Here is a 72089-nt window from a genome sequence, read left to right as displayed (position 1 = left end):
TGCTGCACATGATTCCTGAATCACAGGAAATAACTAAGATGAGGAGGGGATAAATCATTGGCATTATGTGATATTCTGCTTTGTATTAGACTGGACTGCACTTTTACAAAGTAAACACAGATTTTTCCAATTATAGAAATCACCTAATATATGCTCAGGAAAGGGATAAAAAATCAGAGAGAATACATTTAAGAGCAGTGAATATTAAAATACATACCATATTTATTTTTAAACTTTCTAATCCAGCCCATTAAAAAAAAAAAAAAAACTAGACAAGTTAGCAAATCTTTCTGTTTTTCAACTTTTAGATTCTAAATCCAAAGAAAGCAGGATTTTTTTCCTACTCATCTGACATCTGATAAGGCTGGGCCTCTGAATCCCTCTCTTCATCTTTCTACTCACGAAAGGAAGTCTTACAAATTAATGCACCAAGTTATGCTGGAATCCATGAATTATAAAGAAAAAAATATTTTCCTGTAAATACTCTTTTCTGACAAATGTGAAAAACTTTAAAAATCTCTAAAGGACTGAAAGAATATTCCTCATTATTCTCATGTGGAGCCTGGAAAATTGTTTTTGTGTTTGTAGGGCATCAAAGTGGAATAAAGTTAACAAAAGCAGCAACAAAAAAACAATAAAACAAACAGATGAAACAACAAACCCAGCAAACAAGCAAGAAATAAAAAATTATTTAAAGTTGGTGAGACGATAAAGGAATAAAAATATGAAAATAAAGGAAAAGCAGAAGTATGTCCTTCATATTAACTCCATGAACCTTAGAGTAAAAAAGAAAAACTACATTTTCCATCACTTTCTAGAAATCCAGTGCGTTTATTATCTGCAAATACAGTATAGTAGGCATTGAATAGACATTTTCAGAATGTATGGAAATTTTCATCACTAAGATAACATTTCATGGGTCTGTGTCTTGCATTCTATGGTTATCCACCACTAAATTTCCTAAAATATGATTGGTTTACTAGCATATTTACTTTGAAAAACTTTCAAAACAAAATTTAGGTTTTTGTTTTGTCTTGTTTTGTTTTGTTTGTTTTTTAGAGACAGAGTCTTGCACTGTCACTCAGGCTGGAGTACAGTGGTGTGATCTTGGAACTGCAACGTCTGCCTCCCGGGTTCAAGCAATTATCCTGCCTCTGACTCCCAAGTTCCTGGAATTACAGGTATGCACCACCACACTCAGCTAATTTTTGTATTTTTAGTAGAGATGATTTTTCTCCATGTTGGCCAGGCTGGTCTCAAACCCTTGACCTCGTGATTCACCAGCTTCAGCCTTCCAAAGTGCTGGGCTTACAGGTGTGAGCCACCACGCCCTGCCCAAAATTTAGTTTCAATTAAAGCAAGGCATATAGCCACCATATCGGAATTCTACAAGAATGAAAAGAGAACTTTTTTCTTAATCTATGTAAATGTTATTAATAAATATATAACTACAGAATAATTTAAACTTATCATAATTATTTGGATTAATATATTTTTGAATTTATTTACAATTTTTTATGTTAGGCTGCTTTTCCTATATAGAGTCCCCATACATGAGTATAATAATAAGATATAGGCAGTTATCGTGAACCAGTAGCTACTATTTCTCTATTTATCCTCAGATGTTAAATAACATAAAATTATCATTATACCTAGTTACTGGTTTTTATTAAATTGAATTGATACTTTTGTTTTGAAAAACCGTGTCTATAATAGACCCCATATTCAGTGATGTGGATGTAATTATCCTAAGGTATTTTTGAAGGGCTACACCATTACTTTATCAAAAGATTATTTTAGATGTTTTTCAAATTAATGTTATGAATGGATTGTTTCAACTATAGAAAATATCTTTTTTATATTTCACCCTTAGTGTAGGAAGTGTAGAAAATGAAATATGCAACTTGTTTATAGCCATCGATTTATAAATCTAGTCCACTTATTAGAGTCCTGATATTGCTGGAGGGCCTTTATAAAAGTTCCTGTGTATTAGGTCTGCATTAAATTGTAGCAGTTAATGTGTAATTACTTTAGGTTTTCTAATTCATTGGTTTAAGGTAGAAACTTCACAACAGTTGTGTAAACTTTTGGCAAACACAAGGGCAAGGGCCTATGGTAGTAATAAACTTATTCATTTTGGAGATTTTGCTGACCGTGTCCTTGTTCACTTTGAATTTCCATTTCTGCTAGGATTCATAGATAGATTAAATATTTGAATGTGAAAGACTCATTTATCATTAAAACTACTTAACACATCTGTTGACAAAAAGGGTTAAACTCTGTAAAACATTTGAAGAGATTTATTCTAGGCCAACTATGAGTAACCATGGCCTGTGACCTAGCCCTCAGGAGGTCCTGAGAATGTGTGCCCAAGGTGGTTGGGGTACATCTTGGTTTTGTATATTTAAGGACGTCACGAGACATCAATTACGTACATTTAGGAAATACATTGGTTTGGTTTAGAAATGCGGGACAACTCAAAGCGGGGGCTTTCAGGCTATAGGTAAATTTAAACATTTTCTGGTTGACAATTGGTTGAGTTTGTCTAAAGACCTTGACTCGATAGAAAGTAATGTTCAGGCTAAAGCTAATGAATTGTGGAAACCAAGCTTTATTATGCAGAGGAAGCTGTTAGCTGACTTTAGAGAGAGCATGTTGTAAATTGTTTTTTTTTTACTGGACTTAAAAGGGTGCCTGGCTCTTAGTCGATTATCTCCTGGATCTGGGAAGGAAGGCAAGAAAACAAAGGGGAGAAGAGATTCTCTATAGAATGTGGATTTTTCCCATAAGACACTTTGCAGGGCTATGGCAAGGAAATATATTTTGAGGTAAAAGATTCTGATTTTCTTCCTTGTTATGGCAGAGTTAGATTGGAAAGTAAGTCACAATAGGGTTAAACAAAACCCATCTGATGAGAATTTGTAGGGTATGACTCCTCAGACCTCCTAGATAGGAATTTGGGCAAGACTAAAAATCAGAGCTTAGTCCCCACATTCATAAATTGTATTATTTCCTTCCCAATGTACCCACACCATAATTTTATAGAATTTAAAATTAAAAATAGAAAAGAACCCATAGGAAATTTGTTGGAAAATCCTAAGGTTCATTAACAAATTGAAACCCCTATCTTTAATCTCAGAAATGAGTGGTGAAATAAAGCAGGAAATACACATGCCTCACCTGAAGTGATCGATTTTGGAGATAAATTACCTAATTTGGCCAAGTCTTTTAATTTCATGGAAGAGATAAGTTACCTTGAAAAGTGCCTTGCCCTATTTCCGAAAGAAAGCACACTTTATTCTTCTAGCCATAACATGACGCTCACATCTGACAACAATTAAGAGAAATGGCAGAACTTAGCCTCCTGAACTGCAGCAACCACAAGAGAGCAAAGAATTGGAGAAATAACTATGAAATGATTGAGTACAAATGAACCATTGTATGAAATAATTCAGATAAGTATTTCAAGTCCAGTATAAGAAATAATGTTTTCAGGGAACGTTATTTTGACTAGTAATTATGTAACTTGTAACTATGGTGCCAACTGACTGACTTTTCAGATTTTGTGAGTAATTTTAACTTAGAAATATACTGTTGGGAAACCACACAGTTTTTCGTTAGTCAATTAGAAATAATCAGGAGGTTCTTCTAATAGAATTGCAACTTATCATGTCTTTTCTCAGTATTTTTGATTCAAGTAACATCTGTTATAGGCTAGGCAAGCATTATCAGTGTAAATTTTTCTCAGCCTATTTTTTAACTCTAGAGAACTAATACTGCCAAAGATTTCTCAGAATATATATCTTCAATTTCCTTACATGACTCCTGGGTCACTGAGAAATTGCTAACATTTAGTGAACTTTACACAATTAGCTCTGTCCTTTGGGTTTTCAAACACATTTCCCTTATCTTTACACTGTGTATGGGAAAGGAAAATTTACAGTGGAGATGTAGTCTTACAGCCTTCTTCATTAAAGTCTCCCATGACACTTTACAATCATTAAAAGTTATAATTAGCACTGAAGTACATTCAACTCCTGAAAGGATCATTTTTTAAACTAATAACTTTTTTCAACATCTGTATTTTAAAATCTCAAAACAGTTTAAGTGCTCCCAACTTCAACATCTAATGACTTCCTAAGCATAGAGGAAAGAAACCAAAGTGTTTTTAAATGCTCTGAAACATATTTCCGGATACTCTCTAGACTTTGCTCATTGAAAACAGTCAACTGTTTATCTAATTGAAATAGGGTTTCTTTAATTGTTTTTAAAAAGTGTTACATAAAAAGATGAGTAAGGAGACTGTGGTAAGAGTTATGAATTTTACTCCATATCTTAATCATGTTACTAATTAAAGTTAGGCCTTTATACTAATCTCCTCTTTTATGTATTTTAGGAGTTTAGCTTTAAATGGTAGAACTGTTGCTTGCGAAAATGAAGCATATACACAATATCGTCTCCCCAGACATCATCCAGCTGTGGGTATATATGTGACACAACTCAAGCCAATGTCATTCTCCAGAACTCTGAAAGATCTAACATTTTACAATACTTGCAAGTCAACAAATATGCCTGCAACAGTTTCATGAAATCTAGCAGAATAGACATCAAACTGTTCTTTTCTGCATCGAAGAACAGTTATTAGTCACAGCAACAGCAGTAGCCAGAGTATCATCATTTTCTTGTGCTGGTTCCTTGTCAAGCAAAGCTGGCAGGTTTGGCCAATAAAGACAGGACCTTTTTAAATTAACATTGCTTATTATGTAAGTAGATAGCGAAAAGCAAGAAAAACAAAGGTGCTTGCTCTCCATGTAATTTATCTTATAGAATGGCACAGAAACAAAACGGGGCAGATGACATGACAATATAACATGAGTGTTGGGCCTCTGTCACTGAAAAGATTAGGCCATGCTGTAGCTAAGCAATCTTAGAGCTTTCAGCTGTACCCTGAAGAGATGAAGCCAACAGACTCATATATGTTCAGAAACCAGGAGACTGTGAAAAAGTGCCTCATGACAATCTCCCAGGATAATAGGAAGGCAGGTAGAAAACTTCTGTTGTAACTTCTATGCACAAGTTTTCCATGATCTCATGTTCCAGAAGAATCACAGGACATTCTGTTCAAGACCTACATCAGCCACAGTTAAGACTTGCCTATGTAGCGCATGCAGTGATGGTACAAGGTTACAAGGGTGCCATAGTGGAGTCAATTATCCCAGATCTCCAAACCTGAATTTCCACAGTCAATACAGTGAAACCCAGATGAATCCTGAACAAATATTAGGTTGCATTTCAGAAAAGGACCTCGAGTTAAGGAAACCTTTCTATGGTGTGCTCCAGCAAAGATGTCCACCCTTCATATGGTTTAGATGCTTGTCCCCTCCAAATCTCATGTTGAAACGTGATTCCCGATGTTGGATATGGGAGGCATTGGATCATGGGGCCAGATCCTTCATGCATGGTTTAGTATTACTCCCTTGGTGATGAGTGCGTTCTCAGTTAGTTTACGGGAGATCTGGTTGTTTAAAAGTCTGGGGCCGCGTCCCCTTCATTCTCTTGTTCCCATTCTGACTATAGGACATGCTGTTTCCCTGTCACCTTCTGCCATGATTATAAGCTTCCTGAGGCCTCACCGTGCATGCATGTGCACATGAATGAGCTTGAGAGAGAGACAGGGACTGAGACAGAAAAGAGAAAGGAGATAGTATTTGCTTAAGTAAAGATAAGCCAAATACTCTGTTGCTTGCATTTGAAAACATACCTAATCAAAACAGCTTGAAATCAGAAGGAAATGTATATGCTGATTCCTTGATACTTCATACTTTCACAAATCTAACTTATTGAATGGAGCTGGGTTTCCTTTTGATGTTGTTAGTCCTAAATTAATATTACTGCTCCCCACTTAGTTGTGTGACTTTAGGAAATATATTCAAATTCTCACTAGGCTGTTTCTACTGCCATAGCATTTGGGATAACATTATCTCATTGGCATAGTGTTAAGATTAAACTAAAACAAATATAACTATATCTCCTGAGTACCATATACATGGTTAATAAATTTAAGTTGGGCTTATAGCGAAATGCACCTGCGAATCTCCTGTGAAGATAATGGTGTTAAAAACTTCCTTTAGGTCCAGGCATGTCATGCCTGTAATTCTAACACTTTGGGAGGCCAAGGCAGGTGGATCACTTAAGGTCAGGAGTTTGAGACCAGCCTGGCCAACATGGTGAAACCCCATCTCTACTAAAAATACAAAAATTAGCTGTGTGTGGTGGCGCATGCCTATAATCCTAGCTCCTCTAGAGACTAAGGCACATAATTGCTTGAAGCTGGGAAGTGGGGGTTGCCGTGAGCCGAGATTGCACCACTGCACTCCAGCCTGGGTGACAAATGAGACTCTGTCTCAAAAGAAAACAAACAAACAAACAAAAAAACAAAGAAAACTTCCTTTATTCAGTATCTGCTTCAAAAAAGTTACTAATTTCTAAGTGCACCATTAAAATTAGAGGTTTAACAATTTTTTTCTATATTTTATGTTCCTGAATCATATTTTGTAATAATGTATATTATGAATTTTTTAAAAATTGCTGAATTGTTATGGAGCCAAATAGAACAGCATTAATTTAGTTGCCTTTTATTTTAGCAGCACATAAATTTACTTAGTTAATTTGTTTACAGAGTCTCAGTGAAAATTTGATATTTTAACTTATTCACAAACTAGGTAGTATTTGTTATTTTTTGTTTTATTTGTCATCTTTATTGTGTTTCTCATTCCACAGCATTATTTTAGGTAAACATATGTTTACCTGCAGGGGGAAAAAAACAGGAACTGCTTTTAAGACCAAGAGAACATTTGGCCATTAGATGGAGTAACATATTTTTGAAATTTTGTCCACTTTTAGATTCAATTTGGTAATATTGTTGTGGATTTTCAAATCTATGTTCATTGAAGATACTCCTATGAAGATTTTCTTTTGTGTAATGTGTGTTAGGCTTTGTTCAGGGCAATACTGGCCTCATAGAATGAATTGGGAAGTATGCATTCTGTTTGTAATTTTTCAAAAAGATTGTAGAGAATTGATGTAATTTCTCCCTTAAATGATTGGTAGATATATCTTAAGAAATATTAAAAGCTGTAGAAATATATTAAATCATTTGTGATAAGCATATAGAAAAAGTAGAGAAAAGATTAAGTCATTGTAGCCCTGAGTGGTTATGTTAACGATCTATAAATAAGTTAAGCGTGATTATGATAATATAATATTAATTATAATAAGATAGAAGATGCTATTATTCTAGTACACCAATCAGGAAGAACAAAATAAGAATTTTTCCACAAAGTACTGATGTGGAAATAAGAATTCTAAGTGTGGGGGAGAGAGCAAATGTTACCAGCAACTGGCCTGAGTTATAGGCAAATGGTAACATTGTGGCTTAAAGGAATTTGCACTTAGTGATTTTATATGTTTCTTCAACTGCAGCCCTAGTTATCACAATAGTCCTATCAAGTCGTAGAAACTTAAGTCCCCATGTTTCACAGATGATAGTAAAGGTGCCTGACGAGGAAGAGAGCTAAAGAGTTTGAATTTCTTTCCCTTCAGCCCCCTGCTGCTTTCATGACACCATGACATTTCCCTGGAGAGAGAACGCCCTAGAAAGGTATCAGGTGATAGCATCTAGGAACCTTCTGCTGATTTGTGATAAGCTCATTCCAGTGACTTAGCCTTAATACTAAGCTTATCCTAGTATTAATCATTAAAAGGTTGGATGAGGTCAGGCACGGTGACTCACGCCTATAATCCCAGCACTTTGGGAGGCCGAGGTAGGCCGATAACGTGAGGTTGGGAGTTTGAGACCAGCCTGACCAACGTGGAGAAACCCCATCTCTACTAAAAATACAAAATTAACTGGGCATGGTGGCACATGCTTGTAATCCCAGCTACTCAGGGGGCTGAGGCAGGAGAATCGCTTGAACTTGGGACACAGATGGTGCAGTGAGCCAACATTATGCCATTGCACTCCAGCCTGGGCAACAAGAGTGAAACTCCATCTAAAACAAAAAAAAAAGTTGGATGAATGGATAAATGGATGGACAGAATACTATCACAAAAAGGAGGTTTTCAAGACTGTCAAAAAAAGTTGGATCTGTCTATCATTTTCTGTCATTGCTGTGGCCATTAAACTTGATCCTAAATATCTTAAGTTTGAGTCAGAGAGAAAGGGCAATCCAATTAAAGTCAGTTCTCTAAGATGCTGTGATCCTACAGACTATGGCTTTGGATCTCCCTGTATAAATGAGGTTGCAGCTCGGGTTGGATGGAGGTATTCCCACTTCATAAGCATGAGAACCCTGCCAGTACTTACATGAGGGTGCCTGAACATTAATTTCTCAGGTTTGGGGAAGGTGTATTACCTTCACTTATGCAGTGCTTTAATGAAGGACCATTCAGAGTTATGTAGATGGTGGTAATGGCCTTGGAAGGTGATTCACTGAAAAATGAAGTATGGATATATTGCATCTGAAATACATGAAAAACAATAACTATTTTCTATAACTGATTTGAGCTTCTGCAAGAGCCCCAACCATACTCTTAACATGTATCAGAAAAAAATTGGGAAAGCAATTGAAAAAGGCAAAAATGATTATGTCTGTTTGTATACCTGCAGGTTATCTCTGCCTTTTACTGCCTTTGACCATTTTTAAGACTGCAAAAGTTGTAGAGTGCAGATGGTAATGGAAATGTTTTGTGTTCATGAAAATACAAATAGTGAATTAGCCATGAGTAGTGACACCTGCCTGTAGTTCCAGTTAGTTAGAAAGTTGAGGCAGGAGAATCACGTGAGCCCAGGAGCTTGAGACTACAGTGATTTATAACTACACCACTGCACTCCAGCTTTGGTGGCACAGGGAGATTTCAACTCAGTAAAATACATTAAAAAATACAAATTGTGTCTGGTGAAGATATAGTTGAATATTGTTCTGTGGATATAGACCAATGTTTTGTAAATTCATTTCATTCCTGACAGCATGTAAATGTGTATTTTAGAAAATTCTTTGAATTAGTTGTAATACCTTACTAGTGATGTCACTAATTGATAAATTGATACAATCTTAAAAAATGAGAAAAATATTTTGAGCAGTTAAAATAATTTAGGCCTCATGCTTTCTTTCATGAAGCATTATCAGTTATTGATTTATCTTTTTTAATAAATATAGGCTGATTTAGGGTATCCTTGTGTAATTCTGACAGTTCATATCTTTTAATATATTTATCCATTTCACCTAAGTTATCAGATTTATGGGCATATATTTGGCCATAGTATTGCTTTATCCTTTAATACCTATGAGGCCATAATAATTACCCTTCCTTTTTTTCTGATATTGGTGATTTGTATCTTCCATTTTTTTCTCACTTAGCCTGGCTAGAAGTTTATCAATTTTACCGATCTTTTCATAGATGAGATTGTGACTTCCATTTTTATGAAATTCTCAACTTTTTAATTTTTTAAAATATTTTTTCTATTATTTCTATTGTTTTTCTCTATTGTTTTTCATTTCATTGCTTTCTGCTCTGTTTCTCTTTTTCTCCTGTTTTCTCTGATCTATATTCTTATTTTTCTAGTTCCCTAATGGGGAAGCGTTGGTTTTTTTGATTTAGATCTTTCCTTTTTTCTTGTATATACATTTGATATGGTTTGGCTGTGTCCCCCACCAAATCTCATCTTGAATTGTAACTCCCACAATCCCCATGTGTCATGGGAGGAACCCAAAGGGAAGTGATTAAATCATGTAGGCAAGTCTTTCCCATGCTGTTTTCATGATAATAAATAAGCCTCATGAGATCTGATGGTTTTAAAAAGAGGGGTTTCCCTACACAAGTTCTCTCTTTTTGCCTTCCGCCATCCACTTAGGATATGATTAAGTGAGGCCATGATCGTGAGGCCACCATGATTGTGAGGCCTCCCCAGCCATAAGGAACTGTAAGTCCCATTAAACTTCTTTCTTTCGTAAATTTCCCAGTTTCAGGTATGAGTTTATCAGCAGCATGAAAACTAACTAATACAACCTTCAATGTCATGAATATCTTTCTAGGAACTGTTTCACTATGTCTCACAAATTTTGGTCAGTTGCACCTTCATTTTCATTTAATTCCAGATATTTAAGAACAATTTCTTTTGAGACATTTTCTTTGGCCCAAGTATTATTTAGAAATGTGACTTCATTTTCTCCTCCAGCTATGACCATATTAGTGTCTTTCGTTTTCAGCAAAATTATTGAGTCATCTCTATTTGCTTCTTCTAAGTGTCCAATTTGTATTTTCTCCCAAATTAGTCAAACTGATAAATTATCTCTGTCACATTAAAGCCTTAATATAATGAGTTCCATGAAGGAATACAAAGAAAGCAGACACAGGCTTTAAAATAGCTATTTTTTATATAGTTTTTTGTTTTGTTTTGTTTTGTTTTTTCCGAGGCAGGTTCTCACACTGTAGTCTAGACTGGAGTGGGGTAGCACAAACATGAATTGCTGCAACCTGGACCTCCCAGCCTCAAGTGATCTTCCTACCTCAGCACCCCAAAGAACTGGGACCACAGGCGTGAGCCACCATGCCTGGCTATTTTTCTTTTTTCTTTTTTGTAGAGACAGGGTCTCATCATGTTGCGCAGGCTGGTCTCAAGCTGCTGGACTGAAGTGATCTGCCCACCTTGGCCTCCCAAAGTGCTGGGATTATAGTCATGAGCCACTGCATCCAGTCTATTTTCAAAAATTAAAAAAATACTGATTTTTGGCATAAAACTCTTAAGTATTTTTAAAACAAGTAAATGAAATTATACAGTTGCAAGTTTATTAAAATTACAAAACTAGTGGGTTGCAGTAATAGCAAATTAAATACCACTATATAAAAAACTTAGTCTATTTGAAAAATGGCTCTGAAGAAAAAAATCCCCAATTACACATACAAAGAAAAATGGATACACATACACACACAAAGAAAAATATGGAAAAGAGCATCAAAGACCCATTGATAAAGTGGTAAGGTCTAACTGACATGTAGTTTGAGTTCCAGGTGGAGAAAAAAGAGAGAATAAAGCAGAAACCATATTCAAAGAGGATAATGGCTAAAAGTTTCCAAAAAGAGAAAAAATCTTTCAGACACAGAAACTAGAAACTCTAACAACCTCAAACAGGATGAATACAAATAAACTGCACCCAAGAATGTTACGTGACATTGCTGAAAACAAAACAAAAAGACAAAAATCTGAAAGAAAGGGATCCAGTGGGTGGGTGTTCTGGAGACACCTGCAAAGGAACATCAATAAATTGAGAATTGGCTTCTCAATGGAAATGATGGAAACCAGAGTATTATAAAATTATATTCAGAAGGTTTAAATAAAATAACTTTCAAGATAACATCAAGCCTGAAAAAAGTCATTTTCAGGCAAACAAAAATGGAGAAAATTCACATACCTGCTGTAAAAGTAAGGTTAAAGAATATTCTTCATTCTTACGGAAACATAACCTGGAAGGCAGTTTGAATATAAAGAGCCAATGAACAATGAAGAGTTTTTATATAGTGGTAAGTTTAACAAAATATTGACTATATAAGGCAATAATGAAAGTCTCTATGAAGTTTCAAAAATATAGATAATTACAATGCATAATAATCACATGTAAGTAAGAAAAAAGAGTACATGGTGTTTTAAAGTCTCCTAAGTTTCCTGGTTATTGGGGAAGTAGTAAAAAGCACTATTTTAAATTCAAATTTAATCGAAATTGGAGTAACCATTAAAAAAAGACTGAAAGGTTACATAAACGAAAGCAAAGAAGATAATGGGAAGCAATAGTTAAAATAAAAAGAAGCTGGGTAAAGAAAGGTAAAAGTCACAAGGCAAGTTAAATACATAAAAATTAAATAGTAAGATAGCATATTTAAACTAATACCAAAATATATTGAGTAAAGCAACTAAAGAAATCAGAGCATATTATTTCAGGAGACCTTCCTACTAAAGAAAAATATTCATTTAATCAAAAGGTGAATGAGGAAACATCAATAAGAAGACACTAAAAATTATCATATATAGTATACATATAATATTATATATGTAAACATATACTGTATATATTTATATGTAATTTTAAGACTAAGCCAAAAGTGAGAAAGTAAATATGAATTATTTAGACCCTGACAAAGTAGTTATAACATCAAAAAGAGGCAGAGAGAGAGAGAAGAAAAAGTAAATTAAGCTCCTTGGCATCACTAGAAAACAAAGAAACATTCAAAAGCAAGAAATAGAAAAATCACAAACAAACAGTGAAAGCCTATGTAAGGAAAAGTAGATTTAAGTATCAAACAACGTAAGTATAAAAGTAACCATTATGACAGAAATAGTAAACATTTCAAATACCAAAATACATGTACCATTTTTTTCTATTATTTTGTGAAAGGATTCAAGTTATATAGTAAAAAAATATGGTAAATATAACATATAGTATTTCTTACATAAAATAGTATAAGAGCTAAAAATAAGCAACATTTTTATCAATAAATGTAAATTGGGTTAACTCATCTTTCAAAAGAAGAAAACATTTCAAAATGACTCACAAAGCAACATACAATTCTACATTCAACATAAAAATACACTAAAACAAAATATTATAAATGGATACAAATTTTTAAATGGTCTAAATATATCAGACAAGTATTGAAAATGTCACAACTAATAAGGCGAGTTAACATTAAAGATAAAGTGGTATATTTTATAATGCTAATAACCACAATTCACAATGAACATATTAACAGTTTTTGATAGATGTGCACTAAAAAATCCAGCAGACACCTTCAAAGAACAGAGATTACAGTGTACTGTAGAAAGAAGAAAGATAAAAACTGCCCAGAAACTTTCTCTTCAGGACTCAAAGACTTTTCCCTTAGCTGCTGTAAGTGTTACCAGTTGACAATTTCCAGCTGTTTCCTTCTCTTATATTGTCTTGGCTAAAAAGAGTTGACTCTCCCAAGGACAAGCCCCCTTTTTGGTGACTACATCCACAGACCAATCAATGTGAAAGGATAACTGCCTGCACTTCTCCGTGTAGCATGAAACCATGCTGTAGAGCCATCCCAGGTTTAATGTTCCCCTTAGGTGTGCTGGCTGAAGCCTTTGTGAAGACTACATCACCGCCCAATTACTTCCTGTGGATGATTCTGACTCTTTCCATTTCTTCAATAGGTATTGATCCTGAGAGCACTTCTTGATAAACTGCCAGCACACTATTTTTGTTTCAGATCTAATGGATACAATATTGAATAAAGATGAAGAGCAACTAAGTAGTAATCAATAAGGAAGCTTTTTTGATATATCCACTTTTGGACTCTGATACAAGAAAATACACCTACTTTTGACATGCTCATGAAAGAGTCTTTTATTTAAAATTCAGAAGTATTTAAAAACTGCAATAATACATTCTGCAATATAAAAATAAACATAAATATAAATAAAAACTGAAATGCAGAAAGGGCAATAGCCAAAATAAGGCCTGGAACAAAATATTTTTCACTGATATCACAGACAAAGCTTTAAAATCCTCACCATATAGGACACTCTGAAAAGTAGAGAGAGAGAAAAAACAGAATAAACTGACAACAAAAAAGGACAAAGTGCAGTGAATGGGGAAAAATGGAAAATAGTCCCCATGGAAATGAATTATATGTAACTCAGCAACTATAAAATCAACACCTAAAACTACATAGTGATATCAAAGTATCTCTTATCAAATTGACAAACTCCAAAAGACTGACAATACACTCTGTTGGCTGGGTTGTAGAAAAACAGGGATTTACATATGTTGTGAAGGCTTGCAAAATATTACCTCTATGGAGTGGAATTTGATTCACTTCTATGAACACAAAACAACATAATGCACAAGTGTATGGTTGTGCATTCATACTATGATTCATAACAGCAATGATTGGAGACAGAGTCTCACTCTGTCGTCCAGGCTGAAGTGCAGTGACGCGATCTTAGCTCACTACAACCTCCCTCCTCCTGGGTTCAAGCAATTCTCCTGCCTCAGCCTCCTGAGTATCTGGGACTACAGGCGCACGCCACTATGGCTGGCTAATGTTTTGTATCTTAGTAGAGAACAGGGTTTCACTATGTTGCCCAGGCTGGTCTTCAACTTCTCAGTTCATGCAATCCACCCACCTTGGCCTCCCAAAGAGCTAGGATTACAGGCGTGAGCCACCATGCCCAGCCTTCCTCTTTCTTCCTCCTCCTTTCTCTCTTTCTCTTTCTCTTTCTTTCTCTCTCTTTCTTTTTCTTTCTTTCTTTTTCTTCATTTCCTTCCTTTGTCTCTCTCTCTCTCTTTCTTCTTTCTTTATTTTTTGAGACAGCATCTTACCCTGTCATGCAGGGCAGTGGTGTGGTGGTGTGATCTCTCCTCATTGAAACCTCCATCTCTGAGGCTCAAGTGATTCTCCTGCCTCAGTCTCAGTAGTAACTGGGACTACAGGCATACACCACCATGACTGGCTATTTTTTTTTTCTTTTTTCTGTAGAGACAAAGTTTTGCCATGTTGCCTAGGCTGGTCTCAAACCACCGGGTGCAAGTGATCCATCCGCTTTGGCCTCCTACAGTGCTGGAATTACAGGCATAAGCCACAGCGTTTGGCCTGTAGATTTATTTCTAAGGTATATTGTGAAGTTAAAAAAGAAAGTTACAGACGTATTTTTAGTTTACTACAATTGTGTAAAATAGAAGGGGCAATAAGAAAAATATGTATTCTCTCAGAAAATAGTTAAGGCAGAAAATATTGAAAATGATTTACCACATGAAAGACAGGCAGAAGAGTGGAAAGGAAATATAAGTGGAAGTAATATTTCTCCAAATATACCAATTTTATAAGGTTTTCATTTTTTAACTGTGTCAGTATTTTACATACAAAAAATAAAATGTAATTCTCAAGAAAAAAAGCAAACCTAAAATTTAATAAAATAATTTGGAAATGAACCTAATAATATATTAGATAGTAAACACAACTGTGAAGAGACAAGAAGTGTTTTATAATAAATCTTAACTGAGGACTCTGAGTATACACCCCTTGTGGAACATATTCTAAGGACAAAAAGAATTATCAAAGAGTCTTAAGCTACAATATTAGTATTACAGTTCAAAAAATCATTTAGGAATATGATATTTTAAGAGTTAACGAAAGAGGAAAGAAACACGAAAAGTGACTCAACAGTCAAAGACAGGTTTATTTTGGAGAATAAACCTGAGAGGGGTTTATAAAAAATGAAAAATAACTGAAAATACCATTGCTGGTGAATGTGTGGAGCAGCAGTTACTCTCATTCATTGCTGGTGTGAATGAAAATAGCACAACCCTTTTGAAAGACTTTGACACATCTTTACAAAGTTAAATATACTTCTACCATGTTCTTGGTATTTACAGAACCAATCTGAAAAGTTATGTCCGCACAAAAACCTGCATGCAAATGTTTACAGCAGCTTTATTCATCACCAGAAATGGATGCCACCTAGATGCTCTTCATCTGGTCAGTGGAGAAATAAACCGGTATATCCATGAAATAAAATATTATTCAGAGATAAAACATGAGCTATCAAGCCATGAAAATAGTTTCTGAATATTAAATGCATATTGATATGTTAAAGAAATCAGTCTGAAATGCTCCACACTGTATGATTTCAAAATGAAATTCTGTAAAAGGCAAAAAAGAGAGAGAAGAACCTTGAGGACATTATGCTAATTGAAATATGCCAGGCAAGCCAGTCACAGACAAATACTGCATGATTTCATTTAATAGTCAAACTAATAGAAATAAGGACTAGCGTGGTGGTTGCCAGAAGCTGGATAGAGGCGGAAATGGAAAATGGCTAATCAATGTATGTAAATTTCAGTAACATAACATAATTAAGTTCTAGAGATCTGATGTACAACATTGTGTCTATAGATAACAGTGCAATGTATTGTATAGTTAAAAATCTATTAAGAGGGTAGATGTCATGTTGTCTTCTTCTGATAATATTATTAATACAAAGAAACTTGGTGGTTGCCAGGATTTTGGGGGTGGGAAGGTAGGGTTGAGTGGGTGACACACAAGGGATCTTTTTTTAAGGCTATGAATCTATTTTGGACACGTGACATTATTTGTCAAAATCCTTTGTAAAATACAGTACAAAGTGTGAACTCTAACAGTTAAAATTTTAAAAAGAAAAAATTTTAAAAACATAAATACTTATAGACATATTTATATACATGGGTTGTTATACACACATATATTTCCTTCTCTGCAGTGAAGAGGGCCTAAAGGCAAAGACAGACCAGTAATATTGAGGACACCACTTTCTCAGATCTTACTTTCTAATTCTAACCTCTTCCAACAGAAGCAATTAGGGCTCTTTGGCTAAACGGCTGATTGTAGGACTAAGACAGGAATTGTACCAGATAAGCCTGGTATATCTTGTAGTGTCACAAAACAAGGGAGTTTAAAAAACAAAACAAAACCATAATCAGGAAGTTAAAGCACCCCAGAGCCAACCGAAAGAGCTCTCATAGAATAAATATGAAAAATAAATAAAGTATTATATTTTAACCAAAAGTAGAATGTAAATATCCTTGAGTTCAAACTAATATAAATTATTGTGTAGAAAGCAAATAGAGTAGAAAAGACAAACCTCCCATGCAGAAGAAATCCAAATAACTTACATAGATAATCTGCCCTCAAGGAGGTGGCATTTAATTCCACACTCCTTAAGTGTGCTCTGCATTGTGACTTCTCTCCACAAAGTACAGTATAGAAAGAAGGGAAAATAATAACCTGGCAGTGAAGAAATCTGACAAACCATTACCTCAGCCATGGATCCAACTTAACAACAGTGATATCATGATTGTATATAATCTTGATATGATGTTCTCAAAATGATATTTTACCCATCTAATTTCTTCCCAAAAAGCCGTAACTCCAGTCTAATCATAAGAAAGAACGTCAGACTTTCTAATTCAAATTGAGACCATTTTAATTGAAGAGCTTTCTATAAAACATTTGAATTCTGGAAACAAGGAATGTCTGGGAAACTTATAGCCAAGAGGAACTTAAAAAGACATGGTAACTAAATGCAATATGGTATCCTGGATGAGATCTTGGGGAAAAAAAGCACATCAAGTTAAATATAAGAAAATATGATTAAGATGTAATATTAAGATATAAATTTTAGCGAATAAAGTTTCAATGGTGGTTAATTAATTACAACAAATATTTCATAGTGATGAAAGATATTAATTATACTGAGTGTAGAGTTTATGGAGACTACTAGTACTCAGTAATATTTCTGTAAATTTGAAACTGGTATAAAAATAAAGTTTATTAAAAATATCATATATCTGTCCACCGAAAAGGTCTAAAAGCAGTGATACCCTGGAATTAATTAGCACACCTAGCACCCAGGTTTTGGTTTCAGAATGCCATTAGCCACTAAATAGAATTAAGACTCCTTGAAGAAATACTTGAATATAATCCTATGGCATGCAAAATGCATGGAAGGCTTGTATCTATCTGTATCTGTATCTGTATCTGTATCTGTACCTGTATCTGTATCTATATCTAAACTTACCTTGGTCTAGATATTTTTTTGCAAGAAACACTCAAAGACCAATAAAATCATGTAAATTCACACATACACAGAATTAAATTCAGCTTGAAACAGCACCTATTGGTTATGTTTGGTGTGATTTCAGCATCAAATGACTAATTGCAATGACTATAATTTAAAGTAACCATTAAGTTAATATAAGGATGTGAATTCATAATATGTAAGGAAATGGGGGAATGAGAGAGAGAAGAATGGAGGGAAGGCGTGTAGGAAGGAGGAAAGGATGAAGAGGATATTCTATGCCCATTTTGCTCACTTTAATTCCTAAACTCTTTAATACACTTAAGAAACTGACTTAAAGTCAAAAGTGACCCATTTAAATCTCATCAGCATAAATGCAACCTTTTTATATTTGCATATTTGTGCACACACACAAATGAGATTTTAGAAACTACATAAAACATAATGTAATAAATTCTGCAGGCAAATAGGCATATATTAGAAATGCTTATTCAGTAATAGGCATTTGGTAATATTATTAAGAGCATTCTTTAGTCATTTGAACATCTATTTAATTGTATTTAGTGAGGATGATATGGGCTAATACATGTAAAGTACTTAAAAATCTGCCTAGTATTTAATATACTCATATATAATTATTATTATTTAATAGTATAAACAAAATGACAATAGTTTGAAAATCCATACATCTACATAGAGTGATTTTTATCCTGCCTATTCTGTAGCTCAATGGTTTTTAAACTATTTTTTCCATAAAATTAACTGTACACAATACAAACTATATTATATGTTATAGGATATTTAAAGGACATACATATGTAATTTTTAATCTAAGTAATTTTCACCTTAATTTTGAACTCGACTTTCAGGAAAGATGTGATTTTCAGCCTACAGTATTTTTTTTAATTTTTGAGTTCTGGGGTACATGTGCAGGATGTGTGGGCTTGTTACATAGCTAAATGTGTGCCATGGTGGTTTCCTGCACCCAGCAATCCATCCCCTAGATATTAAGCCCAGCATACTTTAGCTACTTTTCCTAATGCTCTCCCTCCCTCAGCCCCATCCACTGGAAGGCCCCTGTGTGTGTTGTTCCCCTCCCTGTGTCAGTGTGTTCTCATTGTTCAGCTTCTGCCTGTAAGTGAGAACATGTGGTGTTTGGTTTTCTGTTCCTTAGTTTGCTGAGGATAATGGCTTCCAGCTCCATCCATGTGCCTACAAAGGACATGACCTCATTCCTTTTTATCAGCCTAGTGTATTTTTAAAGAACGTTTCATTATTTTCATTTCGGTACATGATATTGCACAGGAATTACTGCTCATTCTTCAGGCATGTTCCAGCAAGATGGTGTTTGAAAAATGTAATTCTCTTTTTCGTGGTATATAACATCACTGGATACATATAATTATATATTCAATGAAACATTTGCAGGCTCATTTTTATAAAAACATTTGTTCAATTTTTTTAACTCTGGAGTAAAGCCAATGTGGAAAGAATTATTTAGGTAAATCACATATCAATAAGCACACTCAACTGAATATTAAATCTCTAAAATATAAACTATGAATGTTTGTGTTTTAATAAACCTTCTAGTTGAGCAGAAAAATTTTTTAATAAAATGAAAAAATGATACACAATATGATGAAACATAAAATAATATATATATAGTTGCAGGCAAATCAATATCTGTTTTGTGCTACACATTTTTATTAGTTTCATACAGTTTTTATTACTGAAATCTTTTGGAAATTCAGCCCACAACCTAATGGGTTTAGGTCATAAAGCATGCATGCATTTTTTTTTAATACATTTGGATATAATGTTAATTATAAATATTTCTCTTGTACATGATAATCAAACATATTTTGATTATATCAGAATAGTGGACATGCAAAGAGAAGATCTTAGAAATACTGAAATCTAAGCTATTGAACAAAGCCTAAACCGCTCAGAGAATCTTCAGTATCAATGAAGAATATTTATAGAATAGATCTGCATTTATATAGACAATCTATTCAGCTAAACTATTCCAATGTGTAACAGTAACATATTCGCTAAATTCCCCACCCCTCACTTTTTTTGGCTACACAGGCAGAAGGCAGGCCTAGTGCAGCAGCAAAAAACAAATGAAATGCAATTGTGGAAAAGAAATATGAATCCATGTGGTTAATGGACCACTATAGTGATCACCATGAACAAAAAGTAGATGTCAGATAGTTGACTTTCTACACTTACACATTTTTATGCATTTGCCTTGGAATTCCCAATAGTATGGACAAAGATAAGACAAATTCCTTTCAGATATTTCTCCTAACTTCTCAATAAATAATTATTTCAGAGCTCTGGCACTCTAGGTCAGTGATTCTCCATACTGGCTACCAATAGAATCACTTTGAAGAAATTTAAGTAAGAACCATGTTCCAATAACACCCCAGATGAATTCAAAAAAATCACTTGAGGTTGATCTCAAGTATAGGTATTTTTTAAAGCTCTCCAAGTGATGATATTCTGTAGACATCCTTGAGAATCACTCCAGTGTTCGGATTGATCATGTTGTCTTTGTGTGACACTGTATTGATTCCAACATCGAACTCACTTATTCAGTGTTCAAAACTTATATTTAATGTATATTACTGAATTTAATATATCTTACCAAACATTGTTTTCAGGAAGAGTCATTCACAGAAATATACAATATTTATTAGCAAATTTGTTTTACTCTTCCTGTGGTCTCTGATTCTCTGTTTCTTTCACTGAAGTTGCTTTCCTCTCTAATTTTCAAGATTTTGTACCAGAAAGCCATCAGACCAATCAGTGAGATGCACAGGAGAGAGAATTTGTCTCCAACCCAGGCACTGACATAGTAGTTTGTTTTGCTTTATATCAAACATACCCTAAAAAGGGCCAAGAGTCAAACAGTATGATTTCTCTTCTTAAGTGGATTTTTCTAATGCCAGTAATTGAGAAAATATAACTTATCCCATTTATTGTTCTATAAATGCTAGAGAAAGAGTAAAGAATAAACTGATTTAGGATCAATAAATACTCAAATTAATTAAAAAGAATAATTAAAACAGCATACACTGCTTACTTCTGCAGGGGAAGTTACTACCCCAAGACTTAGCAGCTAAAAATAATAACCATTTTATGCTGTCATGATTTTGTGGGTGAAGGATTTGGCTAAGTTTGTCTAGGTTATTATTTTGCTTCATTTGGTGTTCATGGAGAATACTGCATGGTATTCAACTGATGTATGGGCTTCTCTCTACCCAATTAACTACCCTGGCCAAAGTGTTTTGCCTTATTATCTTTCACAACTTAACTATTTTTTTGCCCAATTTAGTATGTAAGTGCTTGACTCAAACTGCTTTTTTTGGATCTTCATTTCCTATTAGGTCTCTTGTGTAATTTAAAACTTATATTAAATATTGGTCATCTTAATCATAGAAGTGCATGCTCTTTTTCATAGACTGGTTTATTTTCTTTTGGGTGTATACCCAGTAATGAGATTGCTAGGTCGAATGGTAACTCTGTTTTAACTTCTTTGGGAAATCTTCAAACTGTTTTCCACAGTGGCTGAACTAATTTACATTCCTACCAATAGTGTATCAACATTTCCTTTTCTCTGAAGCTTTGCCAGCAGAGCTTTCTTTTCTTGGTTTTTCACTTTTTGATAATAGCCATTCAGACTGGTGTGAAATTGTATCTCATTGTGGTTTTGATTTGCATCTTTCTGATGATTAGTGATGGAGCAATTTTTCATGTTTGTTAGCTGTTTATATGTCTTCTTGTGAAAAGTTCCTGTTCATGTCATTTGCCCACTTTTCAATGAGGCTGTTTGTTTTTTTGCTTATTGAATTTTTTAAGTTCCTTATAGATTGTGGATATTAGTCCTTTCTTAGATGAATAGTTTATGATTATTTTCTCTCATTCCGTGGGTCGTATGTTGACTGTCATTTTGTTTTGTTTCTGGTTTTGTTTTCTTGCTGTGCAGAAGCTCTCTAGTATAATTAGGTTTACTTGTCAATTTTTGTTTTTGTTGCAAGTGATTTTGAGGATTTAGTTATAAATTCTTTGCTAAGGCTGATGCCAAGAATGGTTTAGCTCTAGAATTTTCTAGTTTGAGATCTTATATTTAAGTTTTTAATCCATCTTGAGTTATTTTTTACATATGGTGAAATGTAGAGGTCCAATTTAATTCTTCTGTATATTGTTAGCCAGTTATCCCAGCACCATTTATTGAATACGAAATCCCTTCCCCACAGTTTACTTTTGTCAAGTTTGTAAAAAATCAGTTGGTTGTAGGTATATGGCTTTATGTCTAGGTACTCTATTCAGTTACATTACTCTATGTGTTTTTGTTTGTTTGTTTGTACCAGTACCATGCTGTTTTGATTACTTTAACCTTTGAGTATAGTTTGAAGTTGGGTAATGTTATGACTCTGGATTTATTCTTTTTGCTTACGATTGCTTTGGCTATTCAGGCTCAGTTTTGTTCCATATGAACAATATTCCTATAAAATTACCAACATCATTTTTCACAGAATTAGAAAAAACTGTTTGAAAATTTGATGGGAATAGTGTTGAATCTGTAGATTGCTTTGGGTGGGAACTTTCTATCTTCTTGATGCAGGCCTTTAGCACTATAGACTTTCCTCTTCTAATCTATGAACATGGAAAGTTTTTTCATTCATGTCATCTGTGATTCCTTTCAGTAGTATTTTTTTCTCTTTGTAGAAATCTTTAACCTCCTTGTTTAGCTGTATTGTTAGGTTTGTTTAGCTGTGTGTGTGTGTTTAGCTGTGTGTTTAGCTTGTGTATGTGTGTTGTTTAGCTGTGTGTGTGTGTGTGTGTGTGTGTGTGTGTGTGTGTGTATGGCTGTTCTAAAAGGGATTGAGTTCTTGATTTGGCTCTCAGCTAGAATATTATTGATGTATATAAATGCTAATAACTTTTGTACATTAATTTTGTATCAAGAAACTTTACTGAAGTCATTTATTAGTTCTAGGAGCCTTTTGGCAGAGTCATCACAATTTTCTAGGTATAGAATCATATTATCAGAAAAGACAGATAATTTGACTTCATTTTCTGTGTGGATGCATTTTATGTCTTTCTCTTGCCTGATTGCTCAGGCTTAGACATCCAGTACTATGTTGAATAGGAATGGTTAGAGTGGATATCCTTGTCTTATTCCTGTTCACAAAAGGAATTCTTCCCACTTTTGCCCACACAGTATGATGTTGGCTATCCATTTCTCATCCATGGCTTTTATTATTTTGTGGTATATTCCTTCAGTACATTTTTGAGGGTTTTTGTCATGAAGGATTGTTGTGTTTTTTCAAAAGCTTTTTCTGCATATATTGAGATGATCCTATAGTTTTTATTTTTAATTCTGTTTATGTACTGAATCATGTATTGATCTGTGTATATTGAAACAATCCTGCTTCCCAGGAATAAAGCCTATTGTATTGAATTAACTTTTTGATACACTGCTGAATTTGGTTTGCTAGTATTTAGTTGAGGATTTTTGTATATATATTTATCAGAGATATTGCCCTGTGACTTTCTTTTTTCATTGTGTCTTTGCCAAATTTTAGTATCAGGATGATGCTGATTCATAGAATGAGTTAGCGGGAAGTCCCTTCTTCTGGATTTTTAGAAGAGTTTCAGTTTAATAAGTACCAGTTCTTTGTACATCTAGCAGAATTTGGCTGTGAACCCATTGGTCCAGGGCTTTTTTTTTTTTTTTTTTGGTTGGTAGGATTTTTATTACTGATTCAATTTCAGAACCCCTTATTGGTCTCTTCAGGGTTTCAATTTCCTTCTCATTCAATCTTGGGAGGTTGTGTGTTTCCAGGAATGTATTCATTTCCTCTAAATTTTCCAGTTTGTGCGCACAGATATGTTCATACTAGTCTCTGAGGATCTTTTGTATTTCTGTAGGATAAGTTGTAATGCCATCTTTGTCATTCCAGATTGTGTTTATTTGGATGTTTTCTTCTTCCTTTGGTAGTCTGATTAGGGGTCTACACATCTTATTTATTCTTTCAAAGCACCAAGTTTTGGGTTTGCTGATCCTTTGTATGGATTAGGGGGGTATCAATTTCATTCAGTTCTGCTCTGATTTTAGTTATTTCTTTCTTTTCTCTTACTTTTTGAATTATTTTGTTTTTGCTTTTCTAGTTCCTCAAGGTATGATCTTAGATTGTTAATTTGAGAACTTTCTAATTTCTCAATGCAGGTATTTAGCACTATAGACTTTCCTCTTAACACTACTTTTGCTGCCTCCCAGAGACTCTGATATATTGCATCTCTGTTTTCATTTATTTCAACATTTTTTATTTCTGCTTTGATTTTGTTGTTTACCCAAAAATTATTCAAGAACAAGTTGTTAATTTCCATGTAATTGTGATTTTGAGATATCTTCTTGATATTGACTCCTATTTTTATTTGCCTGTGGCCTTAATGCATGGTTAGTATGATTTCTCTTTTTGGGGGGAATTTTTTGATGCTTTATGGCCAAGTATGTAGTCAGTCTTAGATAGGTTCTGTGTACACATGAGTAACCTCTATTTTCTGTGGTTGATGGGTAGACTATTCTATAGTATCTATTAGGTACAATAGATTGTGTTGAATTTAACACCAGAATGTATTTGCCAGTTTTCTGCCTTGATGATCTCTCTAATTCTGTCAGAGGGGTGTTGAAGTTTTTCAATATTATTGTGTGACTGTCTAAGTCTTTTCCTAGGTCTACAAGTGCTTGTTTTATGGATATGCAGGCTTCTATGTTGGATGTGTTGCCACTTTGTGCCTTTTAATTGAGTCATGTAGACCATTTATATTCACAGTTAATATTGGTTTGTGAGATTTTTATCCTATCATGAAGTCGTTACGTAGTAGCTCTGGGATTTCAACTGTGCAGTTGCTTTATAGGGTTTATGGACTATGTACTTAAGTGTGTTTTTGTGGCAGCAAGTTTCATCCTTTTGTTTCCGTATTTAGAACTCCATTAAGAACCTCTTGTGATGGTGGTCTATTAATTAGGTAATTAATTCGTTTAGCATTTGCTTGTCCGAAAAATATTTTATTTCTTCACTTACGAAGTTTATTTTGGTAGGATATGAAAATCTTGGCTGAATTTTCTTTTCTTTAAAAATGTTAAAAATAGATGTCCAGTCCCTTTTGGCTTGTAAAGTTTCTGCTGAGAGGTTTCTGTTAGCCTGATGGGATACCCTTTGTGAACAACTTTTTCTCTAGCTATCTTTAAGCATTTTTTTTTTTTTTTTTTTTGGCATTGACCTTGGATAGTCTGGTGACTATATTCCTTGGTGATGTTCATTTTGTGTAGTATCTTGCAAATATTGTCTGTATTTTTTATATCTTGATGTTTACCTCTCTAGTAAGATTAAGGAAATTTTCTTGAATTATCCCCTTAAATATGTTTTCCAGGTTGTTTACATTTGACCTCTCTTAGAAATGCCAGTAATTCAAAGATTAGGCCACTTTACCTAATCCCACTTTCTTAGGCTTTATTCATTTCTTAATTTTTTTATTTTTGTCTGACTGGATTAATTCAAAAGAGCAGTCTTCAATCTCTGACATTTTTTCTTCTACTTTATAAAAAGCTTTCAATTGTATTTTGAAATTTCTTACATGATTTTTTTAATTCCAGAAGCTCTGATTAATTCTGTTTAAGGTATTTATCTCTTTCTTCATTTCCTGGATTACTTTAGAAGTTTCCTTGTGTTGATTTTCAAGCTTGTCTTGAGACTCTAGCTTTCTTTAAAGTCCTTGCTTTTAATTCTTTATGTCATTTCTGAGTTTCCATTTTTGCTAGGGCCCATTGTTAGAAAGCTGCTAGGATCCTTTGGTTGTGTCACAACGTTCAGATTTTTTTATGATGCCAGAATTCTTATTGCTGATTTGTTCTTATCTGCACAACCTGCCACTTTTAATCTTTTAACTATTTTCACATGGCAAGATATTTTTCCTTTTGTCTATACTTTTTCTTTCCCTTTCTTCCCCTCTCCAAATGGTGTGACTGTAGAGTAAGTTGGGTAGGGTCTTCTAGTTTTGCCTCTACAGCTGTATGTACTTCTGTTAGCAGGCTTTATACTGGGCTGTGCCATTTGACCTACAGACCACTACATGTTACTTATGGTTAAGAGCCAGCTGTGGCACAGGCAAATGTGGATGTATCTGATCTTTGTGTACTCTGGAGTGCTCTCTGTTTCAAGTGATGGGCTGGCTGGACAGTAGATGGCCCAGTCTCCTGAGTTTTCTGTTCCATGGCAGTAGGGGTCACAGCTGGGCAGAACTGGAGCCCCTGGCTTCCCCATGAGGGATGTATGTTGAGTGCAGGCACCAAGCCTGATGCAGGTGGCTGTGAGGAGCTCCTGGTGAAATGTGCCGATGTCTTTTCCTGTTGGGACTGATGGAGCTGTGGCAGCTCCTCATCTTGGGCAGTAATGTGCACTGTTACTCTATAACACCCATATTTTTGGGCTCATGACTTCTGGTTCAGACAAATACTGTTGTCTATCTCTGAACCATAATGTGGCTGATAGCCTCAGGAAATGCCTGTTTTGTGACTCTCCATGGGAGTGGTTTCAGGGTATAACTTCCTCACATTATAGACAGCTTTATGGTTCATCTGTTCTCTGATGCAGTAGCACTGCAATTTCACATAAAGGTGGGGGCTCCACCTTTGGCCCCATGCTGGTGGGTGTTTGTTGTGGTGGTATACGCAACTCAGAATAGCCCAACCTCAGGCCCTGGGGAAGTGGTCAGGTGCTAGCAGAGTTGGAATACAATAGGTAGTTTCTCAGTTCCCTTGTCCCTGTATGGCCAACTGAACATCATGTATTAGTCCTAATGGGGCTAATCTGGGGTTGGGCTAGCCCAAGGATCAAGTTCTGGTTGTAATTGGGGAGGGGCTGGCTAGTTCTCAGGTCACGGGCTGAACTCTCAGGCAGGGGCAGACAGAATACTTGGGCAGTGGGAGCCCAAGGAAAGGTCATAGTCCACTAGCGATAGGGTTTTCAGTAGGGCTCTGGGCCATAGCTGAAATGCTAAGTCAGGCGAGGGCAGTCATGCTGTGTGCCCAGGCTGGTGGACCCTGTCTGGAGTGGAGCAGTGGGGGTAAATGTTGCATGGTAAAAATTCTGGTTGCCTCTCAGTGCAGCAGCAGCAGTATGCTGGAAATGCAGGAAAGTACTCAACTCCTTTGATCCCTCTGTAGCCTGAGGGAAGCAGCAATTGCAGAGTTTCCTCCCAGAGTAATCCAGAGCTATGACTCTCGACCCTGACGGCAGGGACCCAACCTGGTGAGCCCTGCCTGGTGAGAAGGGCAGATACGATCTGAAGTTAGTTTACTCCTCAGCACTGCGGCTGTGGCATCTGTACTAGGAATAGGTGAAAGAGTCTTTCCTCCCTTGTTGACAGGTCTATGGCAGCTGGCACTGAGTTGCTCAGGGATCCAAGACCAGTGGGACCCTATATGGTCTTGAGCAGTGCCTCTGCATAGACTCCAGGTTGCTCTCTGTGTTGGTCTGGAGGCTCATGGTAGCTGAGAGAGTCTCTCCTGTGCCCAGGATTACTAAAGTCCATGGCAGAAGTGTGGATCTTCTAGGGGCTCTCATTCACTCACCCTTTCCTTACATTAGGGAGATTTCTCCAGCTCCACTGGTTGCAGGTGGGTGGCTGTCCAGCTTTACTCTTCTTTGTTCTCCATAGGTCCTGTTGCTTTCTTGGTGAATTATAATGGGATCTCTTAGGTCATCTACCTGAATTGCTGGTGTTGACTCACCACTTTGTTTCCTTTCTGTGAAAGCAGCACACACTAGCTGCTTCTAGTCAGCCATCTTGAACTTATTTATATTATTCTAACATGCAAAATATACTCATGCCTCCCAAGACCTCTCGAAATTCTCATCTCATAATAAAAGTCTGTGTCAGAGTCTGGATGTCTTTAAGCCAAGTCAATTGTAAGTCCAAATTAGGCTCCTCAAGTATGGGTTCTTAGGTATGATTCATCTTGATTCTAGGACCTATAAACTAAGAGCAAGTTAATTGCCTTTCATACATCCAACATTCAATGGTGAGACAGGTATAGAAGTACCACTTTAGATCTCTTTATTGTGAAAGGGGAAATAGAAGAGGCTTATATCAATCACTGGTCCAGAGCTATTCTGAAATCTAGCTAGATGTGTATTGCCAGTTTCTTTAATAGGACCTTTTTCTGTTCCCTGGGCATGTTTGTTCAGAGTCTTTAGCACTGCCTTCAGGGCTCTTGGTTTTAATATTTGAGTCATAATATCTCTTTCATGAAAAACAGCTCATATTTGCAGTAGTTCTCTCACCCTACTTTTTTCCAATAAAATTTTTGGAGAACAACAGTCTATTATTTTTAAACATTTTTTTTCTTTGAGTCCAACACGGCATAATTTCTTTGTAATTTTCTTAGTTTTGGTTTAAAATTCACTCCATTAAACAAAAGACACACCCACAAATATCTTCTAGACAAGATCTTATCTACCTTGCTGAGGGGCAGCACCCTTAAGATACTTAGAAACATGTTTGTGTTTAACAGAGGAACTGAGGAGCACACTTAAGATATTTTTAAAGGTTTGTGGTTGTTTTCTTTCTGAAATGTTTTATGAGAATGAGGAACTTTCTTAATTCTTTCTGAGGGCTTAGCAAAGGATTTCAAAGTGATATCAATGGCTATATCTTTTCCTGTTAATGTGATTTACTGAAAGAGCCCTGGTTTTGTCCTTTGCTCCCACCCACTTTTCAAAAGTCAGTGTTGATGTCATAAAATGTACATATAATACATTTTAATGAATATGGTCACATGACCAGTACTCCAAAACAAGATATACAATATTTCTGAATATTTCCCCATCCTAGAAACATTTCTTCTTCTTCTTTGCAGATAATCTCTATTACTGACTGAGTTGTTTCCTTGAAATTAGAATGCTAAAACAACGCAACTGTATTTAGAAGTAGGGGCTTTAGAGAGCTAATGAATCACCCCGCTGATCTCATTTACAGTTTGGATCAGCAGGGTGATCTCATTTAAATAAAAAGAGGAAGAGATTCTAGAGATCTTTCTCTACTCAATGAAAAGGTAGCCATCTACACACCAGGAAGAGGGATTTCACCAGAAACCAAACCTGATGACACCTTTATCTTAGACTTCTAGTCTCCACAATAAGAAAACAAATTTATGTTGCTTAAGACACTCATTATGTGCTATTCTATTATGGCAGCCCAAGCAGACTAATACAGTCTCCCTCTCTCACTCTCAGTTTCTACCTTCAATTTTTGTCATGCGAACCTTAATGATGACTCATGTAGAAGCATTTTTGAGTTATTGTAGACTCTCCTTGACTCTGAGTTTCACAGGGATCCTAAGCTAACCTGTGAGACCACATTTCTCTTTAAGAATTCATTAAAATGTTGCTATTTTTTTCTTACCTGTTTTTACAGTAGCTATTACATCTTCCCAAACTCTGCTAATGGTAAAACTATCAGGAAAAGTAATATATTATCTCTCCTCAGAGAAGTTTGTTATCATTTGGAATTCAGTTCACTTGGTGACCTTTCTGTTCTCAGCTCTCTGAGTTCAGAAAAAGTTATAAATGTCTATTATTCAGCTTTATCCTATTACAGAAATGGAGTTATGTTGTAGCTTCTACATCCAACTGAAAGCAATACCCCTTTGCTCCTTTAAAAACTCCTTACCAGCTTGAAAAACTGCTCTGGGACCTCTATATTTTCTCTAAATTCACACATGAGAATATTGAGAAGTTGCTTGATATATTTCTCCCTTATATTTTATCACAGGCATTCAGAAGAAGAAAGGTAACACCTTCCATATTCTTCATAGAAATTTCTACCCTCATCAGTTCATGTGGTACTTGTTTTATTTTTAACATTACTGGAGCAAACAATTTTATCAAACTTTCTTTCTCTTCAGAAATTCACATTTTTTCTTATTTTTCCCTTAAACTTTTACTCACAGCTTTCTTGAGGCCAGACTACTGCCTGCTGCTCAGTCCCAAAACCAAAGCAACTCGTTTTTTTTTTTGTTAAAGCAGAACCAGATTTCAGTACTAAACTCTGTTTTAGTTGTCTATTGCTGCATGGCAAAATATTTCCAAACTTAGTAGCTTCAAACAATAATTATTTTTAATATCTCTCAAAATCTGTGGGTCAGGATTTCTAGCAAGTTTTTTGACTGTTGAATGTCCTGCTCCATGGAGCGTCAATGAAGGTCACTCAGCAGTGGAGTTGGTCTGGAGCATTCCAGTGAACTTGTCTCCCAGGTATGACACCTTGAGGTTTATGAATAGAAGAATTGGCTCATCTGGAAACAAGCATCAGATCATTTAGCCATGGCCCCTATATACAGCAGCTTCAGAGTAGCTGGAACTCTAAAATGGAGAGCTCAGGACTCCCAGAGCCAGTGTTTGAACAAACATGGTGAAAGTTGCATGACATTTTAAGATATAACATAAAAATTGCATAGTGTCTATTAGTAAAAGCAATCTGAAGCTCATCCACATTTAAGGGAATGGGACTTTAATATAATGTTTTTATGCAAGAATTATAAAAAAAAAGTGGCCATGTTTAAAGCTCACACACACGCACACACATAAAGGGAAAAATTGTATTGCCCTCTGCCCAGAGTTATTAATAATGTATCCACACCTAGCTAATTTGTTTGTTTATGTAGATACATGAATTTAGGAAAACCTATATTGTAAGGCACTATTGCTTTGTGGAATAGCACTTCACACAGGCACCAATTATATCTGTCTCATCCTCCCCCATCTCAGCGTATGGAACTGCCTTAGAGATTCTCATATTTGCCAGGTTATAAGCATCAGCATGGGGTATTTCCTGAGGGTATGTTATTTACTGAAATTGAATTTTCAGAAAAACATCCAGGAAAAATGCCATTTTCTTTTCTTAAAAAGTATTTTTTTTTTCTTTTGGTGACACATGGGTATAATTTAAAAAGTAAAATAATACTAAAATATTATAAAATACGGTAGCTACACAGTACCTCATCCCTCTTTTGAGTATTGTATTCAAGAGATAAACACTGTGCAATATGATTTTTTTAAATGCTATCTTGACCTACTTTTGAGGCACTGGCTAGAAGCTCATAAATTTGCCTTTTCGTGCAGTCAATTAAGTATACATTCCCAACCACCTTTCTTATCTGGCTGTCACACCCTGAGCCACTATACTTCTGCCCTAAAAGCCCCAGGGTTAGTTACTAGACAATCAGGGGCAAACTCTATGCCCCCAAACCCACTACAGTTATTTAAATTAGCTAATCTGACACTTGCTTGCCCTGCTTTGCCCTCTCCTTCCCACAGAAATCACAATGAAGGTGCCAGCCCACAGGTGCCTCCCACTTCCCAGCCCCCATGTCCCACCCAGGGCTTCTCCAGTGACCCTGCATCCTGTGCTGTGTTCTCCCAAGAGGAGCTGTGAGTGTAACAATACTGCTAAATTCTTTCTGGGTTACCTCCCTTGATCTCAGTCTGACTTCACCATATGTCAGCCAAGGTAATATAGTTAAAACATACTCCCTCTAAACACTTTTTTATCCTGCTTCTAATATTTATTTTCGTATTTCTCAAAAATATGTTTATGCTGCTTTCATCTGATTATTCTTCTTTATAATTATATATTTTTCTTTTATTGTGGAAGTTGAAAATTTAGACTTAGACACACTTTCTGCTTTGCCTGTCTCCAGCTTCCCAGTATAGCTATATACACTTGTTCATTAATTCACTATTTAGCATTTATCACACATTTATAAATAATTTTAGTTGCTCAGACAAGGACTAGAATATTATTGCAGACACTTTTTAAAAAATTTTTTTCTTTCTCTTCAATTTATTTACTTACCTCGTTTTCAAGGTACTTATAACCTATTATTCCCAAGCGTTCCAACAACAAATCTAAAAAACCAACAAACGAAATTTTTGAATACTCTTTTGCTCATGGGTATTTATGAGTTCTTTAAGTTTGAAAAATTTACTTTCCTCTCTCTTATGTAGATTTCATATTTTCTCTTTCTTAGCCACTTCTCCTTTTCCAGTGGTTCGTATTCTCCTATAACTTTTTCAGAAGAAAAATGCATGGGACATTAAATTTTAGACTTTCAATCACTGAAAAGCTTTTCATTTTCCTCTAATACTTGTCTGACGTTTTTCTGGGTCTAGAAGTCTACAATGACAAGAAGTTTTTGTCAAAAATGTTAAAGTGTATATTTTTTATCTTCAGCTAAATATAAATCTTTCAAATTATATTTTGGCATGACATTATTATATTAATATTTTCAAAATGTATAATAAAACATACGTACACTCACACATCCACATATAGAGATAAAGAGAAAGTGAGTGTCAAAAAAGAAAAGAACATTACTAAAAAAAGCAATAATAAGCAGTACAAATAATAGCAAATATATATTTGCTAAGAACACATGCAAAGGTATATGCACACACACTCAAAAATCTCTGATTTTGTCAGAGTAAATCTCACCCAAGAATTGTGTCTTACTGAAATATTCTGTGAACCTGTCAGTAGCTATTCCATTTCATTCCACAACATAACAAAAAGAGAAAAAGGAGAGAAGAAATATTACTTAACAATCAATAAAACATAAAATCTCTGTCTCCAGCATAAGCAGTAAGAACTCTACAATAATCATTATTTCTGTATGACACAAGAGGGAGTTTAAAGGAGATTGGTCAGTAATACTTATTTATCTTGTGGATCACACTGACATTGTAAATTCTTAAAATTAACTTTTGATGTGCTAATGATTAATTGATAAAGAGTCTGCAATAAGCTTTATGTCTTAATATGTACAATTTCATTTCAGTGGATGATTCAATTAAATATTTGAATATTGGAGAATTTTTCAACAGGTGACTTGGAACTGACAATATTATACCACCTATTTTCTGTATTCCTTTAACAATTTGCTTGTGATTCCTTAAGAATGCAGCATCTTTCATTGTAATGATTTGTATAACTGCAGGTCTGCTACCACATACTGGGAACAATTTGCAGACAGAGATCTTTGTATAACTGGTTTGACTTTACTTCCAGAAATGCATAGTCCCTGGCATAAAAATATGCTTAGTACATGCTAGATGAATTAAGTAAATGAATGAACATACTCTATTTTTGGGTGGATTTTACTTCCTGTCCAAATTTTTTTTTCCTAGTATCTAAAATATGAATTCAACTGAGATCCTTGTTCAATAGTCAGATTTCTGTTGTAAGTGACAAAACCTCAGTTCAAATAAATAAAGCAAGACCCATCTCAAAAAGAAGAAAAAGATAAAACCAAGAATATAGACACTTTTTGTCACCTTATCTCTCTGGATGTGGGTTTCATTTTTTGGATAGGCTGTTGTCAAGATTCTAACCCACTACTACATTGTTACAAGCAGTTCTGAATTACATACTTTCAATCAAAACAAGAAGAAAACTTTTTTGTCATTACCAGTAAGAAAAGAAATAAAATAGTGAGAAATTTCTCTGATTGGTCTAGTTTTGTGAGTGAGCTTAGCCTGGGATCAATACTTCTTTTCAGAGTAATCTTTGGCCCATCCCAGGTCACATGTTTAGAGTTTGTTCAAAGAGGCTAATGATGAACAAAAACACACAGATATGGCCAGGAAGGAATGGCTAGGTACAGAGTCATTTTAAATTTCTCTATTCTGTCTGATAACCTTTACATTCAAAGGATTCAAGATCACAGATAAGCTAAGAAGAAAACATGAGAGAAAAACATATGTGTGTTTTTTCTTCACTTTTTTTTTTTTTTTTTTTTACAACAACTCAGATTTAAGCAAATAAAGTAAGTAACACGGTTGGCAGTAGGACTGAAGCTGTAAATAGTGAAAATAGACATGGTCATTAGTCAAATAAAAAAATACATGCCCAATAGAGAAATTACTAGAAATTGACTATTTCAGCAACACAAGATGCTGAAAATGTATCTCTTTATGTTTTCTTTTCCACATACAAAATGAGACTCCTTGGTGATTTCAAACCTGTGGAAACAAAAAGTAAGCAGATAAAATTTAAGAGTTGTGGAAAGGTCTTCCTTGGGATTTGGAAATTAAAGGTGATGAATACTAAGATATTGCTAGTATAGGAACAGTTCACCAGTTCATGTATTCTTCCCATTCCCCAGGTTCCTGCCTGATCATGGAAATAATTCTACTCAGCCTACAAATAGTGACAAGGATGAGGAGGAACAGAACTGGCATTTAGTATCAGCTTCTAAGTTAAATTTCATGAATACTTGAATATAGTTTATACTCTCAACTACCTGGAGATGGTAATATCCCATTCAAAAAGTGAGAAAACCTTTTCAAAGAAACTGTATCTTATTAAAAGGTCACACCGTAATTTGCAAAGACAAAACTTAAATGCTGGCATATACACTTTTGAGAAAAGATATTTTAAAAACCACCTAGGCATATATAGAAGAGGACACTGTACCTTATTAACAATCTTGAACATAGGAAGAGAACTTTTGAATGGATATGTTCCTGAAACATACATTGTCAAATGCATCTCTTTATTTATAATAGTATGATAAATTTAAAGCCAACACTGGAAGTAAATGCATGATTTTTTTTGGAAGTTTCACATAAGCATGATTACTGAAAAACCACTACAGTGATAATGAGAAAATATTTTGCAGTGATAACTTCTTTGTCATCTTTACTGTATACAAAATAAGAAAACACATTTGTAAACAAGTTTGTAAACCATTCAATGACCAATTAACATAATTGTTTCTTAGTCACATTTAAAATATTGAAGTAAATGCTGATGTTGTTAGCTTGTTTTTATCTTTCAATAAGATAACCCTCCATGTTTTATCTAGGCACATGATTACCCATTTTCAGACTTTAATTCCTAGCTTGTCTTGCAGAAAAATATGGTCATTGTCATAGACAACCTGTGGGATGTGCCAGAGGATATGTGTGTTCCTTTTAGGGACACTTATCCTGAATTTCTTTCTTAATCTTTCCTGAGTGATGGAAGATAGAGAAGGCAGTGACTCACCTTCAGCCCTTGGATGAGGACAATACCCTAGAAAATGGCATTGTAGGAAGAATAATATAATGATGTTATGATGACCTGGGTCCCTGAAAATCTTTGTTGAAGAGAACTTCCCTGACAGCTCAGACTGCTCAAAAACAACCACCTGCTGTGTGAAAGAAAAATAAATAATCTGCATAAATGACAATTCCAGCAACTTTACCTGGCACCTGACTAAAAAAATATTAATCATATTTTATTTTCTATTTCTTTCTATTCCCCACTTGGCCCTCTTTCCACCATTTTTCTGGCAACATATAAGTCATTCTCTGCTGACATCTAAGGAAAAAGATGTGCAAACTCACATCAAGGAAAAGTAAATTTCTTCAGACTTTTACAAAGGCACCCTAGTAAGTTTATGGGACTAAGAAGAGCTAACATTTGTATACTTATTATGTGCCAAACAAGATTCTGGTTATATTTGGACACATAGAATTCTGTGAGGTAGATGCTATAATCATTTCTAATTATCAAACATTAAAGCAAGTTGCAGAGTAGTAAAATAACAACTGCAAAGGTAGTAAGTGGGTATGTAGTTGTTCAAGCCAGTCTGACTTTAGTCTATGCTTTAGCTCATTCCCAAAAAAGAAATCTGAGTTTTAGGCAATAGACATGGGAGAATTCAGGTAAGAAACTAAAAATTCCTTCCCAGGAGACTGGAAAAGAATTATCTTTATTGTAGAGAGTAATGAAATCTCAGACTTTAGTGGATCTGTAGAAACATTTCTGCTAAGTCTGTCATTCCACAGGCTTGTATATGTTAGTAAGGTGTGAGAACATCAGAATTATTCCAAATTGTAGTATTGGTGAGAGAGTTTTAAAACATGGCAGAGTATCTAAGAATTAGTAGAACAGAGAAGGAGCACCCCAAATCCTGGACATGAAGAGAATGTTGGAATGAAATTGAGGGATGACTAACAGTGATCTACATAAACAAACGGAAGACTAGAAAAAGCCCCCAGTCCTCAATAGTTGTTAACCTATATTATAGGATCCCCCCAAAATACTTATGAGTATTCTTTTCAACCAAATTACTAACCATACCTGAGTTCCTAGAACTTAGACACAATCTTATAAAAATGGAAAATATAAATAAAATGACAGACATAATGTTTCTAACAATCTTACAAGATCAGAATTAAAGGGCAACAATTTGACTTTATAAAATGTGATTACTACTCACTACAGAAAACTTCCAACCATTTATATTTGTGATGGGCTTTAAAATTTATAAACATCTTTCATACAAATTATGTAAATAAATATAAACAATAGGCTAATTTAACTGTGGAGGAAACTGAAACTCAAATTTGCCCAGAGTCTGATGGCTTGTATTACAAGAACTACGCAACATTAGTCCATTTCATATTACAAAACTAATCACACCTTCCCAACAATCTCTCAAAGACTTAAGTGATTTTAGCATTAACTCAAAAGTCCAAGTCCGAAGTCCCATCTGAGACAAGACAAGTCCCTGCCAACTACAAACCTATAAAATCAAAAACAAGTTATTTACTTCCAAGATATAATGGAGATACAGGCACTGGGTAAATATTTCTGCTCAACATGGGAGTAACTGAACAAAACAAGGGGGCTACAAGCCTCATGCAAGCCTGAAAGCCAGGCAGGAAGTCATTAAATCTTAAAGCTCCAAAATCTCTTTTGATGCCCTAGGCTCAAATCCAGGGCATGCTGATGCAAGGGGTGGGCTCCCACAGCCTTGGGAAGCAGTGCCCCTGTGGTTCTGCTGTGTGCAGGCCCTGCAACTGCTTTTTCAGGCTGGAATTAAGTGCCTGCAGCTTTTCCAGGCACATGACGCAAGACGTCAGTGGATCTGCCTTTCTGGCATCTGGAGGATGGTGGCCCTATTCTCACAGTTCCACTAGGCACTGTCTCAATGGGGACTCTGTGTGGTGCCTCCAATCCCACATTTCCTTTCCACATTGCCCTAGTAGAAGTTCTCCATGAGGACTCCATCCCTGCAGCAGACTTATGCTTAGACACCCAGGTATTTCCATACATTCTTTGAAATCTAGGCAGAGACTCCCCACCCTCAACTCTTGTATTCTATGCACCCATAGGTCCAACATCACATGGAAGCCACCAAGGCTTGGGGCTTGCACCCTCTGAAACAAGAGCATGAGCTGTACATTGGTACCTTTTAGATAGGACTGGAGCTGGGGTGGCTGGGATGCAGGGCATGCAACCCCAGAGCTGCAGAGAGTAGCAGGGCTCTGGGCCAAGCTCATGAAAATATTTTTCCCCTCCTATGCCTTTCAGTCTGTGATGGGAAGGGCTGCCTTGAAGATCTCTAACATGCCCTGGAGACATTTTTTCCCCATTATCTTTACTATTAACATTCAGCTCTTGGTTATTTATGCAAATTTCTGCAGGCTTCAATTTCTGCCCAGAATTTTTTTTTTTTTTCTATCACGTGGTCAGACTGAAAATTTTCTAAACCTTTATGCTCTGCTTTTCTTTTAAACATAAGTTCAAATTTCAAACCAATGCTTCCTAAATGCACATAACTGAGTGCTTTGAGAATAAGCCAGGTCTCACCTTCAGTGTTTTGCTGCTTAGAAATTTCTTCTGGCAGATACCCTAAATCATCTCCCTCAAGTTTAAAGTGCCATAGATCTCTAGGACAGGGGGAAAATGTCACCAGTCTCTTTGCAAAAGCATAGCAAGAGTGACCTTTGCTCCAGTCTCCAATAACTTTCTCATCTCCATCTAGACTACTTCAGTCTAGACTTCATTATCCATATCACTATCAGCATTTTGATCAAAACCATTCAACAACTCTCCAGGAAGTTCTAAACTTTCCTAAATCTTTCTGTCTTCTTTTGCACCCTCTAAGTTGTTCAAACTTCTGCCTGCTACTCAGTTCCAAAGTCACTTCCACATTTTCAGCTACCTGAAGTACTCCACTATCCCAGCGTGATTTTTCTGTATTAGTTCATTTACACACTGCTACAAAGATAATCCCTGAGACTTGGTAATTTACAAAGGAAAGAAATTTAATTGACTCACAGTTCCATATTCCTGGTGTGGCCTCAGGAAACTTACAAGAGTGGCGGAAGCCAAAGGGGAAGCAGTCTCCTTCTTCACAAGATGTCAGGAGAGAGAGAGAAAGCAAAGGGGAAATGATATTTTTAAATCATCAGATCGCATGAGAACTCACTATCGTGAATACATAATGGGGGAACCCACTCCCACTCACCTCCCACCAGATCCCTCCTTTGACAAATGGAGATTACAATTGGAGATGAGATTTGGCTGGGGACACAGAGCCAAATCATATCATATGACAAGAATCTAAATGTTCTAATTTTAAAGTTACTATACAAGTTAAACAAATGTTAAACACTAGGACACACACCTAGGGAACGATTTGAAGTCTTTCATTTCTTAGATATTTTTAATGAATAAGTTTCATCTATCATTAATAACTTAATATGGTACTACATAAAATCAGGAAAATAGAATTTTTTGATCCCCTTTAAATATCATGCAAATTATCAAGCTAAAACAAGAATAGTGAAGTAAAAAGGTTGTACAAAAATTCTGTGTCTGCTTCAAATAGAGCTTTTAAATTCCATTAATCTTGGCTGTTGTGTTTTGCTTTCTGTTTTTCTTATAATATGCCACATTTGCATATTGTACCTTTTAATGTGTTATTTTTATTTTAGTTTTTACTCTCTGCAAAATTATTTCCAAAATTATAGAGCAAAGAAAAAAATTGGTGGATAGGAGTTAGGACTAACTTGCAGGTCCCACTCAAATGAACAGAGCAACGTGTGGAGAATCACATTGTGAAATTTTGCTCCAAGAACTACCACAGGAACATAAAAAGAAAGCCGGGATAATCCACAGACCCTATGAAGGAGCTGGATTGCAGCTGCAGGCTCTGTGGAACAGCTGACGACGAAGTGTGACTCTGCTTGCTTTCTCATCAGGTGGCTTGTAGCCTGGAGCTAGATCTCAGCTCTGCTCACCAGCTGCCTGGAAATATAGTTGGTACTGTTGTGGGGGCACAGTGAGAATGAGACTGATCTTTCGGGCTGTGAGCTGTATGAGAGCTAGGTGAGGCCTGTGGCTGCCAGCTTTCCCCAACTGTTCTTGCAACCTGTGTGACACAGCAGAGGCAGCCATAATACCCCTGGGAACATAACTCTATTGGCCTTGAAGACACACCTCCAATACCATAGCAGCTGCAACAAGCCCTGCCCAAGGAGAGTCTGAGCTCACACATGCCTATCCCTGCACCCACCTGATGATCTTTCTCTCTATCTGCCCTGGTAGCTGAAGACAAAGGACATAATCTCTTGTGAGCTCTATGACCCCACCCGCTGCTTGACGCAGGGGCAAGCTTATATCCTTCCTATACTACTGCAGCTGATGCAATCTTGAAAGCACCACCTCCTGGCTGGAGTCCAGCCAACACAAAACCAGTACACTTAACACAAACACAACCAAGGACCCTCACAGAGTTCACTTCATTCCCCTCTATCTTTACTGGAGCGGGTGCTGATATCTATGGCTGAGAGACCTGAAGACAGATCACATCACAGGACTCTTTGCAGACACTCTGCAGTACCATCCCAGAGCCCAGTAGCTACATTGGGTGGCTAGATCCAGAAGAGAAATAACAATTACTGCAGTCGGCTCTGAAGAAACCCTATCCCTAGGGAAAAGGGAAGAGCAACAAATCAAGGGAGCACCTTGTGGGACAAAAGAATCTGAACAGCAGGCCTTGAGTCCCAGATCTTTCCTCTGACATAATCTACCCAAATGGGAAGGAACCAGAAAAACAATTCCGGCAATATGACAGAACATGTTTTTTTTAACATCTCCAAAAGATCACATTAGTTCACCAGCAATGGATTCAAAAAAAGATAAAAATCCCTGAATTGGCAGAAAAAGAATTCAAAAGGTGGATTATTAAGTTACTCAAGGAGGCACCAGAGAAAGGTGACTTCCAACTTAAAGAAAAAAAAAAAAAAAGGACATGAATAGAAAAATCTCCAGTGAAATCGATAGCATAAATAAAAAGAAATAACAGCTTCTGGAAATGAAGGACACACTGAGGAAAATGCAAACTGCACTGGAAAATCTAAGCAGTAGAATCAAATAAGCAGAAGAAAGAATTTCAGAGCTCCATGACAAGACTTTCGAATTAACACAATCCAACAAAGGCAAAAAAAGAATAAAAACAATCAAACAAACAACCCTCCAAGAAGTTTTGGACTATGTTAAGTGCTCAAACATAAGAATAATGGGTATTCCTGAAAGAAGAAGAGAAGTGTAAAAGTTTGGAAAATATATTTGAGAGAATAATTGAGGAAAACAAGACTAGCCTTGTTAGAGATCTAGGCATCCATATACAAGAAGCTCAAAGAACATCTGGGAAATTTATTGCAAAAAGATCATCACCTAGGCACATAGTCATGAGGTTATTTAAAGTCAAGTTGAAGAAAAGAGTCTTAGGAGCTGTGAGGAAAAAGTATCAGGTAACCTATACAGGAAAACCTATCAGATTAACAGCAGATTTCTCCACACACCCTACAAGCTAGAAGGGACTGGGGTCTCATCTTTAGCCTCTTTAAACAAATCAATTATTAGCTAAGAATTTTGAATCCAATGAAACAAAGCTTCATAAATGAATGTAAGATACAGACTTTTTCAGGCAAATGAATGCTGAGGTAATTTGCCACTACCAAGCTAGCACTATAAGAACTACTAAAATGAGTTCCAAAAACTGAAACAAATAATTGAAATACACCAAGATAGAATATCTTTAAAGTATAAATCTCACAGGACCTATAAAACAATAATGCAATGTAAAAAGAGCCAAGGTATTTAGATAACAAATAGCATGATAAATAGAATAGTACTTCATATCTAAATACTAGTATTAAATGTAAATGGCATAAATGCTCACTTAAAAGGTACCAAATTGCAGAATGGATAAGAATTCAACAACCAAGTGAATACAGTCTTCAAGAGACTCACCTGACATATAAGGAATCACATAAACTTAAGATAAAGGTGTGAAAAATATATTTCATGCAAATGGACAGGAGTAGCTATTCTTATCTCAGACAAAACAAACTTTAAATCAACAGCAGTGAAAAAAGACAAGAGAGACATTATATAATGATAAAATAACTAGTCCAATAGGAAAATATCACAATTCTAAATCTATATGCACCTAAGACTGGAGCTCCCAAATTTATAAATCAATCACTACTAGACCTAAGCAAAACAAGTCTCAATAAAGGTAAGAAAAACAAAATTATAGCAAATTCTCTCTCAGACCATGGTGGAATAAATTTGAAAATCAACTCCAAAAGAAAACCTCAACAACATGCAAATACATGGAAATTAAATAACCTGTTCCTGATTGATCAGTGAGTCAACAATGATATCAATACAAAAATTTAAAAATTCTTTGAATTGAACAATAGTAGTGACATATCAAAACCTCTGAGATAGAGCAAAAGTGTTAAGAAGAATGTCTGTAGCATTAAATGCCTACATCAAAAAGTCTGAAAGAGCACAAATAGACAATCTAAGCTCATACCTCAAGGAACTAGAGAAACAAGAACAAACCAAACCAAAATCCAGCAAAAGAAAAGAAATTACCAAGACCAGATCAGAACTAAATGAAATTGAAACAACAAAAATAAAGCAATACAAAAGATAAATGAAACAAAATCTGGTTCTTTGAAAATACAAATACAATTGATAGAACATTAGTGAGATTAATCAAGAAAAGAAGAGAGAAGATCTAAATACGCTCAATTAGAAATTAAACTGAAGATATTACAAACACCACCACGGAAATACAAAAGATCACTCGTGGCTACTATGAACACCTTTATGTGCATAAACTAGAAAATCTGCAGGAGATGGATGCATTCTTGGAAATATAAACCATGCAGATCAAACCAGGACAAAATAGAAACTCTGAGCAGAACAGTAACAAGTAGCAAGATTGAAATGATAATTAAAAAGTTACAAAAAAAGGCCAGGACTGCATGGATTCACAGTTGAATTATAGCAGACATTCAAAGAAGAATTAGTGCCAACACTATTGACACTATTCCACAAGATAGAGAAAGAAAGAATCCTACCGAAATTATTCTATGAAGCAAGTATCACCTCTATACCAAAATAAGGGAAGGACATAAAACAACAATAAAAAAAACTACAGACCAATATTCCAGATGAACAGAGATGCAAAAATCCTACAGACCAATATTCCAGATGAACATAGATGCAAAAATCCTCAGCAAAATACTAGCTAATGAAATCCAACAGCATATTAAAAATATAATCTACCATAATTGAGAGGGTGTCATACCAGGGATGCAAGGATGGTTTAATATCTGCAAGTTAATAAATGTGATACACTACATAAACAAAATTAAAAGCAAAACTCACATGATCATCTCAATAGACACAGAAAAAGAACTTGACAAAATCCAGCATCCCTTTATCATCAAAACCCTCAGCAAAATCAGCTTAGAAGGGATATACTTCAATGTAATAAAAGCCATCCATGACCAACCTTATACTGAATGAGGAAAAGTTGAATGCATCCCCCCCCAATAACTGGAACAAGATGACCACTGTTACCACTGCTATTCAGTATAGAACTGGATGTCCAAGCCAGAGCAGACAAGAGAAAGAAATAAAGAGCATCCAAATAAGTAAAGAGGAAGACAAACTGTTGCTATTTGAGAATGACATGATCATACCTAGAAAACCCTAAAGATTCATTTAAACAGTTCCTAGAAGTGATAAATGAATTCAGCAGTTTCAGGATACAAAATTAATGTACATAAATTAGTAGCTCTGTTATACACCAAGAGTGACCAAGCTGAGAATCAAATCAACAACTTAACCCCTTTTTGCAATAACTGCAAAAATAAAAAATAAAATAGTTTGGAATATACCCAACCAAGGAGGTGAAATTCTGCTACAAAGAAATCTATAAAACACTGCTGACAGAAATCACAGATGACAAATACAAATAAAAACACATCCCATGCTCATTGATGAGTAGAATCAATATTGTGAAAATGACCATATACTGCCAAAAGTAGTCTACAAATTCAACGCAGTTTCCATCAAAAGACCACCATCATTCTTCATAGAACTAGAAAAATGATCCTAAAAACCATATGAAATCAAAAAAGAGCCTTCACAGCCAAAGCAAGACTAAGCAAAAAGAACAAATCTGGAGGCATCACATTATCTGACATCAAACTATACTGTAGAGCCATAGTCACCAAAACACCATGGTACTGGCATAAAAATAGGCATATAGATCAATGGAACAGAATAAAGAACCCAGAATAAAGCCAAATACTTACAGCCAACTGATGTTGGACAAAGAAAACAAAATCATAAAATGAAGAAAGGATATCCTATTCAACAAAAGGTGCTGGGGAAATCGGCAAGCCACATGTAGAAGAATGAAACTGGATCCTCTTCCCTCACATTATACAAAAATCAACTCAAGAGGTATCAAATACTTAAATCTGAGTCCTGAAACCATGAAGTTCTAGAAGATAACATTGGAAAAACCCTTCTAGAGATTGGCTTAAGACTCATTACAAACAACTCAAAAGGAAATGCAACAAAAAGGAAGATAAATAAATGTGACTTAATTAAGTTAAAAAACTTATGCACAACAAAATAAACAATCATCAAACAGACTACCCATAGAATGAGAGACAATCTTCACAATCTATACATCCAACTAAGAACTAATACCCAGAATCTACAAGGAAATCACGCAAATCAGCAAGAAAAAAAAAAATCCCATTAAAAACTGGGCTAAGGACATAAATAGACAGTTCTCAAAAGGCGATATACAAATGGCAAACAAACATATGAAAAAAAATGCTCAACATCACTAGTTATCAAGGAAATGCAAATCATAACCACCATGCAATGTCACATTACTCCTGCGAGAATGGCCATAATTTAAAAAATCAACAAAATAATGGATGATGGCATGGATGTGGCGAAAATATAACACTTTTACACTGTTGGGAATGTAAACTAGTAAAATCACTATGGAAAACAGTGTGGAGATTCCTTAAAGAACTAAAAGTAGATCTACCATTTCATCCAGCAACCCCATTCCTGGGTATCAACCCAAAGGAAAAGAAGTCATTATATAAAAAAGATTATTACACACACATGTTTATAGTAGCACTATTTCCAGTTGCAAAAATGCAAAACCAGCCCAAATGCCCATTGGTTAATGGGTGGATAAAGAAAATGTGGCATATATAATATATAACACAGAATACTACCCAGCCATGAAAAGGAACAAAATAATGGCATTCATAGTGATCTAGATGGATTTGGAGACCATTATTCTAAGTGAAGTAACTCAGAGAAATGGAAAATTGAACATTGTGTTTTCTCACTCATAAGTGGGAGCTAAGCTATGAGGATGCAAAGGCATAAGAATGAAACAATGGGGTTTGAGGTGTCAGGGAAAATGTTGGGAAGGGGTTGAGGGATAAAAGACCATACATTGGATACAGTGTACACTGCTTGGGTGATGGGTGCACCAAAATCACATAAATCACCACTGAGAACTTATTCTTGTATAAATAAATAAAAAAACAAAATTATGAAACAAGAGTATAACTCTTTAGTGAACAATGTAAAAGTTCCAGCTTTTACAGGGAATTATTTAAATTTGTGTGGCTATCACCATTTTTTATAATTTGACATTCTAACAAATATTTGGGAAAAAAAGTAATATTTTTCAGTATTACATTAATTACTCCTAATTGTATCTCATGAGTAAAAACTGAATGATATTTTGCCTGTCTTCAGTATTTAAGAAAATAAAACAAATCAGTAATACTTCTGCAACTGTGTGATTGTTAATTTTTAAGATGTGTTTTATGTAAAATGTCAACCACTGTTATGTAAGTGAGCAAACATAAGCATCTTTAGAATAAATAAAGAGAAATAAACTAATATTGATTGAAATCTTGTATTTTTTACAGAAATTTTCAAAACAGAAATAAAGAACATATTATAATGAATCACTATGAACTCATTATCCAGTTTCAGCAAAACAACTTTCTGCCTTATTTCATTGCATTCCTCCTTTTTAACATGAAACATTTTAAAGTATATAATAGATAAAATTTAATTAAATCACAAATATTTTCATATATATGTTAACATATAAGGATCTTTTTCCATCATATCAAAATAACACAAACAACAAAATTAAAGGTAATTTCATGTTATAAATTAATACAAAATTTCCATTTTTTGTGATAGTTTTATGTATAAATTTTTGTTGTTGTTATGGTTTAGAATTTAGATCCAAATACAATTTACTCCTTATGTTTGGCTTATATATTTTTAGTCTTTTTGCATGTTTCCTGCAGTATTAATTTATTAAAAAAATATATGCCACTTGTCAGGAGAAATTTTCCAAATTCAGAATTCAGTTAATTATATTTTTACAGTGTCACTAAGTATGCTTCTCACCTCCCATGTTTCTTGTAGGTCAAGTTAAATGTATGATTCATGTTCAATGTTGCAAATAATGTGCTACAAGAAGCATTATCTAATTCATATTGTATTGTATCAAGAAACATATCATGTTTGTTTACCTGTTATTTAACAATTTTAATACTGATTAGAGATTCAAGTGCACTAGCCAGATCCACATATTACAACATTTAACATCAACGTCCCACAATGGTTAGTAGCCATTGATGACTTATTAGCATTTGTTGACTGTAGTTCCAAGGTTGAACTTTCCCTCAGTATGTGTTTTGTTACCTTTAAGTATTATTTATATAAAAATGCAAGATAAATATTGATTTTATTTATAAATTAAACCAATATTATATAATATATAAAATAATATATTGTGGTATTACATATACTGTTATAAATCATATATATTATAGTATTATGTATTACATATATAAGAGCAAGAAAATTAGATGAGGAATTCGGGAAATGTCATGGAGATAATGTTTATGAATTTGTCATATTTTTCTGATAGTTGAAGCCATGTGACTGAATAAAGACAAAGAAGAGAGGAGAGTTAATAAAGGATCACAAAAATATTTTGATTATATTTTGAGTGGACAGTGCAGCAGAAGTTGAGATGTTTAAGGAAATAGAAATGACTTTGGCTTGAAAGGCAATAGGAAAACCAGCAAATACTCACTATTTAGAAAGGTAAAGAAATATTTGCATAAGGAGGAGATTAATAGTATTTCAAAATATATAATAGGACTAAACTGGACATGGGATAAACATTGTTAATATTTGAAAAATGATGTCAGTACAACAGAGAAGACTACAGTCAAATTTTAAAAGATTGGAAATGTTTGCTGAGAAGTTAGAAGTATTAAATATAGATTATTGATTATCAAAATTTCAAAATAAAAGTAATAAGAGAAACTGGGATAATACTTTCAAAGGGGGTTAGAAAATAAGAGCTTAATCTAATTTGTATTATAAAGAAAAAAATTAAGAATACCTAGAGATGGAATACATCTGGTTCTGGAGGAATGAAGAAAGGAGTTAGTACAAATAGAGGATGGCATGAAAATCAGAGGAATATAGATTAAGGAAAATAATGAACAACTAGAATATGTCATACTACATGTTAAATGTAGAAGAACATGAATTAGCCACATCTAGGTATTCATTGAGCATACAAGGTGTCCACAGTCTAGGTGATGAACAGAGTCAAATACAATTGTTTTATTTTATTTTACTTCTTCTCCTCAAACTCCTCCTTCTTTTCTTTTTTCACTATAACTAAGATTTGGAGGGATTTAATTAACCAACTATTAATCTCAGAATCATACTAGGTCAGTGAGATCAAACCGTAATATTAAAATTATTAATATTAAAATTAATAGATGTGTGCAGTTATTCATGTCAAACACATGAATGTCTATGGCTGTATGTTTTACCCACAGAACACTGACACTAAAAGTGTGTTTTTTCCCACACCAACACCCAATTTTCTAACTTGTTGGACAGTAATTACAGGTTCAAGGATTTATATCAATTCTGACACTAGCTACCTGGGGTGAGTATCGTACCCCACAGATTATGAACTCACTCTGGCAAGATTGCCCCCATTTTAGAGACCAATCACTAGTCTCAGGCTTTGCTTACTTCTGACTGACCAAATATACATTGGGACCTCCCATGACCCTTTCTTTGGGTTTGAAAATTTGCTAAAAGAGTTCACAGAACTCAGGGAAAATCATTTGCTATTATCATTTTATTATAAACGATACTGCTCAGGAACTGCCAAATGGAAGACATGCGTAGGGCAAGGTACTGGGGAAGAGCAAGGGAGTTTACATGCCCTCTCTGGGAGCACCACCTTCCCAACACCTAACTGTATTCACCAGTTCTGAACTCCTATGTTTAGGATTTTTAGGAAGGTTCCATTACATAAAGATGACTGTTTAAATAATTGGCCATTGGTGATTAACTAGATCGTTAGCCCCTCTCCCATTCTGAGATGTTAGGGACAGGGCTGAAAGTTCCACCCCTCTAATTAGGCCTTTTTCTCTATGGTGATCGGCTCCCATCTTGAAGATCTCTAGGAGTTTCCAGCCACCAGAAATCTCATTAACATCCAAAACGACACTCATCCGGAAGGAAAGTTTAGGGTCTTAGAAGTTGTTGTGTGAGGAAACAGACCAAGACCAAATATTACAACAAAAGGTGTGTCTTTCAACACTTTCGCTCAGAAAATTACAAGAGTTTTAGAAGCTCTGTGCCAGGAACATCTTCATTTAGGAATGAAGACCAAATATAAATTTCTTATTACATCAGAATATCACAGTGTTTTACCCAGTATCACACTGAATCACATCAAGCTAAGTTAAACTTGCTAATTTATTATTACTTGCATTCCTTTTTTGTAATGTATTATAGACAATTTTGATAGTTTGTTAACTGTATCAGATTGTCAGATCATATCTAGGTAGAGAACAAAAATACCCATGAAACATTAATTTTTTTTATTTCTGATTGATTGGCAGTCATGACTCTACCAAAACTGAGTAATTCCCCTGGAAAAAGCATCTATTCCCATACATATACATCTTTACCTACACAGACATATACGCAGGAGAAGACAAAGTGTGTTCATGTGTGTGCATGTTTGTGTATCTGTGAAAAGATATGTAGCTAACAGTTGCTTTTCCTTATAGAATTACACAAATAACTAATTGACAAGTTTCCTCTGAAAAATGGTTCAAAGATGGATGTGTTGCTTGATTTTAGTTAGACACTGTGCTAAAACCAAATTTAGTAACGACTTAAAATACTAGCAGAAAATTATTTCAACAAAACCTGAAGCAAACTATTCTTAATGGTACAGACTTTCTGATTATTACATACTTGAAGGATCCCTGGGAGCACAAAGTGTAAATATATTATTATAGACTCTCTACCAATTATTTATGCCCTTTTAGTAGAATTCCATTAAAACATTCCTCAATAAATCAGTTTTGTTATGGGCTGTGTTTTATGAAATAACTTTATGATTCTAAATAATTTAGTTCTTACTGAGTGTGTGCTGGAGGATGTTATCTACACCTATCTATACCGTTGATTAGAAGAAAAAAATTGTTAAGGAATAGAATACACTGTCAACTAAAATAAACCGTAGAAAGTTGGTTGGATCAATTATGTGTAAATGGCTAAATGTATCAACTACCTATTGTTATGAAATTGTTAGAAAACAAAAATTTTCATAGAATTCAGAACCTCAGTGTCATAAAACAATAAATAGTATTTTTTCAGAATCTGATGTCGACTCAGAAGTGTAGGCTCACTTGTTCTTGACTGACTTCATTCACATTTTGGGCCTTTGCCATTGAAAGTAATGGCAAAAACCACAATTACTTTTGCACCAATGTATAGGTCGATCTTATTTGGATTGAATGGAGTAACTCATTCCCCATGTCCGATACCCAAGCAGGCTAGTCTGGTTATTTTCTGAATGTTGATGACAGAAGTACAAGTGTAAGCAAGTCTAACAGGGCATTTGGTTTGAAAATAATTTTCTTGTGTCATCTCAGCTAGTATTCAAAATTTGGAAATTTGAATGAAGTATGATTCTCAAAATAATTTATAATAATTACACCACATTCTTATTTTCAAATAAAATTAAACAAATTCATTATTTCATAATACAATTTTAGCATAAAGATTAATATATTAGCATACAGAAATACAGTAAATGTGCTAAATTTTTTTTCAATATTTACTTAAAAAACTTTTAATCATTCACTAAACAAATACTTATTTACTGATTGCTTGAAATTTAGCTAGGTAATATAGCCAATACAGAGAAGAATAAAATACACTCCGTGCCTTAGAGAAGTTCACAGAGTGGTAGAGTGTACTAGAATACATTACTTTTGGAAGATTTCATCCCCCAGGTGTACATGGCTACTTGTATTATTTATTCTCTGCGCCAGTGTTTTACAATTAATCATGAAAATATCATGTATGGGACAACATTCATGAGGCCATAGTATAATCAGTCATGCCTTAGAATCTCCTGGGCTGAGTAAATATATGTGAGAGTGACAAGGAAATTGCAAAAGTTGGGTTGAAAGATACAAGAAGGGCTAGACAATTTTCCAATAACGGATTGCAGACAAACTGATTCCCTCTCTCTGCAATGACCAGACAGGAGCTAAGTCACTGGAGGATACTATGTCTGTGACTTTCAGAAGCTAAATATTGAAGACAGAACCAATTTGCCTAGTTTGGAGAGTTTGGTAGCTGCAGTGGTGAGTCTCCAGTGACAAGCAACAGAAGAGGCACATTCCAATGTACCTGTGACTGCTGTTTCACACTGTTTCTTGAAGGGGCCAAAATACTGGACACATCCGACTGGAGGAATTTCCCATTCTTAAAATCAAGGAGTGGGGGTAGATACTGAGAGGTTCTATTATGAGAACTTTTTCAGCACTTGCACCCCCAAAACAACTTTCTGCTTTAGGAAACTAAGTGACCAGAATATTTAAATTAATCAACTTCAAAAAATTACTGAGAAAATAAAATATCAGGGGAAAAAATAAGATTGTTAACCTTTTTTTAAGGTGATGACAGAGGTGGTACAAATATTAAGAAATACTATTGTCTAAAGCGAATGGCATTGTATTATAAGAATATTTCCTGATTTATAAGAGGTGAAAGAAAGAATAATGACGCCTTGGGATGGCTATCCTGTTTCCCATTTCTTCCCATTTTTCCTCACTTCTGCTTAGTCAAAATTGTATATCAATACATCCATAAATGTTTTCCCAATGAGTTTACTTGGAAACATGCTATTACCTAAGTCTAAGATTTTATATTTTCTACTTTCTTATTTAAAACATTAACTATATTTGATTATATATTACAGAAATGTTAATATTTTTATCTAAGAAAAAAACCAGAAGAGAAAGAGCTAAAAACAACTGCCCTGTGATTCTTTCATTAGTAATTTTCCAATTGTGGTTCATTATGGACCTTCACTTTGCTTACCTATGCAATGGGCTTTTATTTCACTTGGTGTGCTTCTTGAGGAAAATTACTACCATTTATTCATCACAACCCAGCCAGAAATATTTCACACATATTTCAAAATAGTCTGACACATATCAAGGTATAACGAATGTTAATTTTTCTCTCTGCTTTCAAACAGTCAGCTAGTAAACTCATTCCTTCTAATATGATGATGATATGTTCACTAACAATGCTCAGAGAATGAATTGATACATAAATGTGACATCCAGTTTCTTAAATGCAGTAATTTAAAAACTAACTTTTAGGGAAAGCTAGTGTTTGTTTTGCAGAAGTACATCAGAGGTCACTGTGGAGGGCAGAGATGGATGAGGTTTGGTATGGAAACAGAGAAATAAGCAGAATACTCTTCATGTTAGCTTCAGCCAGTGCAGCTCAACATTTAAAATGCTTGATTTGGTCCTACCATGTGTTTCAGTAAAAAAAAAAAAAAAAAAAAAAAAACTCAGCTGCTGAAAATAACAAAAGTAATATCTGAAATATCTGATCGACCTCAGTTTTAATCCTGGCTGTGTCACTTGGGAGTTGTTATGCTCTATCTTGTCTCATGAGGGTCAGATGATTTAGGCTGTCTTTCTTCATGCATATCCCGTGGATCACTCCTACTCTTTTCAAGAAAATTCCTGGTCCTAAGGTTGACTAATTGAAGATTAAAAATACTCATTTACACTTTTGCATCATTATACTTGGTGTGGGCAAGAGAATAATCAGATGAAGCCAATTTCAAGTTTTCTTGATTTCTTGGGGAACATCATTTTAACAGGTACACTAATGCTGCAGTTCTTTTCATGAACTCCACGTCGCATTTCCTCTATGATTTTTTTAGTTAACAGATTTTTTTCCCTGTGATACAACTATCAAACCAGGTTCTCAGAATCTCCCTAATCAAGGAATATTTTATTACTTATTTGACTACTAGAAGTAAAAGCTAGGATCTGTATTCACAAAGATAGGTTTTGGAAAAGCACCATAATATCACTTTCATAGATGGTGGAGCGGTATGAAGCCATCTTTGTGTTAAGTGCATCAGATGCTTGATTTTGTGTGAAAAGTGCTAAATGGAGACAAATTCGTGATTTTGACATCTAGCCAGAAAAAAAACTTCCATTTGGTATAAGTGAGTTTCAACTTGTAAGCCTAATGACATGTATATTTCTTTGTCAGTTTAATTAGGTGTGTTAAATCTAAACCTAAACTTTCCATCTGAAATTCAGGCAAAAAATAAAATAAAAACAACTGCCCTATGATTCCTTCATTAGTAATTTTCCAATTGTGGTTCATCATGGACCTTCACTTTGCCTATCTATGCAATGGGCTTTTATTTCACTTGGTGAAATAAAATAATATTGTTTTTATTCAACTATTGGGAAAAATCTGAGCTTAAAGAAATACATAAATTACTTTTTTTATAATCAGAATTAATGCAATATTTACTATTTCAGCTTTAAAACATTTTGGTATTAAGTTCTACACTTAACGTAGGCCATAGTAGTTCTTATGAATACTCTAAATGCAGAGGAAATAGTCATGGTGTCCAAATAATGCTACTATGACAAGAAGTTATAGTAAATCTATTAGATGAAAACTTATCTCTATCATATTGTGATATAAATGGAATTATAATGAAATTCTATAAATTATAAATAGAAATATTATGACAGACCCATTAAGAAAAGTTATTTTAAATATACAAAAATATAATAACAATGTTACAAGTTATATTTCTTCTAAGAATGAAGCAAAAATATCAATTATTTCCAATAGAAATAAGTCATATATCAGGTAGACGTCATTTTCAAATTCATGTTACTTGCTCATATGTTATTTCAACATTATATTTCAATTATCCTAGCTCCTTTTCATAATAATCTTGAACTGAATTAACTAAATTGTAAAATGGTTTGAATTTCATAATGTCTTTTGGCAGACTTCATTGATTTTCCAGGTTACATGGTCATTAATTGTCAGTAATACCTTCTAATCCAGGTAAAATTGATTATACTTTAAGCTATTTTCTGTATTAAGAAGCCACTGGTTCCAGTCTAGAGGTGTGACATTATTAATTTTGTTCAGCTACTCTCCAAACAATTAATAATCAGTTTTGCTGCTGCTTTTTCTAATTTTTGCCATAACAAGGACAAAGATGTTGCTTTGTGTGACAGAGAAATATAACACAATTTAGACTTTTTAGTGTTAATGAAAAACTTTTCTTTATGACTTTGTGTTTTTAAAATTCAAAAATAAGGATCATGCAGTTTTAAATCTGTTTTAAAATCAATTAGGTAGGATGTGCCAAGTGCCCTTTCATTCTGGGTACATGTTTATTACAACTTTATTGGTTACATCTGTTAGAATTGTCTACAAATACAAAGACGTGCTATAGGCTTACCTTCACATTTGACCTGGTGGATCTGGTAAATACAAAGTCCGTTTCCTGCAAGACAGAAAAGACAAAGGCTATTTATTTCTGTTATCTATTTCAATTGAATTGAGAGTAACTTTAAGTTTGAACATGCTTAACTATATCATGTTTTTTTAAGGCTTTAAAGACTTTATGAAAGCAAATGGCATATTGTCTTCATTTCACTTTGGAAGTCCACCCCTGGCATTGCTGTTCAAAGTAATGATATTATTGGTATTTATGAATTGCTAAATGATGAAAGAGCACAATAATACATTATCCTTAATTTCACTCCTTCATTTTACCTTAATGACATAAACTATAACTTGTATAAAAGTAGGTAAAAATAAGAGAACCTCAAAGTTCATTTGAGAGAGAGAGAGAGAGAATATCATGCTCTCCCCTGCAACTAGGATATAAATTCAAAACATATGCTCCCTCTCTTGCATCTAATGGATTTCACTATAATTCTCTTCAACAAGTATTTATTGTCTGGTTTCTCAAATTCAATCAATTGATACTTACCGCAGAGTTTAATTGTATTTTCCACCACCATGTACGTTAGAGAGAGGTATTATTAGACTGAAATATTAACTTTAATAACATAAGAAGCATATTATGAAACAGAAGTCTGTGCCAATGGAGTTAGATGGCATTTCTTTAAACATTTATTCAGCCAATTGGAAAGAAAGTTCTAAGAACCTCTTGACTAAATATCATGAATATATAACAGCAACACCTAGTGATAGGAACAGTTATTAGTGGGAATACAACACCATTAGGAGGTGAAAAGCAAAATAAATATGACTTTAACAGGATAGAAATTTGGGTGGGGGGGTGTGTGTGTGTCAAAAATTATTAAACTTCCTCTCTCCAAATATTACTTTGATTTCATTCTCTCTCTCTCTCTCTCTCTGTCACACACACACCCACACACACCTCTCTGGGACTCAAATTCTCAGTATATTAGAAATTTCAAATGTGTCCCAATGTTTCTGATACTCTTTTCTTTTTTTCTCATTTGTTTTACTCTCCATGATTCAAACTACATGTTTCTATTTACCTCTCTTTTAGTGCAAAAATACTCCTTTCTAATGGCTCCACATACTATGCTATATATACAATAGTACTATATATTGAGTGACAAATTGTTGTATTTCTGTGTGTATTCTTAAGACAGAGTCTTGTTCTGTTGCCCAGTATGGAATGCAGTGGCACAAGCATAGATGGGATTACAAGCATGAGCCACTGTGCCAGGCCAATTTGTAGGCTTTTATTTGATTGTCATTTAAATATATATTACAGTTCTCTGGTGAAGTTCTCCATTTTGTCATGTCCTTTTACAACATATTTATGACAAGTGCTTTAAATGTGTGACTAGTAAGTTCAATATTTGGATCTTTTGTCAGTGTCATTGTCTATTGGTTCTGATTCATATTTTGCAGGTATTTTTTACAAAATGTCACACATTTTATCATCTTCTTTCAAGAAGGGTTGAGCTTTATCCTTTGATAGACAACTAGGATAGGAATAGAACATCTTAATCTAATTAGAGACAGAGCTGACTGGTTGCTGGTTTGGATTTTTTGTTAAGCTGTGTCTACCAATAATTAGCATGGACTTTTAGAGTGTAACACCCCAGGAGGTCTGTCTGTGAGTCTATGGAGTTGACTGGATTCTCTGCCTTATAAGGTTATGAATTCCAGTTTTTGTCTTCTCATCACTATGATACTGTGGTACACCACCATCTGTGTCAGAAGTACGCTGCTTAATTTTACAGAATTACAAAGTCTGTTAAAGCCTTGTAAAGGAATATTGAACCCCCCCCCAAGACTTTTCTACCATGGTAATGTCTTTTATTCTTTTACTTTTATTTTTATTTTTGCTTCTCTACCTCTGTAAAATTGCCAAAACTCTACAGGATTGACAGCTACATAGTCTTGGCTACTACTATTCTTCATCTCTGCCCTGCCCCAAGGGTAAATAATGCCCCCAGGGATAAACAAATAAGGAAAAGCTGAATATTCCCAAGGATAAATATCCCCAAGGATAAATAGATAAGGAAAAGCTGAATGCGGCATTTCAACTCATACTCTGAAATTTACTTCTTTTGGAATCTTGACCCATCGGCTCCTTGTTGCCTCACAGTTCTCTGGCAACTTTAAAAAGATGTTTTCTAGTTGTTCTTGATGGAAGGATGAGCCTGACGCAAGGTAGTCATCATGACTAGAAACAAAAGTCCTAGAAAATTCATCTGGATGTCATATGTTTATAGTGTTGTAGAAGAGACTGAATAATAAAAGTAAGAAAACCCCATTGTAACAGAGCTTGTAAGTCATATTCAAGCATATGATTTTTATAATGATAATCTATTGCAGAAATTTATGCAATAGGAGATATAATTGAGTTTACATTTAAAAAGGACAAATTTTTCACCAAGGAAGATTCACTAGATCAGTATGAGAGTAGAAACTATCTATGAAAATGATAGTTTCATAGATAGTTTATTAATTTTATAGATATAATATATATCTATTATAGATATATAATATATTAATTTAGATATAGATATAATATATTAATTTAATGACTATTTAACAGTTTTCTTTTATATGATAAACACCGAAAGATGACAGGCATTTAAATACTTTACAGCACTTTGGGAAGGGGAGGCAGGCAGATCACCTGAGGTCAGAAGTTCGAGACCAGACTGGCCATGGTGAAACCCCATCTCTACTAAAAATATAAAAAAATTGGCTGAGTGTGGTGGCAGGCACCTATAATCCCAGCTGCTTGGGAGGCTGAGGCAGGAGAATTGCTTGAACTCATGAAGACAGAGGTTTCAGTGAGCCGAGATGATGCCATTGCACTCTAGCCTGGGCAACAAGAGCGAAACTCTGTCTCAAACAAAACAAAACAAACAAAGCAACAAAACAACAACAAAAAACTTTACAGTTTTCAAATTAATCAATTACTCTTATATGTAAGGTAAAAACTGATTTTCTATTTCTGATACAATTTGGATTAAAAATATTTACTCACAAAAGTGCTTTATTAAATATAGCATAATTAACTTTTATTAAATATAGCATAATTTACTTTATTATTAAACTTTTGGCCACACTACATTAATAGAAATATTCAAACAAAAAATAAATTAAATAGGCATACATATTTGCATATGTCTTTGTTAGTAGCAAGGAATTCCAGTTTCACAGTGAGAAAAACTGGATTTAATCCAAAATGCTGTAACTTCCAAATGATGTAAAATTAGGAAAGTCATTAATATCACTGAGTAAATTTGTTCAACTATAAAATGGGTAAAATATTCCCCTGTTGTAATTAGGTAATATGAGGAAAACACTGAAACATTTTGTGTGACATAACAATCAACGATAATCATTCAGAAATGAATATAGGCAGAAGACTAATTTAATTTAGACATATAGATGTGAGATTTATGGTTAAAAATAACATCATTTGGAGCTTCTAAATTTAAAAAAGGATTTTTAAAATTAACATTAAACATATATATATATATATATATGTGTGTGTGTGCATATATATCAAAACACCAAGAAACAGGAAACAAATCCAAGACCTTAAAACAGATAATAGAAATGGTTAAATTCTATACAGGTTTTGGTGTTGGCTGCCAAGGTTTTTATTTTTTAATTTTAATTTCTTTTTTGACACAGTCTCACTTTGTTGCCCAGGCTGGAGTGCAATGTCGTCATCTTGGCTCACTGCAACCTCCGCCTACCAGGTTCAAGATATTCTCATGCCTCAGCCTCCTGAGTAGCTGAGATTACAGATGCTGACCACCAAACCTGGGTAATTTTTGTATTTTTATTAGAGACAGGGTTTTGCTACGTTGTCCAGGCTGGCCTTAAATTCCTGGCCTCAAGTGATCTGTCTGCCTCAGACTCCCAAAGTGCTGGGATTGCAGGTGTCAGCCACTGCACTGGATCCTGTCAAGACTTTTAAATTAACATTATTATCATCAAGAAAATTTCAAAAGTAAAATCTCACCAGAGACTTAGAATCAATTTTTCAAAAAGTGAAATGTAATTATTATAACTTTAAAATATGCAGAGCTACTTAAAAAGAACATTTTATTGAAAAGAAAAACTATATCTTAAGATATACTTGATTTTGTATGGAAATTTAGTATAAAATCTAAATTAAAATATGCTGGTATCATTTACATCAGGAGTCCCCAACCCCAGGCCCTAGAGTAGTACCTGTGTATGGCTTGTTGGGAATCAGGTGGCACAGCAGGAGGTGAGCAGTGGGCAGTGAGCCAGAGCTCCACCTCCTCGCAGATCAGCCACAACCTTAGATCACCATAGGAGTGCCAACCCTATTGTGAACTGTACATGTGAGGGATCTAGGTTGCACACTCTGTATGAGAATCTAATACCTGATGATCTGAGATGAAACAATTTTCTCCTGAAACCATCCCCACCCTTCCCTTCATGGAAAAACTGTCTTCTGTGAAACCAGTCCCTGGTGCCAAAAGATTGAGTAGCACTGATTTATATGATAATTACCCTCGAAAAATTTCGGTTGAGGTTTCAAATACTGCCCAATTATGTAATCTTTACTGAGGTAAAGTTATCACTGAAAACAACTGTGATACTGTTTTGATAAGGTGAAGAACTAGTCAACTAAATTTGGGCATGAATTTTGCTAAGAAACTATAATGACACATTTAAAACATGTGTGTATAATATCTTTCCTTAAGTAGTTCACCTATACTGGTGACAAGACTTCTTGGAATTACAAACCTTCTTTTTACAGTAACAATGGCTTCTCTGTGTCATAATGATTAACAATTCAAACAGCATTGTTATTTTAAAAAACACATTTTTTAAAACTTAATGTACATCTTTTCCCAAAGCAGATAAATAAGATCAATTGACAAACTACACTGAACCATTAGACTTGTCATTTTTTGTACTTCTTCAAGTTTTTTAATTGATACATAATAGTTGTACATATAAATGGGGTACATGTGATATTTTAATATAAGCATAAAATGTATAATGATCAAGTCTAGGTAACTGGTGTATTCATTACCTCAAATATTTATCATTTTTCAATGTGAGAACATTCCAATATTCTATTCTAGCTATTTTGAAATATACAATAAACTTGTAACTATAGAAATCCTACTGTGCTATCAAACACTAGATCTTATTCCTTCTATCTAACTGTATTTTTACAGCCATTAACCATTCTCTCTTCACCCTTCATCCTCACTTTCCTTCTCAGCCTCTGGTAACCATTATCCCATTAACTACCTCCATGAGACAAATATTTTAACTCTCACATATTAGTAAGAACATGCAATATTTATATTTTTCTGCTTGGCCGATTTCACTTAACATTATGACATCCAGTTTTATCCACATTGCTGCAAATGACAGAATTTCTTTGTATTTTATGGCTGAATAATTTTTCATTGTGCATATACACCACATTTTCCTTATCCACTGATGGACATTCAGGTTAATTTCATATCTTGGCTATTGTGAATAGTGTGGCAATAAACATAGGAGTGCAGGCATCACTTTGATATTCCTGATTTTCTTTCTTTAGAATATATACCCACAAGTGGGATTGCTAGATCATACAGTAGAAAATATTTGAGCACCACTCATCCAACAATGATTAATGACAAGAATATATAAGGAACTCAAACTACTTAATAGCATAAAACTAAATTATTCAATTTAAAAATGGGCAAAAGATCTGAATAGACATTTCTCAAAAGAAAAATACAAATAGCCACAGGTATATGAAAAAAAATGCTCAACATTTCTAATGATCAGAGAAATGTAAATCAAAACCACAATGAGATATCTCCTTACCCCAGTTCAAATGGCTACTATCAAAAGACACAAAGTAACAAATGCTGGCAAGGATGTGGAGAAAGAACTCTTCTTATATACTGTTATTGAGAATGTAAGTTAGTATAGCTGCTATGGAAAATAGTATGGAGATTCCCCAAAAAACTAAAAATAGAATTACCATATAATCCAGCAAACCCACAGCTGGATAGCTGTCATTTTTTTATATATTAACATTGATCTGTTAAAGTAACCTACATTTCAGTACTCATATGAAATGATAGTCATTATTAATCTTATATTTTATAGCTCTTTACAAATTAATGAAATACTTTTACGTAACTACAACTTATTGAACCTCTGTCAGGATAACCTTTAACAATACAGATTATTCACATTTTTTCAATGAGAAAGGTGATGATTCTGGTACTTAGTAAGGTCATAAATGTAGTATGAACATATAAGAAGACTAAAATTTGGTCTCAATCTTTTTAATTCCAAGGTCTTCCTTTGTAAGCACCATAAAATACCATACCCAGTATTCTTTTGATGCTAGTAACACTAGGAGATAGTTTAGGATTTTTCTACTTATTTCATAGGCATAAAACAGTCATAGAAACATATGCAAATTAGATCATATTGCAGAAAAAATGCTTACCCAGGTCAATTGTTTTTGCTTTTTAATTATAGCTTTTAAAAACTGATTTTAATTAGCACTTACTGACTCTTAGTTATAGTACGTCTTAATTTTACACAGTGTAGTATTTCTTGTTTGGATGTTTGCAATTAGTCACAAACAAACGTAAAAATTACATTCAATACCAGATTTGTGAAGGAGCACTTTTTCAAATTGTATCCCTGCAAATGAATTGCTCAAAGCATATCTTTAAGTAAAAATAGTCGACCTGAGAAAGAGAGATATTTTGCTTTGCTTACAAACTGAAAACTCAAACTCAAACTCAAAGAGTAATGGACTCTAAAAATGAATATATTTTCTATTATCAATGGCTAGAAGCACTTTGAAATGTTTGAAATGAGGAAAACATAAATAAACAAGTTAGAATGGGGAAATTCAATTGAAAAATCAAGAGGAGCTTCCTGGATTTACATAAGAGAAAATATCACTTTTTAGATAAGAAAGTTAATTTTTTGCTATTTTAAGACAATCATAGATAGTTAACTTTCTGCAATAATGTAATCATAGTTTTGTCAAAACTCTAAAGTATTGACCAGATGATTGCTCAATGTCATACTCAGAGACTGAGGAGTCGTAAATTCCTCTTAAAATAGATATACGAATAATTTTAGACCTTGGCATTTTCAGTAAGACTAAATCTGAATCCCAGGATATGAGGAAGAGTCACCAGTCACATATGAAGCAGAAACAGTTAATTTGTTTCGCAGAAATAAATGAATTTATGAGAATTTTTCTAAAGTGTTTTGTCATTAGGATAAACAATGTTAAATTATTTTTAAAGTACTCAGAATCCATACTCAACATTCTACATTGAAATTAAGAAAGATAACACAACATGGTATATTTTACAAATGCAATTTAATTTGGATTTTGTATATGGTAGCACCTGATTGACTAGAATTTCAATTCTAACAATTATTGGAGTAATACAACCCTGGATAATTTATTCATTTATTTAGATCAAAGGTCACCATTTAAAGAAAACCTGTTATCTTGTATAAGCTGACTTGTAAGGGTTTTAATGGCCTACATAGTGAGAGGTGACAACCTGATGGGGACCCTCTCTTGCTCTCACCGCCTCCTCTGCCTCGGCATCCTCTCTGGCCACGCTTGAGGAGCCCTTCAGCCGGCAGCTGCACTGTGGGAGTCCCTGTCTGGGCTGGCCAAGGCCAGAGCTGGCTTCCTATGCTTGCCGGGAGGTGTGGAGGGAGAGGCACGGGTGGGAAACCAGGCTGCGGGTGGCGCTTGTGGGACAGTGCCTATCAAGAGCAAGTTCTGGGTGGGCATGGGCTTGTGGCCCCGTGGCTGCTGTCCCGGTCAGTGAGGGGCTCACCACCCGGGCCTGCAGCTGCATCTGATGGTGCACCGGGTCCCCCAGGACTGCCGGCGGCCCACACTGCACTTGAATTCTCGCTGGACCTGCAGCCTGCCATGCCGGAGCCCCCCACCCCACCCCCACAGTGGGCTCCTGCAGGCCGAGCCTCCCTGAATGTTGCTGCCCCTTGCTCTTGGCACCCAGTCCCATTGATTGCCCAGAGGCTGAGGAGTGCAGGTGCCACAAGGGACTGGCATGCAGCTCCAACCATGGCCCTGGCACAGGATCCACTAGGTGAAGCCAGCTGGGCCCCTGAGTCTCCCTGGGCACTTGGAGAACCTTTATGTCTAGCTGAGGGATTGGAAATACACCAATCGGCACCCTGTCTCTAGCTCAAGGTTTGTAAATACACCAATCAGTACTTTGTATCTAGCTAATCTAGTGGGGACTTGGAGAACTTTTCTGTCTAGCACTCTGTGTCAAGCTAAAGGATTGTAAATGCACCAATCAGCACTCTGTGTCTAGCTCAGGGGTTGTAAATGCACCAATCAGCATTCTGTCAAAATGAACCAATCAGGTCTCTGTAAAATGGGCCAATCACTGCTCTGTAAAATAGACCAATCAGCTCTCTGTAAAATGGACCAATCAGCAGGATGTGGGTGGGGTTAGATAGGGGAATAAAAGTAGGCTGCCCCAGCCAGCAGTGGCAACCAATTGGGTCCCCTTCTGCAATGTGGAGGCTTTGTGTTTTCGGTCTTTGCAGTAACTGTTGCTGCTGCTCACTCTTTGGGTCTGCACTGCCTTTATGAGCTGTAACACTCACCACTGAAGTCTACAGCTTCCCTCCTGAGGCCAGTGAGACCATGAACCCACCAGGAGGAATGAACAACTCCAGATGCGCCACCTAAAGAGCTGTAACACTCACAGCGAAGGTTTACAATTTCACTTCTGAAGCCAGTGAGTCCAGGAATCCACCAGAAGGAAAACACTTCAAACACATCTGAACGTCAGAAGGAACAAACTCCAGACACACCATCTTTAAGAACTGTAACAGTCAACTGTGAGGGTTCGCGGCTCCATTCTTGAAGTCAGCAAGACTGAGAGCCCACCAATTCCGGACACAATAGGATCGGGGTGGTGAGAAAGAAATCACCTTATGCTTGGACTTGTCTCATGAACCATGTTTCGTGGATGAATACAGATGCTTTTAAGTGTTAACAGATGGTGCACTGTGTCTCACAACTAAGGAAAGGCTCAAGATAGGCCGCCTTCTGCTAAAGGATAAACAGATTGGAGACTTGCAGGCAAATTTTTATAGAAGCAATAACAATTTTCTAGTTCAAATTCCATGTTAAGGTCTTGAGAATCACAAAAGACCAAGAAGTGAACGAAACATAGAATAAATACTGTAACAAAAATGGGAAATAGAACAAAGAGGAAAATCACCTTATTTCTGATCCTTAGAGAATAAGGAGGACAAAATGAGTACCTCAAAATCTAGAATTAAGATAAAAAAGATTATAGAAGTCAAGTTTTGTGACCAAAGGGGAAAGAAACTTAAGAGATATGGGAAAGAGAAAGTCAGCCAAGTTACAGTGGTCGAAAGCTGGCTGATGCAAGTTATTTGGGGGAAGGTAAGCCAATCTTACATAGCCCGGATGAAATAAGATGAGGTCCAAGTCCAGCAATGTACAAGATCTGTTAGGAAAAGGCATTTGGAATATATTCTAAGAGGAATGGGATATTACTGAAAAGTTAAATCATGGAAGTGATGTGGTATGATTTATGTTTGTAAAAGAGCACTTCGGTTGCTTGGTGAAGATTGAGTTACAGGAGTAAATCGGAGAAACCAGTTAGGAAGCTTACAGTCTTGTTGGTGGAGATGAAAATTACTTGGTCTAGAATGGTGGCTGTATGAAAGATAAGAATTGAAGTATTGAACAACTGTTTTCAAAGCTAGAGTCCAAAGAAAAAACCAAAAATGAGTCATAGGATTTTATCTTAAGCAAATGGATGGGTGGAATTTTTAAGTATTAAGATGGAAAATATTGCAGTATTTGTCAGAGTTAGGAGGAGTAGGGGAAAAAAGCAACAGTTTTGTTTTAAACATGGGTATCCAGCTGGAGAAGATGTCTAGTAGTAGGCAGTTGAATACATGGAGTTTTCAGTTTAGAAGTGTGTGTGTGTATCTTTGAAAAAATATATTGTAAATAATGCATATATGTTTATATACAAATGTAACTACTTAAGAGTCCAAAGAACTTTAAAATCATGGATTTATACTTTACATCCAGTCACCCTCATCAACTCTCCACAACACACTACCTGGCTCAATTGTAAGAGAATATATTCACTTTAGCAGTGGGTCTGCTGTACCCTCCATATTGTACTTTGTAAATACAAAGTGAAGGAAAGAAAAATTTGAAACATTTTTAATGACTTCTCTAGTCGTAATATAAATTGAATTTAATGGGGGATTTTGCATGCTTAGTTTAGTAATATTTTAAAATACAAAATTTAGCTAATCCCACAGAAAAATTTGACAAATTGGATTGCAATGAAACATTACAAATATTATAAATATTTCCTCCTTCAAGTAATATGTTACAATTTCATATCCTTTTGGTGAATTCAATTTCATAGCTTTAGATGCTTTAGATAATTTCTGACATTAATGTCAAATAAAACGGTTTAAGTCATGTGGTTTTTTCCAATTGTTTTATATTATAAGCATAACTTTCCTGTGACTCTTTTTTTGAATCTTCTAATCAATTTCCATGATGTTATTATTTAATTACAGTATTTATTTACAACATCTTCAAGGTTATTTAGAATATTTAGATGATGTTAAATATCATGGAAAAATTTCTTCATATCAGCTTTCAGTTTTACACTTTGTGAAAAGTACACAAAAATAATGCACCCATACAATGTGTTCAACACAAATGTTTTGGTAAATATTGCATAAGATTTTAATATTATGCATGACAAACATATAAATAAAATTTTATTATAGAATAACATTATTAAAACCACTGCACCTTGCATTGGTATTGGTAATATATAGTAAAATAAATCATAGATGGTATTAGTGGTTCTTAGAGAAAATAATTGCACATGCTCTGAGCAATCTAAAAATTAAACATTTTTATACATTTAATAATGTAACATGTAGACCAGAAATGATTATTTTTCTATCTAAGCAAAGTACTCTTCCTTTCTCAATTTAGTCACAAGAATATACATATAAATATAAATTTTAGTATATTCTTTATTTTATTTTTAAATTTCCATTTATTTATTTATTTATTTATTTGAGATGGAGTCTCTCTCTGTCACCCAGGCTGAAGTGAAGTAGCATGATCTTGCCTCACTCCAACCTTTGTGTCCCAAGTTCAAGTGATTCTCATTCCTCAGCCACCTGAGTACCTGGGATTAGAGTGTGCCCCACCTCATCCAGCTAATTTTCATATTTTTCAGTAAATACACGGTTTTGCCATGTTGGCCAGGCTAGTCTCAATCTTCTGACCTAAAGTGATCCACCTGCCTCAGCCTCCCAAAGTGCAGGGATTACAGGCATGAGCCACTATGCCCAGCAGTATGTGTTTTAAATCACTCAGATAAATGTGTGCTTTAATATATAGCTAGCCATTTTTTTTTTGCAAAAATAAAATATGTATTAAGTCTACACTTTTTAAATATCAAACTAAATTCCAAATGAAATTAAACACTTAACTATTAAAATGAATCTATAAAATGCTGTAAGTTCTTTTGAAAGACGCATGATGATGATGACAATGATGGTGATGCTGTTGTTGACGATAAACAGATGGATAGATGATAGACAAAAGAAATGAAAGAAAAACGAATTTCAATATACCCATAAAATACTCTTTAGAGTTAAAATTACATATGTTTAAAAATACTATACACACACACAATTATATGTATATGCTTGGCTGTTGTGGAATATAAACACAGTGAAAAGCTGTACAAGGTGCATACAATCCAGTGATACAAGTAGGCAAGAGTGAAGTTGTAAAATGATAAGATAAAGTTTTGACATTAATCATACTACATTTGTGTATTGCTGGAAGAATACAAGTATAGCCTTAAGTGTAGGAATATGAAAGTAACTTTTTACTTATCTTTACATGTAATTCTATTTGATTCATTTCAGTTTTTCAGCAACCATATACTACTACACTTGAAAATGAAAATGATAAAGAACAGTTCATTAATAGCCCACAGCCTTCATCCTAACTTGAATTTCAATAGTATACAATAAGCTTTATGGTACTCTCTTTCTTTCTAATGTTTTAAAAAAATGCTGATGTTTGAAGCAAATTCGAATTGAAATAGGCATTTTATATTGCCAGCTTTATTAATATATGATTAAAAATAAACATTGAATATATATAAGGTATATAATGGGATGTTTTGATATGCATATATAGTGAAATAATTATTAAAATCAACCTAAGTAACATATTGTTCTCTTTATATGGTTTTGTGTGTGTGTGTTACAACATTTGAGATCTACTTTCTTCAGCAATTTCAAGATACAATACAATATTATTAACTATAGTCACCGTGCTATGTATTAGATCTCCAGAAATTCTTTATTCTGCCTAAAACTTTGGATCCTAAGACCAACATCTCCTCACCCATGCCCCTGAACATTATCAACCACCATTTTTCTGTGTTCTGTAAGATGAATTTTTGTATATTTTGCATGTAAGTGAGATTATGCAGTATTTGTCTTAAAGTGCCCGTCTTATTTCAATCAAACTCTTCCAGGTTTATTTGTGTTGTCAGAAATGGCAGGATTTCCTTCTTTTTAAAGGATTTTTTAATAAGATAACAATATCCTTATTGTTTAGCGCCCACTGGTAAGTAAGAGTATGTGGAATTTTAATTTCTATTTATGAGTTATTTCACTTAAGATAATTGCCTCCGGTTCCACCCATTTTGCAGCAAAAGAAATAATTTCATTGTTTGTATGGTGCATAGTATTCCGTGAGATAAGACATTTTATTTACCCAGTTATCCACTGAAGGATATTTAGGTTGATTTCATGACTTTTCTATTGTGAATAGTGCTGTGATAAACATAAGAGTTTAGGTGTCTTTTTTATATACTGATTTCTTTGTTTAGTTATCCAGTAATTGTCTAACTGATTGATGAAGCAATTGGTAGTTTTATTTTTAGTTCTCTGAGAAATCACCATAATGTTTTCCATAGTGATTGTACTAATGAACATTTTCAACAATAGTGTATAAGCATTCCCTTTCCTTCAAATCCTTGCCAATATCTGTCATTTTTTGACTTTTTAAAAATAGCCCTCCTGACTTGTGTAAGATGGTAGTACATTGTGTTTTAATTTTCATTTTTCTTATGATTAGTGATGTTGAGCATTTTTTCAAATGTTTGTTGTCCATTTGTATGTCTTCTTGTGAGATATGTCTATTGTGTGTTTTGCCCCCTTATTAATAGGATTATTTGTTTGTTGTTGCTGTTGTTGTTGACTTGTTTGGGGTCCTTGTAGATACAGAATATTAGACTCTTGCTGAAGGCATCGTTTGTAAAGATTTTCTCCCATTCTGTGCATTGTCTGTTTATTTTGTTGATTATTTCTTTTGATGTACAGAAGGCTTTTGGTTTAATTAAGTTCCATTTGTTTATTTTTATTTTGTTGCATTTGTTTTAAAGTCTTAGTCATAAATTCTTTTCCTGAGCCAGTGTTCAGAAACATTTTTTTCCTAGGTTTCCTTCTAGTACTTTTATAGTCTCAGGTCTTACATTTGTCTTTAATCCATTTTGAGTTAAGTTTTGCATATGATAAGAAATATGGTCCAGTTTTGCTCTTCTGCATATGACTAACCAATTTCCCTAGAACCATTTATTGAATATTCTTCCCCAGTATATATGTATCTATATGTATTTGTTGTTGTTGTTGACACTGTCACAGATCAAGTGGTTGTAGGTATGTAAATGTATTCCTGAGTTTTCTATTTTGTTCCATTGATCTATATGTCTATTTTAATTCCACTATCATGATGTTTTGATTAATATAGACTAGTAGTATAATTTAAAGTCAAGTAACATGGTACCTCCAGCTTTATTTTATGTAAGTATTATTATTTTTGTTTTGTTAAGAATGCTGTGGCTGTTAAGGCTCTTCTTCCATTGCATACAAATATTAGGATTGTGTTTCCTAATTATATGAAAAAAATGATGTTGGTAATTTGATAAGGATCATGTTGAATCTATAGATTATTTTGGAGAGTATGATCATTTTAGCAATAATTTTTCAATGGGAGTTTCTCATGGGAGCATGAGATGGTTTTCTATTTGTTTGTGTCATCTGTGTTTTCTTTAATCACTGTTTTATCATTTTCCTTGCAGATTGTTTATCTCCTTGGATAAATATATTTCTAAGTATTTCATTTTTTGTAGCTATTGTAAATGAAATTAAGTTATTGGTTTAGCTTACAGCTTGATCATTATTAGTGTATATGTATATGCTACTAATTTTTGTGTGTTGACATGGTATCTTAACGCTTTGCTGAATTCATTTATCAAATCTAGGAGTCTTCTGCAGGAATATTTAGGACTTTTTGGGTAGAAAATCATATCATCAACAAACAAAAGTCATTTGACTTGCTTTTTAAATAATCTAGATTACATTATTTCTTTCTCTTTCTTGATTGCTCTGGCTAGGACTTCCAGTACCATGATGAATATGAATGGTGAAAATGGGCATTCTTGTCTTGTTCCAGTTCTTAGGGGAATTGCTTTCAACTTTGTCCTGTTCAGTTTAATGTTAGTTTTGGGTTTGTCATATATCATTTTTATTATTTTGAGATATATTCCTTCAAAGCCTAGTTTGTTGAGGGTTTTTGTCATAAACATTTCTCTATTTGATTGCTTTGCCTGCACATATTGAAATGATCATATCATTTTGGTTTTTAATTTGTTTTTAAATGTTTCTGTTTATGTGGTGAATGACATTTATTTATTAGTGTATGCTGAACCATTCTTTCTTCTCTGGAATAAAACCCAGTTGATTCTGTATTATCCTTTTGATGTGTTTTTGAATTTGGTTTCCTAGTATTTTGTTGAAGATTGTTGCTCTATATTCATTAGGGACATTGGTGTGTAGTTTTCTTTTATGTTGTGGTCTTTCCTGCCTTAGCTATCAGTGTGATACTGGCTTCATAGAATGAGTTAGGAAGGATTACATTCACCTTGATTTTTTGGAATAGTTTCAATAGGATTGCTACCAGTTTTTCTTTGCATATATGGTAGATTTTCACTCTGAATTTGCCTGATCCTCAGCTTTTATTTTGTTGGGAGACTTTTTATTATCTATTCAATCTCACTACTTGTTATTGGTCTATTCAGGATTTCTATTTCTTCCTGGTTCATTTTTAGGGGGGTTTATGTTTCCAAAAATTTACCAATTTTCTCTAGGTTTTCTAGTGTGTGAGCATAAGGATGCTCATAGTAGTCTCTGATGATCTTTTGTATCTCAGTCGTATCATTTGTAATGTCTCCTTTTTCATTTCTGATTGTGCTTATTTGAATCTTCTCTCTTTTTTTCTTGGTTAATCTAGCTAGCTGTCAATCAATTCTGTTTATATTTTCAAGGAACTTTTTGTTTCATTGATCATTTGTATGATTTTAGGGGCTCAATCTCCTTTATTTCTTCTCTGCTCTTTGCTATTTTTTTTTTCTTCTTCTAGTTTTGGGTCTTTGTTGTTGTTGCAGTTCTTTGAGGTTCAATATTAGGCCAATTTGTGATCTTTCTATTCTTTTGATGTGGACATTGAATGCTCTAAACTTCCCCTTACCACTTCTTTTTCTGCATCTCAGAGGTTTTTGATATGTTGCATTTTGATAGATTTTCATTCCTTTCGAAATAAAAAAAAAAAAAAACCTTAATTTCACCCTTGACAAAAATTATTCAGGAATAGATTTAACCCTCATGTATTTGTATAATTTTGAGAGTTTTACTTGGTGTTGATTTTTAATTTTATTTCACTCTGCTCTGAGAAGATACTTTATATAATTTGGATTTTTTAAAATTTACTGAGACTTGTTTTGTGGTTTAACATATGGTATACTTTGAAAAATGTGTATGCATTGATGGGAAAAATGTATATTCTGTGATTTGAGGATTCATTTTCTGTAAATGTCTGTTAGTTCTATTTGTTCTAGAGTCCATTTTTAGTTACACATTTTCTTTGTTTATTTTCTGCTTCAATGATCTGTCTAGTGCTATCAGTGGAATGTTGAATTCTCCCACTATTACTGTATTGCTGTGTATCTTTTTTCTTAGGTAAGGTAGTATTTTTTAAAAATTTTTGTGGTCCAGTGTTGGGTGCAAGTATATATAGGATTATTATATCCTCTTGTTGAATTGATTTATTTATCATTATATAATGACTTTTTTGCCAATTTTTATTCCTGTTGATTTAAAGTTTGTTTTATCAAATATCATTATAGCCAACTCCTGATGCTTTGGTTTCTGCTTGCATGAAATATCTTTTTTCACCCCTTTACATTGTCTAAATGTTTTGCCAGTTAGGTGGGTTTTTGTAAGCAGCACATGTTGGATCCTGGTCTTTTAATTTATCCTTTCAATCTGTATCTTTTAAGTGAAGCAATTAACTCCTTTATATTCAAAGTTAATACTGATATGTGAAGTTTTGTTCCTATCATAATATTGACTGTCACTTAGTTGCTTTGTATCCTCAAACGTATAATTATTTTTTAGGACCTATAAGTTTTACACTTTCTTCTGTTTTAATTATTGCAAATATTAACCTTTCATAGTCATGTTCAGAAATCATTGAAGCATTTCTTGTAGGGCCAGTCTAGTGGTAACAAAGTCCCTTAGAATGTTACTATCTAAGAAATATTGTATTTCTCCTTTATTTGTGAAGCTTAGTTGATCAGGATAGAAAAATATTGGCTGACAATTTTTTTCTTTAAGAAACTGAATATAGGAACCCAATCTCTTCTGGCTTGTAAGATTTCTACTAAGAAATCCAGTGTTAGTCGGATGCAATTTCCTTTTTAGTTGACTACTTTTCTCTTGCTTTTAGAATTTTTTTTTCACATTAATTTCTGATGGCTATATGCAATGGGGGAAGTTTGTCTTGCAATGAATCTCCCAAGAGCTCTCTGAGTGTCTTGTGTCTAAATGCTAAATCTCTAGCAAGACCAGGGAAGATTTCCACAATTATTTTCTCAAACAGGTTTTCCAACGTTTTACTTTTCCTGTTGCTTTCTCAGTAATACCTCGGACATACTTTTGGATACTTTTACATAATTTATTTTTTTAAATTCTTTATTTTTATCTGTTTTGGTTATTTTGAAAGACCAATCTTCAAAATCTGAAATTCTTTCTTTTTCTGGTGAACTATTAAACTTAAACTGTTAACTTGAACTGTATTTTGTAGTTTCTTCAATAAGATTTTCTCTTTCAGTGTTTGTTTGTTTTAATCTATCTCATTAGTAAAGTTTTCCTTCACATCCTGTTTTTTTTTTTTCTATATGTTGTTGTTGGTTTTCAACTTTCCTTTAGATTTCACTGGGCTTCCTTACAAACCATAATTTGAAAGATTTATCTGGCATTTCAGAATTTTCGTTTTGTTTAGGATTCATTGCTAGAGAGCAAGTATGACACCCTGTTTTTTCTACACTGACAGACTTATCATATTGATTCCTTTGCATTGAGAGCAAATATCACGTTTTAGTTTTTATTTTTCTCTCATTTGGATGAGACTATTTCTCCCCTTACCCTTGAAGTTGTTATTGTAATATATATTCAGTGGGGTCATTTCACTCTGTTTCTGAGTGCTTTCACAGGGCCAAGGCTCTGTATGAATTCCGTGGTTATAGATAGATTTAATGTGGTTATTATCTCAAGTGTTTGTTGTAGTAGCAGTGTACCAGGGATGTGAGTAGGCTCCTGGCCTCCTGCAGAGATGGGGAGGTGAAAGTCTCAAGAAACTTATCTTAGTCCCAAGGGCTGTGCACTTGAATCAACAAATTTTGTAGTGGGGTATGCACTAGGTAAGGTCAAGGATCTCTCCCATGGCCTGGATTGCCTGGCTCCCCAGTGGGAATATCCATCACAGAGTCAAACTCTTTCCCTTTTACTCTCTGAAGATGCATTTTCTGCCATACCAGAGGTGTGGGTTGCTGCCCACTCCCTTTAACAAAGTATACAAAAACTCTTCCACATTTTCTGTTGGGCTCTCATGTTCCTTCTTGGATAAGAGTTCACAGTATGAACCTCTAAACACTATTTTGGTCTTTCCAAGTGGGTGAGGCACATAATGCTTCCAATCTGTCATCTTGGAAAAAAAAAGTATAGACATTTTAGCACTAGTAATTCTTCTGATCTATATTCATGAGATATTTTATTTATTCATGGTGTCTTCAAATTCTGATTTTGTTTTAATATTTCAAATGTAGATTTTTCAACTTCTTAAGTAAATTTATCCTTCAGGTTATTTTCTACTGTTTGGTATTGAAAATTGGAATATTTGCTTAATTTCCTTTTTGAATAGTTAGTGTATATAAATACAATTAGTGTATATAAATACAGTTAATGTATATAAATGCAATTTATAGTTATATAGTTATATTATATAGTTATATTTATTTATATAGTTATATAGTAATATAGTAATATTATATAGTTAGTGTATATAAATACAATTGATTTTGTAAGTAGATTTTGTGTCCTGAAATGTTACTGAGTTATTTTATTAGTTCAAGTTTTATGGTGAGTCTTTAAGATATTCTTCATATAAAATCATGTCATCATAATCTCAATAGATGCAGAAAAGGCCTTCAATAAAATTCAAAACCCTTTCATGCTAAAAACTCTCAGTAAATTGGGTATTGATGGAACATGTCTCAAAATAATAAGAGCTATTTATGACAAACCCATAGCCAATATCACACTGAATGTGCAAAGATTAGAAGAAGCATTTTCTTTGAGAACCAGTACAAGACAAGGATGCCCTCTCTCACCACTCTTATCCCTCATAGTGTTGAAAGTTCTGGCCAGGGCAGTCAGGCAAGAGAAAGAAATAAAGGGTGTTCAAATAGCAAGAGAGAAAGTCAAATTTTCTCTGTTTGCAGATGACATGCTTGCATATTTGGAAAACCCCATCGTCTCAGCTTCAAATCTCCTTAAGCTGATAAGCAACTTCAGCAAAGTCTCAGGATACAAAATCAATGTGCAAAAATCACAAGCATTTCTATACACCAAAAATAGACAGAGAGCCAAATCATGAGTGAACTCCCATTCACAATTGCTACAAAGAGAATAATATACCTAGGAATACAACTTACAAGGGATGTGAAGAACCTCTTCAAGGAGA

The sequence above is a fragment of the Colobus angolensis genome, unplaced genomic scaffold, assembly GCF_000951035.1.
Source record: "Colobus angolensis palliatus isolate OR3802 unplaced genomic scaffold, Cang.pa_1.0 Scaffold86, whole genome shotgun sequence".
Lineage (NCBI taxonomy): Eukaryota > Metazoa > Chordata > Mammalia > Primates > Cercopithecidae > Colobus > Colobus angolensis.
Note: the sequence above shows the minus strand (reverse complement) of the source record.